At 39.2% G+C, this 72,089-nt stretch overlaps 1 protein-coding gene across 1 annotated transcript; it reads left to right on the top strand.

The window, feature by feature from the left end:
• Positions 1-55,065: 55,065 nt before the first annotated feature.
• AMTN (amelotin) lies at positions 55,066-70,937 on the top strand (the record flags this gene model as incomplete). The annotated part of the gene is made up of 8 exons (XM_079761845.1): positions 55,066-55,119; positions 59,269-59,355; positions 60,318-60,383; positions 61,260-61,352; positions 65,569-65,604; positions 66,889-66,915; positions 69,993-70,257; positions 70,927-70,937. 8 exons carry the CDS (start codon positions 55,066-55,068, stop codon positions 70,935-70,937), a joined length of 639 nt encoding a protein of 212 aa, XP_079617971.1.
• Positions 70,938-72,089: the final 1,152 nt, after the last annotated feature.

The raw sequence follows: 72,089 nt of genomic DNA, 5'->3' as shown, positions 1-72,089 counted from the left end.
TACCCACCACAACTATCAACACTTCACTGAAACCAAGAACATTATTCACCACCAAAATTTCCAAAGAAACCTCTACCATAGCAACCAAAAATACTTCCAGAGTATCCATACCACAGGCCCCTAAGACCACTTCCAAACAACACCCTACAACTATCACCACTTCCAAAGAAGCCACTACAGTATCCACCACCAAAATTTCCAAAGAAGCCTCTACCATAGCAACCAAAATTACTTCCAAAGCATCAGTGGCACCCAAAACCACCTCCAGAGTATCCGCCACAACTGTAACCACTTCAACAGAACCCATGACAGTATCCACCACCAAAATTTTCCAGGAACCCTCTACAATAGCAACCAAATTGACTTCCAGAGCATCCAAGTCAGTGGCAACTATGACCACCATCAAAGAGGACACTAAAACTATCACCACTTCTAAAGAACCCTCTACAGTATCCATGACAATTTTAATAGACCCCTGTACAATAGCAACCAAAATCACTTCAAATGAATCCACATCAACAGCACCCAAGATCACCTCCACAGTATCCACTACAACTATGACCACTTCAAAAGAACCCATGACAGTATCCACCACCAAACGTTTCAAAGAACCCTCTACTATAGCAACCAAAATCATGTCTAGAGAATCCACATCAGTAGCTCCTAAAACGACCTCCAAACAACTCACTACAACTATCAGAACTTCAGTGAAACCAATGAAAGTATCCACCACTAAAATTTCCAAGGAAGCCTCTACTGTAGCAACCAAAATCATGTCTAGAGAATCCACATCAGTAGCTCCTAAGACCACCTCCAAACAACTCACTACAACTATCAGAACTTCAGTGAAACCAATGAAAGTATCCACCACTAAAATTTCAAAGAAACCCTCTACAGTATCAACCAAAATCAGGTCCACAGAATCCACAGCAACAGCACCCAAGACCACCTCCACAGTATCCACTACACCTATGACCACTTCAAAAGAACCCATGACAGTATCCACCACCAAACGTTTCAAAGAACCCTCTACTATAGCAACCAAAATCATGTCTAGAGAATCCACATCAGTAGCTCCTAAGACCACCTCCAAACAACTCACTACAACTATCAGAACTTCAGTGAAACCAATGAAAGTATCCACCACTAAAATTTCTAAAGAACCCTCTACTATAGCAACCAAAATCATGTCTAGAGAATATACATCAGTAGCTCCTAAGACCACCTCCAAACAACTCACTACAACTATCAGAACTTCAGTGAAACCAATGAAAGTATCCACCACTAAAATTTCCAAGGAAGCCTCTACTGTAGCAACCAAAATCATGTCTAGAGAATCCACATCAGTAGCTCCTAAGACCACCTCCAAACAACTCACTACAACTATCAGAACTTCAGTGAAACCAATGAAAGTATCCACCACTAAAATTTCAAAGAAACCCTCTACAGTATCAACCAAAATCAGGTCCACAGAATCCACAGCAACAGCACCCAAGACCACCTCCACAGTATCCACTACACCTATGACCACTTCAAAAGAACCCATGACAGTATCCACCACCAAACGTTTCAAAGAACCCTCTACTATAGCAACCAAAATCATGTCTAGAGAATCCACATCAGTAGCTCCTAAGACCACCTCCAAACAACTCACTACAACTATCAGAACTTCAGTGAAACCAATGAAAGTATCCACCACTAAAATTTCTAAAGAACCCTCTACTATAGCAACCAAAATCATGTCTAGAGAATATACATCAGTAGCTCCTAAGACCACCTCCAAACAACTCACTACAACTATCAGAACTTCAGTGAAACCAATGAAAGTATCCACCACTAAAATTTCCAAAAAGCCCTCTACAGTATCAACCAAAAGTACTTCCAAAGCATCCACATCACAGGCCCCTAAGACCACTTCCAAACAACACCCTAAAACTATCACAACTTCCAAAGAAGCCACTACAGTATCCACCACCAAAATTTCCAAGGAAGCCTCTACCATAGCAACCAAAATTACTTCCAAAGCATCAGTGGCACCCAAAACCACCTCCAGAGTATCCGCCACAACTGTAACCACTTCAACAGAACCCATGACAGTATCCACCACCAAAATTTTCCAGGAACCCTCTACAATAGCAACCAAATTGACTTCCAGAGCATCCAAGTCAGTGGCAACTACAACCACCACCAAAGAGCACACTAAAACTACCACCACTTCTAAAGAACCCTCTACAGTATCCACGACAATTTTAATAGACCCCTGTACAATAGCAACCAAAATCACTTCAAATGAATCCACATCAACAGCACCCAAGATCACTTCCATAGTATCTACCACAACTAGGACCACTTCAATAGGACCCACGACAGTATCCACCAAAAAACTTTTTAAACAACCCTCTACTATAGCAACCAAAATCACATCAATGGCACCCACGACCACATCCACACAACACACCACAATTAGCACCACTTTAGAAAAAATCTCCAGAGTATCCACCAGCAAAATTTCCAAAGAACCCTCTACAATAGCAACCAAAATGGCTTCAAGGGAATCCACATCAATGGCACCCAAGGCCACCTCAAGAGTATCCACCACATTGATGACCACTTCAATAGAACCAACGAGAGTATCCACCACCAAAATTTCCAAAGAACCCTCTAGTATAGCAACCAAAATCACTTCTAAAAAATTCACATCCGTAGCACCAAAAACCACATCCACTCAACACACCACAGCTATCACCACTTTCAAGGAACCTTCCAGAGTATCCACCACAAAAATTTCCAAGAAACCCTCTCCAATACAAACCAAAATCACTTCACAAGTATCCACATCAATGGCACCCAAGACTATATCCACACAACACTCCACAATTACTGCCACTTCCACAGAACCAACTAAAGTCTCCACCACTACATTTTCCAAAGAATGCTCTTCAATACCAACCAAAATTACTTCCAGAGAACTGACATCAGGGGCACCTAAGACCACCTCCAAACAACTCACTAAAACTATCCCTGCATCCAAAGAACCCATAAGAGTATCCACAACCAAAATTTCCAAGGAACCCTCTACAATAGCAACCAAAGTCACTTCCAGAGAATCCATATCAACCGCACCAAAGGCCACATTCACACAACCTACCACATCTATCACAACTTCAGTGAAACCAGTGACAATATCCACCACGAAAATTTCCAAAGAACCCTCCAAAATACCAACCAAAATCACTTCCAGAATATCCACATCAGTGGCTCCTAAGACCGCCTCCAAACAGCTCACTACAACTATCAAAACTTCAGTGAAACCAACAACAGTATCCACCACAAAAATTTCCAAAGAACCCTCCAAAATACCAACCAAAATCACTTCCAGAATATCCACATCAGTAGCTCCTAAGACCACTTCCGAACAACTCACTACAACTATCACAACTTCAGTGAAACCAACAACAGTATCCACCACAAAATTTTCCAAAGAACCCTCCAAAATACCAACCAAAGTCACTTCCAGAATATCCACATCAGTGGCACCTAAGACCGCCTCCAAACAGCTCACTACAACTATCACAACTTCAGTGAAACCAACAACAGTATCCACCACAAAAATTTCCAAAGAACCCTCCAAAATACCAACCAAAATCACTTCCAGAATATCCACATCAGTGGCTCCTAAGACCTCCTCCAAACAGCTCACTACAACTATCACAACTTCAGTGAAACCAACAACAGTATCCACCACAAAAATTTCCAAAGAACCCTCCAAAATACCAACCAAAATCACTTCCAGAATATCCACATCAGTGGCACCTAAGACCACCTCCAAACAACCCACTAAAACTATCCACGCTTCCAAAGAACCCACAACAGTATCCACCACAAAAATTTCCAAAGAACCCTCTACAATACCAACCGAGATCACTTCCAGAATATTCACATCAGTAGCTCCTAAGACCACTTCCGAACAACTCACTACAACTATCACAACTTCAGTGAAACCAACAACAGTATCCACCACAAAATTTTCCAAAGAACCCTCCAAAATACCAACCAAAGTCACTTCCAGAATATCCACATCAGTGGCACCTAAGACCGCCTCCAAACAGCTCACTACAACTATCAAAACTTCAGTGAAACCAACAACAGTATCCACCACAAAAATTTCCAAAGAACCCTCCAAAATACCAACCAAAATCACTTCCACAATATCCACATCAGTGGCTCCTAAGACCGCCTCCAAACAGCTCACTACAACTATCACAACTTCAGTGAAACCAACAACAGTATCCACCACAAAATTTTCCAAAGAACCCTCCAAAATACCAACCAAAGTCACTTCCAGAATATCCACATCAGTGGCACCTAAGACCGCCTCCAAACAGCTCACTACAACTATCACAACTTCAGTGAAACCAACAACAGTATCCACCACAAAAATTTCCAAAGAACCCTCCAAAATACCAACCAAAGTCACTTCCAGAATATCCACATCAGTGGCACCTAAGACCGCCTCCAAACAGCTCACTACAACTATCACAACTTCAGTGAAACCAACAACAGTATCCACCACAAAAATTTCCAAAGAACCCTCCAAAATACCAACCAAAATCACTTCCAGAATATGCACATCAGTGGCACCTAAGACCACCTCCAAACAACCCACTAAAACTATCCACACTTCCAAAGAACCCACAACAGTATCCACCACAAAAATTTCCAAAGAACCCTCCAAAATACCAACCAAAATCACTTCCAGAATATCCACATCAGTGGCTCCTAAGACCGCCTCCAAACAGCTCACTACAACTATCACAACTTCAGTGAAACCAACAACAGTATCCACCACAAAAATTTCCAAAGAACCCTCCAAAATACCAACCAAAATCACTTCCAGAATATCCACATCAGTGGCACCTAAGACCGCCTCCAAACAGCTCACTACAACTATCACAACTTCAGTGAAACCAACAACAGTATCCACCACAAAATTTTCCAAAGAACCCTCCAAAATACCAACCAAAGTCACTTCCAGAATATCCACATCAGTGGCACCTAAGACCGCCTCCAAACAGCTCACTACAACTATCACAACTTCAGTGAAACCAACAACAGTATCCACCACAAAAATTTCCAAAGAATCCTCCAAAATACCAACCAAAGTCACTTCCAGAATATCCACATCAGTGGCACCTAAGACCGCCTCCAAACAGCTCACTACAACTATCACAACTTCAGTGAAACCAACAACAGTATCCACCACAAAAATTTCCAAAGAACCCTCCAAAATACCAACCAAAATCACTTCCGGAATATCCACATCAGTGGCACCTAAGACCACCTCCAAACAACCCACTAAAACTATCCACACTTCCAAAAAACCCACAACAGTATCCACCACAAAAATTTCCAAAGAACCCTCTACAATACCAACCAAAATCACTTCCAGAATATTCACATCAGTAGCTCCTAAGACCACTTCCGAACAACTCACTACAACTATCACAACTTCAGTGAAACCAACAACAGTATCAACCACAAAATTTTCCAAAGAACCCTCCAAAATACCAACCAAAGTCACTTCCAGAATATCCACATCAGTGGCACCTAAGACCGCCTCCAAACAGCTCACTACAACTATCACAACTTCAGTGAAACCAACAACAGTATCCACCACAAAAATTTCCAAAGAACCCTCCAAAATACCAACCAAAATCACTTCCAGAATATCCACATCAGTGGCTCCTAAGACCGCCTCCAAACAGCTCACTACAACTATCACAACTTCAGTGAAACCAACAACAGTATCCACCACAAAAATTTCCAAAGAACCCTCCAAAATACCAACCAAAATCACTTCCAGAATATCCACATCAGTGGCACCTAAGACCACCTCCAAACAACTCACTACAACTATCCACACTTCCAAAGAACCCACAACAGTATCCACCACAAAAATTTCCAAAGAACCCTCCAAAATACCAACCAAAATCACTTCCAGAATATCCACATCAGTAGCTCCTAAGACCACTTCCGAACAACTCACTACAACTATCACAACTTCAGTGAAACCAACAACAGTATCCACCACAAAATTTTCCAAAGAACCCTCCAAAATACCAACCAAAGTCACTTCCAGAATATCCACATCAGTGGCACCTAAGACCGCCTCCAAACAGCTCACTACAACTATCACAACTTCAGTGAAACCAACAACAGTATCCACCACAAAAATTTCCAAAGAACCCTCCAAAATACCAACCAAAATCACTTCCAGAATATCCACATCAGTGGCACCTAAGACCGCCTCCAAACAGCTCACTACAACTATCACAACTTCAGTGAAATCAACAACAGTATCCACCACAAAAATTTCCAAAGAACCCTCCAAAATACCAACCAAAATCACTTCCAGAATATCCACATCAGTGGCTCCTAAGACCGCCTCCAAACAGCTCACTACAACTATCACAACTTCAGTGAAACCAACAACAGTATCCACCACAAAATTTTCCAAAGAACCCTCCAAAATACCAACCAAAGTCACTTCCAGAATATCCACATCAGTGGCACCTAAGACCGCCTCCAAACAGCTCACTACAACTATCACAACTTCAGTGAAACCAACAACAGTATCCACCACAAAAATTTCCAAAGAACCCTCCAAAATACCAACCAAAATCACTTCCAGAATATCCACATCAGTGGCACCTAAGACCACCTCCAAACAACCCACTAAAACTATCCACACTTCCAAAGAACCAACAACAGTATCCACCACAAAAATTTCCAAAGAACCCTCCAAAATACCAACCAAAATCACTTCCAGAATATCCACATCAGTGGCACCTAAGACCACCTCCAAACAACCCACTAAAACTATCCACACTTCCAAAGAACCAACAACAGTATCCACCACAAAAATTTCCAAAGAACCCTCTACAATACCAACCAAAATCACTTCCAGAATATTCACATCAGTAGCTCCTAAGACCACTTCCGAACAACTCACTACAACTATCACAACTTCAGTGAAACCAACAACAGTATCCACCACAAAATTTTCCAAAGAACCCTCCAAAATACCAACCAAAGTCACTTCCAGAATATCCACATCAGTGGCACCTAAGACCGCCTCCAAACAGCTCACTACAACTATCACAACTTCAGTGAAACCAACAACAGTATCCACCACAAAAATTTCCAAAGAACCCTCCAAAATACCAACCAAAATCACTTCCAGAATATCCACATCAGTGGCTCCTAAGACCGCCTCCAAACAGCTCACTACAACTATCACAACTTCAGTGAAACCAACAACAGTATCCACCACAAAAATTTCCAAAGAACCCTCCAAAATACCAACCAAAATCACTTCCAGAATATCCACATCAGTGGCACCTAAGACCACCTCCAAACAACTCACTACAACTATCCACACTTCCAAAGAACCCACAACAGTATCCACCACAAAAATTTCCAAAGAACCCTCTACAATACCAACCAAAATCACTTCCAGAATATCCACATCAGTGGCACCTAAGACCACCTCCAAACCACTCACTACAACTATCCACACTTCCAAAGAACCCACAACAGTATCAACCACCAAAATTTCCAAAGAACCCTCTACAATAGCAACCAAAGTCACTTCCAGAGAATCCATATCAATGGCAACCAACAGCACAAACACACAACACTCCATACTTATCGATGAGTAAACAATTATTGTCTCTACCACAAAATTTCCATAGAACCCTACACAACACCAACCAAAATTACTTCCAGAGAACCCACAACAGTGGCTCCTAAGACCGCCTCCAAACAACTCTCTACAACTATCACAACTTCAGTGAAACCAATGACTGTACCCACCACAAAAATTTCCAAAAAACCCTTGACAATAGCATCCAAAATCACTTCAAGAGAATTCACATAAATAGCACCCAAGAGCTCATCCACACAACACTCCATAATTGTCACCACTACTACAGAACCAACTACAGTCTCCACCACCAAAGTTTCCAAAGAACCCTCGACAATAACAACCAAAATTACTTCCAGAGAACCCACATCGGTGCCTCCCAAAGTCACCTCCAGAGTATGCGCCACAACTATGACCACTTCAATAGAACCCACAACAATATTGACCACCAAAATTTCCAAAGAACCCTCTAGTATAGCAATCAAAATTACTTCAAGAGAATCCACATCAACAGCACCAAAAACTACATCCACACAACACACCACAGCTATCAGCACTTTCAAAGAACCCTACAGAGTACACCCCACCAAAATTTCCAAAGAACCCTCTAAAATAGGAACCAAATTTACGTCCATAGAATCCACATCTACGCCACCAAATACCACCTCCAGACCACACACCACAACTATCACCACTCCCAAACAACCCACTATAGTATTCACCACCAACATTACCAAAAAACTCTCTACAGTAGCAACCAAAATTACTTCCAGAGTGTCCAAATCATTGGCTCCTAAAACCACCTCCAAACAACGCACTTACAAGGGTCCCCACTTCCAAAGAACCCACAACAGTATCCACCACCAAAATTTCCAAGAAACCCTCTACAATAGCAACCAAAGTCACTTCCAGAGAATCCACATCAATAGCAACCAAGAGCACAAACACACAACACTCCATACTTATCGACACTTCTGAGTAAACAATTATTGTCTCTACCACAAAATTTCCAAAGAACCCTACACAACACCAACCAAAATTACTTCCAGAGAATCCACGTCAGTGGCTCCTAAGACCTCCTCCAAACAACTCACTACAACTATCACGACTTCAGTGAAACCAATGACAATATCCATCACGAAATTTTCCAAAGAACCCTCTACGATAGCAACCAAAATTACTTCCAGAGTATCTACATCAATGGCACCTAAGACTACCTCCAAGCAACACAGTACAACTATCCCCACTTCCAAAGAACCCACAATATTATCCACCTCCAAAATTTCCAAGGAACCCTCTACAATAGCAACCTTCTACGGAGAATTCACATCACAGCACCAAAGGCCACATTAACACAACCTACCACATGTATCAGAAATTCAGTGAAACCAATGACTGTACCCACCATGAAAATTTTCAAAAAGCCCTCAACAATAGCATCCAAAATCACTTTAAGAGAGTTCACATCAATGGCACCCAAGAGCACATCCACACAATACTCCATAATAGCACATCGGTGTCTCTTAAGACCACCTCCACACAACACACTACAACTATCAGAACTTCAGTGAAACCAATGACAGTATCCACCACAAAAAAATTTACAAAGAACCCTCTGTAGTAGCAACCAAAATGGCCTCAAGGGAATCCATATCAAGGGCACCCAAGGCTACCTCCAGAGTATCCACCACAATTATGACCACCTCATTGAAACCAATGTCAATATCCACCACAAAATTTTCCAAAGAGCGCTCTATAATACCAACAAATTCACTTCAAGAGCATTTACATCAATAGCACCCAAGTTCACTCCCAAACAACACACCACAACTATCACAACCTCCAAAGAACACACTACAGTATTCACCACAAAATTTTCAAAATATCCTTCTACAATAGCAACCAAAATTGCTTCAAGAGAAGCCACATCAACAGTACTCAAGACCACCTCCACAGTATCCACTACAACTATGCCCACTTCAATAGAATCCACGACAGTATCCACCACCAAACTTTTTAAAGAACCTTCTGCAATAGCAACCAAAATCACTTCAAGGGAAACCACGTCAAAGACACCCAAGACCACATCCACACAATACAGAGCAATCATCTCCACTTCTAAAGAACCCCCTACATTAACCACCACCAAAATTTCTAAAGAATCCTCTACAATAGCAACCAAATCCCTTCCAGAGAATCCACATCAATGGCACCAAGATCACATCCCCATAATACACCACAACTATCAGCACTTCGATAGAACCCACAACAATATCTGCCACCAAAATTTCCAAAGAACCCCGTACAATAAGAACCAAAATTACTTCCAGGGAATCCACATCAATGGCTCAGCTACTATGGCCACATTCACACAAATCACCAAAACTATCACCACTTCCATAGAACCCACTATTGTATCCACCACTGAAATATACAATTTTCCTCTACAATAGCAACTAAAGTAACTTCAAAAAAATCCACATCAAAGGCATCTACCACCATTTACACAGAATTCCCTGCAACTTTCACCACTTCCATAGAGTACACCACAGTATCCACCACAAAATTTCCAAAGAATCCTGTACAATAGCAGCCAAAATCACTTTAAAGAACTCACCACAACAGCACCCATCAACACTTCCACAGAACCCTCCTCAACTATCACCACTTTCATAGAACCAAGTACAGTAACCAACATCAACACTTCCTTAGGACCCAAGAGAAATCAACCAAAATCACTTCCACAAAAACCAGCTCTATAACATCTGTCATCACTTCCTTAAAACCAACTACTATGACAATTATCAGGAGGTTTTCAATAATGCCAACCATCAGGACAACAAACAGCCCCACCTCCTCAAAGAACTGACCTCTTCATGAAGAGACATCATCACCACAAGATCAGCAGCCACCAGCATAGCATCTACCAGAGCTATTATTCTTTATCACATTTCCCTCTCATATTTCCCAGTTTTAATATCCAGGTGAAAGCTTTCATTCAAAGGACATCAAACAGAAAAATTGTAGAGTTTTGGTGATAAGTTCTTTTCCACCTTTGGTCAATATTATGAGAAATGATATTTTTAAATATGCCTTAAGTTCTTAGGAAAATTATCTTGAATTATTTCAGTGAATCCAACCCTAATCTAACTAGCTTATCAAAGTAATAAAATAAAGTACTATTTGAGCAACATTAAGCACCTATTTTGTTGTCATGATAATTAACATACTTTCCTATATTTTATTACCTACCAACAGTTGATCAATCCATTTTCCAGAATAAAACAGAGACTCTTAATTTTTCTTTTAAAAAAAGACATTTAATAAAGGTATACTTAGAGTGGGAAAAATTAGTAAACAGGGATTATTGAGGCATTCTGGGTCTAGCCACAGTGGAGCTGGTAGTGTACCTAGGCTTGATGAAGCAAAAGTATCAAATGCCAACACCAGAGCCTGAATGAGAGTTGAGGCAGTGAACAAAAAGCCACGAGTGGGACCTGTTGCTGTGAAGGGATGTAACTACTGCACCATAACGCAGCCCCCACCATGGATAGAGCAGGATAGTAACCATACCTCTCTCCTTTTCCTATTGCTTTCATCACTGGGATCCAATCAAAATCTCACAGGCAAGGGAATCCATGTAATAAAGTTTTATGGTCATCCTCCCAGGGTAGACAAGGCAGAGAAGGCTGAATTGCTAGTAGGGAACTGGCTCAGCATCTTGTAGCCAAATAAATAGGCAAGGAAACAATGGGAGCTCCTGGATTCCTGCACAAAAAGGGGAAGAGATGGCAGCAAGATAAATGATAGAGTTATATCAATTTTTATTGCCTTTACCTGGAAATGCACATATCTATGGGGAAATGAGGTATGAAAATGCAAGTAAACTAGAGGCCCAGTGCACAGATTCATGCACCAGTGGGGTCCCTTAGCCTGGCCTGCTCCCTCTTGCAATCCGGGACCCCCCAGGGGATGTCAGAGGCCCAGTGCATGGATTCGGCCTGATCCCCACAGGCCAGGCCAAGGGACCCGGGCCTCTAGTATGCATATAAGATCTTTGGTTAATCTCTTTCTGCCCTCTCCCCTCCCCCTTCCCTCTGAGATTCATCAGTCTGTTCCATGTTTCCATGCCTGTGTATTGAGCACATGCCCCTGCTGGTCACTGCATATCATAGCTACCTGTCGAATGGTCACTTAAGCTTTTATAAATATAGATACTATAATATAAAATTCAAGAAATATAAAATAACATAAAAATAGAAATAACATATACATAAATATATCAATACTAGAGGCCTGGTGCACAAAATTCATGCACAGGGGAGGGGTGTCCCTCAGCCCAGCCTGCACCCTCTCCAATCTGGGACCCCTCCGGGATCAGGCCTAAATGGGAAGTCGGACATCCCTCTCACAATCCAAGACTGCTGGCTTCCAACCGCTCTCCTGCCTGCCTGTCTGATTGCCCCTAACCACTTCTGTTTGCTAGCCTGACCGCCCCCTAACCACTCCCCTGCCAGCCTGATTGAAACCTAACTGCTCCCCTGCTGGCCCAATTGCCCCTAACTGCCCTCCCCTGCTGGCCTGGTCACCCCTAACTACCCTCCCCTGCAAGCCTGGTCCCTCCCAACTGCCCTCCCCTGCAGGCCTGGATCCCCCCCACCTGCCCTTTCCTGCAGGCTTCATCACCCACAACTGCCCTCCCTTGCAGGCCTGGCCTCTCCCAACTGCCCTCCCCTGCTGGCCATCTTGTGGCAGCCATCTTGTGTCCACATGGGGGTGGCCATCTTTGACCACATGGAGGCAGCCATCTTGTGTGTCGGAGTGATGGTTAATTTGCATATTACCTCTTTATTACGTAGGATAAACACAATGAATATGCAGATGAAAATGTTAAAGGTGTTCTCTTAAGTATAGCAGAACAGCCTACAAATAGAAAATATGAGGTAATCATAATAATAAAAGGCCAAGAGTCATCACGACCAAAACAACCAAATGACCAGTCGCCATGGGGTGACATTGACCACCTCAGCCTGGGTCCAGTGGGTGGCAGTGGCGGCTGGAGTGAAGCAGCCCGGGTCCCGGGTTCCTGGCGGCAGCCAGAGTAAAATAACCCAGGTCCCGGTGCCTGTCAGTGGCAGGAGCAAAGCAGCTCGGGTCCCAGTGGGTGGTGGCGGCAGCCAAAGTGAAGCAACCCTCGTCCCAGATGCCTAGTGGTAGCCGGAGCAAAGCATGCCAGGTCCTGGGTGCCGGAGGGAAGCTGGTGCTGGCAGTTGGGGGAAGGAAAGCCTATTCTTACACAAATCTTCATGAATCAGGCCTCTAGTGTTTTAATAAATTGATCATTTTACAACTCCTCAAAATATCTCTCAAACTATACAATCACTTTTTATAATGATGGCATCATTCATCTATTCATTTGTATCATGAAAAGTCTATTCTATCTATTCTAGTAAATATAAATGTCTAAATGAGCCATGAGGCAGTATTTTATTTATTTAATAAAAGTAGAAGTAAAATAAAGTTTGATTAAAGCAGAAAATTACTTTTCAGAATGCAACCAGTAAAAAAAAAAAAGTAGAAAAATAAATAAATAAAACAAAAAATTTTAAAAAAAAAAAAAGGAGTGCTACCAGTAACTAAATATGGTTACAGACTTACTTGTGTTCAATCAACTTAATAATATCATTCAGGTATGTTTCTGTCACTTTAAAATTTAATTTGTCTCTGCTGTTCTTTTATTCTTTCACACAAAAGATTACGCCAACTCTTTATGGCATTTATGAAAAGTCAGTTATATGTATTTGTGTCTTTTATAACAGCTTTGAACTCCTACTCTAGGGCACCACATGCCAGATTTCACCAATCTCCTTGTCAAGTATCATTATCATAACCTGATTTCTAAACCTCTGTGCTGCTTAAGCATCGCAAATAAACCCACACCCCACTCATTTTCCAGCATGGAGCCATCAGCATCTTCTGCACTCTCAGCTCGCTGCTGCCTCTCCTGCTCTTGCTAGCAATGACTAGACAGACTTGTGACAACTCCAGTTTAATCCTCAATTTATCTCCATATAGGCACTTTACTTAGACCTGCATGCAAATGTAGTCAGAACATATTTTCTGTCATCAAGAGTTCTTTATCCCTTTGACTTTTGGTAGCCATCATCTTATCACTCACAGAGTTTTTAATCCAGACAATATTTGTCATTTCTGGCATATGCCCTATTGCAGCTACCAGGTGAGGTTGGCCACTTGGAGGGATCATTTTGATAAGGAAGGATACCTGTCCATTCCTATCCATTCTCCCATGAGCCCTAGGTAAAATGAATTAACTGAGTCACATCATACTGACACTCCAATGGAACATGGGCTTATCAGTTTTGCAAGTCAGCTATCAACTTCATTTCACATTCAGCATACCCTTTCCCTAGTATTAACTTTTCTCCCAATCTTCTATTTCCCTCATCCCTGTTAGGAACAACTTCTACTAATCTGTTTTCCCCCTCTCATGCTTCCTGAGTTTATATTGTGCATGTTGTACAGGAAGCTCTGTCAAATGAAATAGCTGTGGCTGCATTGACTGTTCTACAATGATTGGAAGCACTGGGTTTGTTACACACAACTCAGCAGTAAGTGTTGCACAGAATTGCGGGTGGAAAGTGAAAAAATGCTTTACCTAAGATGCTTCATACAATTAAGGGTAATTCACTTCAGCAAATGTCTACTATGACCAGGCACTGTGCTTGGTGCTTGAGCTTTAGTAATGTACATAGGGTGGACATATGTCTGGGGTGACACATTAAACAAATTATTACAAACTAGAGGCCTGGTGCACAAAATTCGTGCATGGGGGAGGGGTGTCCCTTAGCCCAGCCTGCACTCTCTCCAATCTGGGACCCTGGTGGTATCGGGCCTAAACGGGCAGTCGGACATCCATCTCACAATCCAGGACTGCTGGCTCCCAACCACTCGCCTGCCTGCCTGCCTGATTGCCCCTAACTGCTTCTGCCTGCCAGCCTGATCATCCCCTAACCACTCCCCTGCCAGCCTGATCATCCCCTAACCACACCCCTGCCAGCCTGATCAATAGCTAACTGTTCCCCTGCGAGTCCAATTGCCCCTAACTGCCCTCCCCTGCCAGCCTGGTCACCCCTAACTGCCCACCCCCCCCAACTGCCCTCCCCTGCTGACCTGGTCCCCCCCAATTGCCCTCCCCTGCCTGCCTTGTCCCCCCCAACTGCCCTCCCCTGCTGGCCTGGTCCCCCCCCATCTTCTCTCCCCTGAAGGCCTGGTTGCTCCCAACTGACCTCCCCTGACAGCCCGGTCACCCCCAACTGCCCTCCCCTGCCTGCCCAGTCACCCCTAACTGCCCTCCCCTGCTGCCCTGATAGCCCACAACTTCCTTTCCCTGCTGGCCATCTTGTGGTGACCATCTTGTGTCCACATGGGGGTGGCCATCTTGTGTGTTGGAGTGATGATCAATTTGCATATTACCTCTTTATTATATAGGATGTTTTACAAAAAGAAACTACAGGAAGCTGCATGATTAAATAGTACGGAAACAATCTAGCCTAGGTGAAATTCCCTAAACTGAAGTTGACCCAGAATAGGGAATCATTTACTTAAATAATTTTTCATATCAGTTTCCAAACAATAAAACATGATAGGTCACCCAGAAAACTCGGTTCAGAGACCCAAACTGGGTCTCAAAACCAAGATGTCAAAAGGGCCATGTGCCTCCTGGAGGCTCTAGGGGGGGCATCCATTTCCTTGTCTTCTCAAGCTTATAGATACTGCCTGTATTCTGTAGCTTGTGGCCATCTTCTTAGTGCATCACTCTAATCTCTCTTTCCATTATCAGATGGCTTTCTGTGACTCTGCCTCCCCTTCCACACTTAAGAACTCTTGTGATTACATTGGGCCCTGAATAGTTCAGGATAATCTGCTTATATTAAGGTCAGCTAATTAGCAACCTTCATTTTATCTGCCATCTTAATCCCTTCTTCCCATGCAACAGAAACATTTATAGGTTTACTAGAGGCCCAGTGTATGACATTCATACACTCAATGGGTGGGGGAGGTCCCTCAGCCCAGCCTGTGCCCTCTCGCAGTTGGACATCCCCCAGGGGTCCTTAGTGCTGCCATGGAGGTGAGAGAGGCTCCAGCCACCACTGCTGCAGTTGCCAGCCATGAGCCTGGCTTCTGGATGAATGGCACTCCCCCTATGGGAGCACACTGACCACCATGGGGCAGCTCCTGCATTGAGCATCTGCCCCCTGGTGTTCAGTGCACATCATAGCAACTGGTCGTTATGCCATTCAGTTGATTTGCATATTACCCTTTTATTATATAGAATAGGGTTAGGGCATGGACATGTTGGGAAGTAGGAAAGAAGTATTATTCTGTCTACACAAATGGATCAAGGACAGGGATGCTGCTAAGCATCCTACAGTGCACAGGATAGACCCCTACAAGTGTCAGTAGTGCTGAGGTTGAGGAATCCTGGTGAAGAAGAGTTTATGCTGGGAGGGTTGGCTAGGAAAGGCAAAGGGAGTCCTTAGGGAGCCAGAAATATTCCCTGTCTTGACCTGGGCACTGGGCACGCAGGTGTATACCTATGTAACATATGAAAACATTCGAGATGTAACATGTGAAGGTGAAAATAAGGATACTTTACTGGAGGTATGATATATCACCTTTAAAAAAAACACCATTTTTAAAAATATATTTTTATTGATTTTAGAGAGGAAGGGAGAGGGAGAGAGAACTAAAAACAGCAATGATGAGAGAATCACTGATTGGCTGCCTCCTGCATGCCCCACACTGGGGACCAAGTCTGAAACCCTGGTATGCCCTGACTGGGAATCGAGCTGTGACCTTCTCGTTCATAGATCAATGCTCAACCACTAAGCCATGCCAGCTGGGCTCAAAGACCACAATTTTTAACATCACTGTTATTCTTATGGTTTTAAAATATGGAGGCAATAATCTTCAAAATTTGCAGGGAACTCATACATCTTAACAAAAGGAAGATAAACAAAAAATGGGCAAAGGACTTAAATAGACACTTTTCGAAAGTGGTCATACAGAAATCCAAGAGACATATGAAAACATGCTCAGAGTCACTAATCATCCAACAGATGCAAGTCAAAACGACAATGAGATACCATCTCACACCTGTCAGAATGGCTATCATCAACAAATCGACAAATGACAAGTGCTGGAGAGGATGCAGAGGAAAAGGAAGCCTCCTTCACTGCTGGTAGGAATGCAGACTGGTGCAGCCACTGTGGAAAATAGTATGGAGTTTCCTCAAAAAATTAAAAATGGAACTCCCATTTGACCCAGTAATCCCACCTCTAGGAATATATCCCAAGAAATCAGAAGCACCAACCAGAAAGGACATATGTTCATAGCAGCACAATTTATAATAGCTAAAATTTGGAAACAGCCTAAGTGGCCATCAGCAGATGAGTGGATTAAAAAACCATGGTACATCTACACAATGGAATACTATGCTGCTATAAAAAATAAAGAACTTTTACAATTCTCAACAGCATGGATGACATGGAGATCATTATGCTAAGTGAAATAAGCCAGTCAGAGAAAGACAAATATCACATGATCTCACTCATTTGTAGAATATAATAAACAACATGAACTGATGAACATAAATAGATCCAGAGACAGAGAAGCATCAAACAGACCATCAAGCTTCAGGGATGGGTTGGAGGGAGAGGGTAAGAGATCAACCAAATGACTCGTATGCATACATATTAGCATAACCAATGGACACAGAAACTAGGGCGGTGAGGGTATGTGCACAGGGGCCGGGGGAGGGGGGAGGCTGACTGGGGGTGGGGGGGCGGGCAGTGGCCAGGGAGAGGTCAATGGGGAAAAAAGGAAACATATACTGTATGTAATACTTTAAACAGTAAAGAATTAAATAAATAAATAAATAAATAAATAAATAAATAAATAAATAAATAAAAAAAATATAGAGGCAAACTGAAGAAATAGCTGAAAGAGTGGAAAGAATTGCCTCTGGGCAACAGGCTAGAATGTGCAGGGGTGGAGTGGGAAAGCGACTTTTTGCCTTACAGTAGCATTTGATTCAGGAAATAATATTACCTTGATAAAAATTAATAATTAAAAAGAGACAAAATGGGGGGGGGGGGGAATGCTCTGTCTGAGAAACTTTAGCGCCTCATGTAACAGACAACTCGGTACCCCTGAACCAGGTGTAGACAGACAGGACAGAGAAAACCTACATAGGCCATCACTGGCCCAATTTTTTATTTTTTGTTAATCCTTACCTGAGTATATTTTTTACATTGAATTTTAGAGAGGGTGGAAGGGATGTGAGAGAGACACATTGATTAGTTGCCTCCTGCATGCACCCTGACCTGGTGCATGCAGGAGGCAATTGAGATACATGTGCATGACCAGAATCAAACCCAGGACCCTTCAGTCTACAGGCCGACGCTCTAAACACTGAGAAAAAGAGGCTATGGAACAATTTTTTTATTTAACATTTGTACAGTACTGCTCATCACTAAGAGCTTTATAAATATTAACTCATTTAATCCTCAAAACTATTATTATCTCCCATTTTACAGCCTAAAAGTGTCAAAGCTGAGATTTAAACCCAGGCCATCACATGTTTGATCTAAACATTTGCTAGGCCATAAACCTATGGATATTAAAACTATGAAATGCCCACTTTTATATTATTAATCCATTTTGACTAGGCATCAGTGAAAACTAAAGCTTCTGTTTACAATTTTACATATTTGATGAGTGAAGAATTTTGCACAGACTCACTTGTGGCTCTGGACCTTTCAAATAGTGTTCTTCTTCCTCTACCCAAATTTATTTTGGTGCGAGGTACCTTAAAATAGGTTCTTACTCTGATATGGCCTTTGTCCCTGCACATTCGTATCACAATGCCAGGTAGGTTAACACAGAGAACAATAGAATTATTTATGGGAGCTTCTTTTACACTGGAAAAGCTAGCAATAATTTAACTATACTTAAAAATGATTGTGACTCACATAAATATATCCTACTATATCCTAACTAAACATATTCTCATCTCAACTTCTCATAATCTGTTCTCTAAAATGCCTGCAGCATCATTTACAATGCCACTAGACATAAAGGGAAATAAGACAGGAGGGAATTTGAAGAGGGAAAAGGCAGTGGTCTTAGCTGATCATTGCTAAATATATTATTTCAGCAAATATTGCCAAACCATATGACCACATTGCTAGGTGTCCTTCTATAATAAAGAGGCTGACTTCATTTTTAATGTTTGATTATTGACATCATTTAAGTCACTCTTTCCTACCTACACCATATCTGGGCAACCAAGATAAGAAGACCAGTGTGGCCCTAACTGGTTTGGCTCAGTGGATAGAGCATCGGCCTGCAGACTGAAAGGTCCCAGGTTCGATTCCGGTCAAGGGCATGTACCTTGGTTGCAGGCACATCTCCAGTAGGAGGTGTGCAAGAGGCAGCTGATTGATGTTTCTCTCCCATCAATGTTTCTAACTCTCTATCCCTCTCCCTTCCTCTCTGTATAAAAATCAATAAAATATATTTTTTTAAAAAAAAAAAGAAGAAGAAGACTAGTGTGCATGCCATGTCTTTCGGTGCCTGAGGGCAGTCCAAACTTCACAAACCCCAAGCCTATTGAGAACTCTCCCCCAGACCCATCCCTAACCACCATAAAAGCCCAACTTACTCTCTTTGCTTCTCTCAAGCCAACTGAACCAGCTTTCACTGATCCCAATATCCCTAAGAAGTCTCACTATTATGAGTAATATACCTTTCCATATTCTCCTGGTATGTGTGGTATCATCAATCTTGACCTTCAAACCAATTGGCAGGTTGGAAGGGTAAGTTAGGGTCATTCCCAAACAGTGAGAAGCCTGTGCAAATGACCAGCCCTGAAGCTTAACCATTATTAACTTCACTGTAAACCCACTTCTGTGTGTACTTGTACAATTTTCTCTCTAAAACCTCCACTCTGATTTGAGCAAGCCCAATGCACAAAACCTCATATTTTCAAAAGAATGTGAAGTAGTAAGGTAGTTCTACACTTAAGGATTTTTATATACCTCCTTAAAAGTATCTGGCTCTTTCTCTAAAATATTTACTGGGTAATCCAAGTCAAGAAAGAAAGAAAAAAAAGAGGAAGAAAAGAAAACACTGAATACACCAGCAGAGTAAATATGTTGAAAGGCCAAGAAGTAAAGGACAGCCTGAAAGCTCTGTCCTTCAGCTAAAAAACAAGTAAAATGCTGCCATAGAACACAACAAAAGCTTCCGCTCCACTCTAACAAACCATTTCTGCTAAAACAGGAAGCTGCTTCAATAGAGCAATGAGATTTTATGAGCCTTGAGGATCAGTGTGCAAAAGGCCTGCCACTCCAGCATAAGAAAACAACCGCTAAAATGATATCAAACATCTGCTTCTTTTAGTGCTACACAGGCAGCCACAGCTACTGCTGTCCTCCCCGTCATAACCACGGAAGCCACCAGCACCTACCTCCCTTGCCACCGCCACTGCTCTTCTTCACACTGTGTCTCTTCAAGCTGATGCTATCATTTCCAGCCCCAACATCTGCTCCTTCGACCCCTGCTGCCACCAGCTCCCTATCAGCTGCCTCCATGTCTTCTAGCAGCTCTCCAGCTTCCAGCACCTCTCTTGCCCCCAGATCACCAATATACACTGCAACCCCCATTGAAATCACCAGGAGTCCTGTTTCCCCTACTTCATCTGATTCCTCTGCTCTTTACTACCACAGAAGGCACCACAATTTTGACTGACCCTGTACCAAGTACACTGGCAAGATCTATGAAATATTGCTAATTTTGCTTTATTCAATCTGAAAACAGCTTTTTTCTTTCTTTCTTTTTTTTTTTTTTGTTGCCGTGGTTTTACATGTTTCTCTACTTTGAACTCTGTGCCAAGGTCAGTAGGCAGCTGCAAGTGTTGTCTGCACATTTGTGACACTGTTGTGAGTTAATTTCCACAACCTTGAGTGGGAAGACAAAATTTTTAACGGGTTTCCAAATTTTCCCATTGGGCAGAAACCTGGATGCCATGAAAAACTCTACTGCATAGCATGGTAAACCTGCTTCCTTGTTGCCATAATTCTGAAATGTTTGCACCTAACAATTTTACAGATATAAATTGCTAACATCTATTGGGCATTTGTTTTGTGTCAGATCCTGCTACATATGCAATACTCATTAACACATTTAATCTTCACCAAAAAAAAAAAACACCATGAGTTAGATCCCATAATCATGTACATATATTACTATGAGAAAAATCAGACACTTATTAAATCTCGGAAGAGTTAAATAACTTACATAAAGTCACACAGCTAGTAAGTCAAAGGGCAGAGCCCATACAATTGAATACAGAGCCCAATAGAACACAAATTACTATCAAAATACACCAAAATTTTCCAGAAAATATTTTTTTCTATTTTTAGAAGACTTTTAAAAATAGACAAGCCCAAACATCACATGATAAAATGGACTTTTTTTTTTTAAGTTCCTCTAGTTAAAACCAGAATCAGCAAACTTTTTCTGTAAAGGACCAGATAGTAAATATTTTAGGCCTTTGTGGGTACTTTCTGTTGTTTGTTTGTTTTTACAGTCTTTTAAAAATGTAAACACCATTATTCATTTACTTGGTACAAAGCCAAGCAACAGGCCAAATTAGGTCCATATGCTATGTTTTATCACACTGTACTCTAGTAATAAATTGGTTACCATTTTCACTAAACCTAAATTATAATACACATTTCATTTTGTAATTTTTTCATAGTCTTAATTAGACCTCTCTTTATTATTTGTTTTCTTTACTCAGAGAACAAATTTCATCCTGAGACATACCAGAGTCCATTTTTCTATGACTACGGAAAAACAGCATTAAAATCATTGCAAGATGATTTTACCTTTTTGAGTATCTTTCCTTCTCTTTTTTAACTGTGCTTAGCTAATTAGAGAAAAGATTTCTGCACAATCAGAACTCTTTTCTTGCTTCCTTTCTCATATGTGACACAAAATAATTTTTAAAAATTATAGATTTCCAGTATTTCCATGCACTATATCTCTTTAATAAGATGTCTCCACTTTGTTTTGTTTTAATTGAAAATAAATTCTGAGTCTCTCCTTCTTTTGTCATGTTCACCTAATCTGACTCTTAGATCAGATGGAATTTAAACAATCTTTTTCTCAGCAATTGTTTAGACAAAGGATCATATTTCTTAAAAATTTTTATTACATAGAATTTGGAATTACAAACATCTTACTATATTTCATAACATTTCTTTTAGTATTTTTATCTCTTCCTGGAAAAAAAAGATAATTAAAATCTAAAGAGAAAAATATTTTCAAGCCAGTCTTTAGAAGACTATACCACATTTTAAAACCATTTTCTTTTTTTCTTTTTTTTTGATTTTGTCATTTTTATTGTTTTTATTTATTTTATTTATTTATTTTATTGTTTAAATAGTAGTAGAACAAATAGTAGTACATATGTCTCCTTTTTTTTCCCCATTGACCTTCCCCTGCCTCCCCTAACCCTCAGCACATTTTCATCACAGACATGAATCAACCCTTCTCTTGTGCTTGGGAAGTAAGATTCTATCTTTTACAAAACTTCACAGGATTTCAGAATATGTCAGAAAAATCATTTCCTTTTCATCTACTGTTCTGTTTATTAAAATCTGCATTAAAAAAATAAGTTAATGAATACAAATGTTGTTAATCCATTTCATAACTCAACCAATTCTTTTATGGCAAGAACTAACTATGGATAGAGAATCACTTCCCAATTCTTCCTGTGAATGCCCACTGGTCCTTCTATATCCCCTATAGAATGATATGTTTCTTTCTTTGCCCTTTCAGTTCAAGACCTTTTAATTCTGTGTCTTTGTCTCCTATTTCAGTACAAAATGCCATCTGCACAGTAGGCCTAAAACTCCAGAGCCAGACATGGCAATTACAAAAATAATTATAATTTCTTTCAATGAAGAAGAGCCTTACTCAAAGGAATGATTTAGCTGAGGTTTTGCCAAACCCAAACCAGAAAGAAATAATCAAAATGAAACCTCAAAATAATAATAATAAGAAGAAGAAGAAGAAGGAGGAGGAGGAGGAGGAGGAGGAGGAGGAGGAGGAGGAGGAGGAGGAAGAGGAGGAGGAGGAGGAGGAGGAGGAGGAGGAGGAGGAGGAGGAGGAGGAGGAGGAGGAGGAAGTGATCTCTAGGCTAAAAAGGGTTAGTTTTATAAAACTGAAGCCAGAGGTACATAGCTGACACAAAAGGTATAGTCATGACAAAGGAAGATTGATGAGCTGACTTACGTGGGAGAAATGGAAAATACCAAATGAGGCATTTTACTGGGAAGTACAAACTATTTATCTAACCTTCCCCTAATAAACATACTTAGAGAAAGAAGTATTGAGAAAATTTCAATGTCACCATTATCTATTGTTAGTCCACTGGCTTTGTTACATTAAGAAAAATGAGTGTCCCCAACAGATTCCCAGAACACTATATTTGCTTCTAATGATTGTTCTAGGTCATTGATAATTATAAACTATATGGAAGTACTTTGAAAAAAAAAAGACTTGAGGCACATTAAAATATTAGGATTGATAATAGCAGGAAATCAAAATGAAAGAAGGTGCACATAATTCTCTCTCCTCTTTCTTGAATATACAGACGTAAGTTAGATTACATGGTCCCTAACAAAGCTAGCCAAGGCTGAGACAGGGCTTTCCACCAGGTCAGTTTTCCATTGTGCCATTACCAAATTCTCATACACTTAAATTCAGATTATTCATCTAAACCTGAAAGTGAATTCCGTAGACTCTCATCCTGCAAAGGCCTTCTAAAAACTAAAGGAAGTCAACTACCAAATTTAGTTTTTTTAAAAAAAAAAAGATTTTAAATTATAAAAACAAATTCTGAAATTTGTATTGATACAGCTGTCTTAATGCACAGAGTGAAATAATGGATGTTCTCCATATTCTAATTAGGTTTTATAAAGGATTAAAAAGCATAAAATAATCTGAAAAATCCATGATACTGGGAAACAGTAGGAAAAAAAAGGTTGATAAAAAACCTTCTACTATGAATTCTGCTTTAATGGACTTTTCAATTAACCAACATCTGGTCCTGATTGAAGTAGATAAGAAACTTTTTTCCCATCTATAAAGCATTTTGATGTGAAGGTGAGAGGGCAGTGAAGAGCATAAAATCAGCTGTATCTTTTTTATTGCAGAAAATCAGAATTCAGTGAGCAGTAAGTACACTTTGAGGTTATCATGCTGTGCCCCTTGTCCCAACACCCAGTGCTAAATTAAAATACTATAACATAATGCTGATTTATAGTCTGTATGTTAGTAATTTCCATAGGTTAAGGCTAAAATGTGTATAATTTACATATGCTGCAGCATGCTCATGAGTTCCTAAAATGCCAACTGCAAGAACATTAAAAGAATAAATGATACTCATTATTTATTGGAAAATAAGACCTGAAAGGCACTGGATCAAATTATAATATGTTCAGTTATTCTTATCCTTTCCCAATATTTAAATAAAATTGAACCTGTTGCTTTCAGGAGAGACTCAAGACTGGAAATAATTAAAAATTTCTGAAAATCCTATTAATGTATTAGGTTATTATAATCAACTAAGTGAGCACTAACTTAAGGTGATTTGAGAGTTGTTCTAATGAAGCCATGAACTCAGAAAATTTTGGTTTAAATCAATAAAAATTCTACTACACAATATGACCATAACAAGCATATTGTAAATATATATCACAGATTACTAGCAAAAAAAGAAAAAAGAGGGAAAGAATTTGATATTATGACCCATATCTACTAAGTGCTATATCAAAACTACTTCCCACTGATAACAATTCAATATCTGAGAGCCTATAATTTAGAAGCACAATATAAGACCCTTTAAATTATCTAATGTTATTTATTATCACAGCAACTTTGTAAGGTAGATGCCACCCCTATTTTGCAGATAGGAAAAGTGAAACTTAGAGAAATTAGGTAACTTACCAAATATTACATTACTTCTAAGTGGAGAAGCCAGGAATCAAACCCAAACAATATAATTGAACCTGCCCTCAGAGACCATATGTGAAAAAGAACAAATTGACTGCCTAGAAGTGGAATCACATCTTTAACATTGTATTCCAGTTCAACAATTTTATATAGTAGAAATATTTAATTTTTAAAACCTTTAGAAAAATTGTTTTTAAATTTATTTCTAAGTATTTATAAGACAACTGGTCTACACATTCAAGAGATCAATATCATTGGGGGAAAGAGAGAAGAATGTTCTAGAATAAAATAGAGACATAACAAGTAAATATAATGTCTGGTCTTTATTTGAGTCCTAGTTAAAACAAAACAAGTAAAAATACTTTTGACAAAATTCAGCAAATTTTACTATAAACTGAGTTTTAGGTTTATATGTGAATTATTAATGTTATTAGATGTTGCTTGTGTTATTGAAATATTTACACATTAACTATCATGATTTCTGTAATTTACCTTAAAATATTTCAGTAAAACAATCATTGTGAAGCATCTAAAGCAAAATGTTAACAACTGTGAAATCTAGGGAATGAGTGCATGGTTGTGCTCTATACTACTCTCTTCACTTTTCTATATGTTTGGATATTTTTCAAAATAAAAATCAAATTTTTAAAAATTTTACATATTAAAAAAAATAAATGTTTATCTTTCAGCTCTAAAGCAATTGTTTAGAGTATTTAGTATCTTGTTATCTTTTTAATCTGCCCTTTGCTACATCATGTTTCTTGGTGCTCCATCACAAGAACTGTCAGAGGGCACTCCCTCTGCTTACTCCAAGAGGCACCCGGAAAGGGTGGGAGATCTGTTCCTGTTTGGAAGACGTGGGCCACAGTTGTTCGAGTCTACTTAAACGTCATCAATCACTATCACACTACTATCAATCAAGTAAATTATTCATTGAGAACCTCTTAATGACACTATGTTCATTAGGAAGAAACTGATGCACAAAAGGGCTACTGTCAACCTCAACAAATTACAACTACCCTTTCTTTGTCTTTGAAGTCAAATTCCTTAACAGAAGTAACCTTATCCTAAATCTAACAAATTTCCCATTTCACAAAAAAAACTCAACTGGAAAGCTATAAAACCTGAAAATCCTCCAGTGCTTTCTCCTCTTTTGCTTCCAGGTACTATTCCAAAAGGATCAGCTGAAGGTAATCAATTGGACAGAACAACCTAAGAAGAAAGAGTCACACCAGGCCAGGTATATGAATATTTTAGAGGTATTGGGGACTAATATATTTTAATGTAAACTAAGCAGCTTTCAATTTATATATATACATTAAGTAACAGCAGTCGTTGTACTAATATTCTTTTCTTGTGAACTGTTAAACTACATCATAGCAGGCTCAACTCCTATGTTTATTTGAAGAAAATATTATCTGTGGGGAATACTGTTTAATCTTGACAACAAAAGAAGACAATCTGATAGTATGTTAGTAATCTGATAAAATAATAAGAATTTCTTTCTCCAATTGGACAAGATACTTTTCTTCTTGATATGCTAGTACTATAGTCATAACCACCATTGAGACTTGACCACGGACTGCACATTGTCCTCAGTACAATTTGAAATTTATATTATTTCAGTTGATCCTCATGGCAATCTTAACATGTAAAACTGCAACTCACTCAAAGTCACATTGTAAGTAGCAGGGCTGGGATTTAAAACAAGTGTGATTGACTCTAATACCAGTTTGATAAACCACAAGGCTATATTATGAAGTGTATCTAATTTACTTGCCCTAATATATACTCTATCTAGATAATAACATAACCTTTATTTTGTTTTCTGAAATCAAACTGACATATATATATATACATATATATACACATATATATACATATATATAGTATACATGATCAAATAAGAAAAAAAATATATATATATAATACATGATCAAATAAGAAAAATAAAAAGCCATGTCTTTCCTTTATTCTCCCCTCCTACAATACATAGCCAAAAAGTAAAATTACATTTTGGAAGTAGTTATTTTTTAAATTTGTTATTAAATCTGTACTATATGCTAAGCATGATGATATAAAAATGAATAAAACATGATTTCTGTTCTTTAGAAATTTAGCAAAAGGGCATCAAATGGCAAAATCTTCAATAGAATGAAGTTTCAGGACAAGTCTGATTGACAAGTTTTTTGTCCTAAGTAACAGCCTCAGAACATAGAAACAAGAAGCATCTGCCTTATTTAAAAGAACGTCATGAAAAAAATAATAATAAAAGAATATTATAAAACATTTACAAAACCATATTTAGTAAATATCAGGTAGTTTGTATAATGCTTCACCTAACAGGAAGCTTCTAGAATTAGAATAGAAATAAGAATAAAATTATTTCCTTTCTTATTGCTAAACTTCCTAAGATCTTGCCCTTTCTAGGCAATCTGTAGTATCAGTAGAAAATGTTCATTCAAGCTAATTACAATAACACTTCCTTGACTTTGTTCTATTGTTTTCTCCGAAAAAAAATGTATATTAGCTTGAATTTTGCCTCACCACTATGGAGTAGACATATATAAACCATTTTCAGAAACAATTTCTCTCTTTTAAACTGTACTTTCTAACAAAAATTAGTTATTTACCCAAATGTGTCCCTGTCCCACAATAATATAACTAATAGTGATCCATTCTTCTGCTTTTCCTAGGATCCAATAGGAAAAGATGAAAACTCTGCCACTGCTAGTGTGCATCTGTGCACTCAGTGCTTGCTTCAAAGTAAGTATCCACCCAAACAACTTTTATTCTTGTGTATCAATAACAAACATCTAGTGTCTATACTTGAGACTTCAAAAGTACAATGTGCAATTTTCTATTTCCAAGAAGCTTGATATCTTTTATTTTCTGTGGCACAGCAGACAATGGATAATTAAACCAAAAGGAAATTATTTGTTTCACTTAATTGACATTGATGTAGCACCAACTTTATCGTGGGTGTGATGAGATCAGATGGAGAGGCAGAAAACAGATCCTGTAGGGCCTCATTGGTGTAAAACATGGAGTCGTCAGTATATGAGAAAGCCTCAGGATAATTGGGGTGTTCGTAGGGAAGTGACATGACTCTGGGTCTGAAGAGAAAATGAACTGTAGGAGACAAAAGTTGAGGAAAAGCCCAGTCAAGAAACTATAGCAGTGGCTCACATAAGAGAAAATGGTGACTTGCACTAAATGTCAGCAATTAAAACAAACCATGAGGGTATATTTTGGTGATTAAGTCTACCATAACTCCTGCTGCATTTGGTGTATAGTAAAAGAAAGAAATGAACAAAAGAGTTATGTTTCAGACATGTTAAATTTGAAATGGCTATTAGACTTCCACAAGGCGATGTTAAGAGACCATCAGAAATATACTGTCTGGAGTTCAGAAAGAAGTCAAGGGGTGAAGTCTGTATTTAGAACATATATGAAAACATGGGACCTTATAAGATCACCCAAAGCGATTGGATATGGATAGAGAAAATGGAGGAACCACAAAAGGGGACAGGAAAGCATGGTTTCAAAAACAAAGAGATTACAAAATGAACTCTATCTTTAAGATACTTAGGGTCAGCTGGGAAAAGAAGATTAAAATTAGTAATGCTTCAAGGTGATACATGGTGCAATAAGTAACCATATTTGCCTCTAAGGCACTATACCTATATGTCTTTGTTCACTTTTACTTTGACAAATTTGAAAGAAGGGTCAAGAAGTAGAATGTAGATTTGTTGCATGAAGCTGAATAGCCTCAGAATAGTATGACTAAAAACGTAGAGAGGGTAGGAGAACTGATAAGGTAGATAGGACTTATTCTTAGATACTCTCCTTTTTCCCCACTTACCACATAAGATCGCCCCACATTGGTTTTTCCCTGGGCCCTAGTACTAATTTTTGTGATTGTAGCAAAGAGTGCACTGAAATTGGGCTCAGAAGATGTGAGTTTAAGCTTATCATCTGAATATCCAGATGAACCTGTGTTACAAACGTAGCCATAGGACCCCAATTGCCCAATGTGAAAATAGAAGAACAGTATATGCTTCACTAGGCAGTTGAAAAGTAAGTGAGAACACATGCATTTATAAATTGTAAAGCACTGCATAGATGTAAAAATTTTGACTATAAGATTGTTGTAATTTCTATTTATATGCTAGTTGTTAAGAATTTCAAGTCATGCCAAGACCGGTTTGGCTCAGTGGATAGAGCGTCAGCCTGCAGACTCAAGGGTCCCAGGTTCGATTCTGGTCAAGGGCATGTACCTTGGTTGCGGGCACATCCCCAGTAGGGGGTGTGCAGGAGGCAGCTGATCGATGTTTCTCTCTCATTGATGTTTCTAACTCTCTATTGCTCTCTCTTCCTCTCTGTAAAAAATCAATAAAATATATTTTGGAAAAAAAAAAAGAATTTCAAGTCGAATATGCCTGGCGGTATTAGCTTTATAATAAGTCAAATTTTACTATTTTGGTTACTAAAAACCTCCAGGTGGAAAGAAATGTTATTCCAATCAACACAAATCATTGTGTGGCTGTGGAATGACTAAAGCCCGGTTTTTATTTTAAGGAGGCCCTTCAAGGTACTTCCTATAAATCCATGCACTTAATGAGCCATCCCTTCCACAGTTCAGGATAAATAAAACTGCCCAATTCTCCAATGCTTCCAGTGAGAGAAAGAATTTCCAAAGGCCTTGAATATGGGAAGGTAGCTCAGGAATACCTTGACTTGGTCCTTAGGAAAATGGATGTACCAGAGTGTGGCACCAGCTCGCAATCGGAGATCAGCCCTGGAGTTCTAACTATAACATACTGTGCTTTTATGGAATGATTTTAGGGAGTAGATAGTCTGGTTGCTTTCTTTCAGCTGCCCCCAAAAAGATTGAGGGGATGTATTCTGGAATCAGATAGGAGCTCTGTTAAACATTACTTAAATATACTGCTTCCTTCCTCTTTGGAAAAGATTACAGGTTTTCAAATGATCATAAAAATAAGCTAGTAACCAAAAATGAAGACATTTAGTGTGCTTTCTAATTTCAAGTAAATGCCATTTTGACCTTGTACTCTTCTAGTTCTCTTTCTTTCTGATTATTTCTCTATTTTTTTTTTTATGGCCTGATTTTTCCTCCTCCTTCAACTCACAAATATTAGCATTCCTCTAGTTATTTTGGAAATTTTCAGCTTCCTCCTACCCTTTCTTTCTTGCTCCAGGTGTCATGTGCCTCCTTACACCTCTCCCTCTCTACACCAGCAAACCCTCCCCTCACTCCTCACCTCTTCTTCCTCTCTTCCGTCACTCTCCCGAAAGTGTGGTTTACCTATGAACACACATTCTCTTAAAACTTACTTAATCTCTCTGGGATTCAGTTTTCTCATCTGTATAATGAGGATAATAATAGTACTCACCTTATGGTGTTGCTAAGGAATTAAATAAAGTCATGTTTGTTTAAAAAAAAAACAACTTAGAATAGAACCTGACACAAAGTAAGTGCTATATAAGAATGTTTTTACAAATATAAATAGCATGTGAACAGCCAAATAAGGATATCTTTAACACATTCTCACTGGCTTATCCATATTTATTATCAGCACCTCCATACTTCAGTCACTAAGTTCAAACATTTAGAGGCATTTTCTACTCCTTCCCCTCTCAAGCTTGCCTAAACCCAATTCTAATCAACAAGTTTTGTTAAAGGCATCTATAACTGTCAATCATAATAATTAGTCAAACTGGTTATTTGATACAAGTTCTATGCACCCTAGCTGGTTTGGCTCAGTGAATAGAGCATCGGCCTGTGGACAGTGGATCCTGGGTTCAATTCCAGTCAAGATCATATATTGGGTCCTGGTTGGGGCACTTGCAATGTATTTCTCTCACATCAATAATTCTCTCTGTCTTTCCCTCTCTTTTCCACTCTCTTTAAAAATCAATGAAAAAAATATCCTCAGATGAGGATTGAAAAAAAACAAGTTCTATGCTAAGCTAACATTAAAATAGGATTTTAATTATTTGTTTCATATTAAAACATCATAAATACTATTAATAGCTGAAACTTTTTCACATCCTAATAAATACCTTTAAATATTAAGATTTTATTCAATAAGAAATTTATTTATTATCAATTCTTGCATTTGTTCATTCCATAAATATCTAATGGTGCCTGTGATGTGTCAGATATAAATTCTACATATTGGGCATACAGAGATTAACAAAACAAAATCCCTGCCCCCTCGTGAAGTTCATCATCACATTAAGGGAATGAACAGCATACCTATTTCAAAGCATATGAGTCATGCAATAATAATTTTGGATCTGGAATTTAACCTAATCTGAATTATTTCCTAAATGACTAAACTGAGATCCAGTGAAATTAGTGACTTGCCCAAAGTCACTCAGTTACTTAATGGTACATGCAGGACAGACCCAAACCTCCGTTGGCTGCAGTGTGTTTCAAACATGCTCCTGTAAGAGCTGGAAGTCCTTCTTAAATGAACTAACAAAACAGAAATAGATTCATAGACACAGAGAACAGACTGATGGTTGCCAGAGGGAGTTTAGGAGACTGGGTGAAAAAGGTGAAAAGATTCAGAAGTACAAATTAGTAGTTATAAAATAGTCTTGGGAATGTCAAGTACAGCATAGGGAATCTATATATATAAAAGGCTAATATGCAAAGTGTCCCCATGGGAGTTCAACCAGGAGATCAGGAGTTCTATCACTTGCTATGACATGTGCTAACCACCAGGGGGCAGCGCAGAATGAAGGAAAGCCCTGGCCAGCAGCCAGCAGCTGGGGAAGGGAGGCTTTGGCCAGCAGCCAGAAGTCCCTGATCAGCCCTGATCTCCGGCTAGGCCTAGAGACCCTACTGTGCATGGGTTTCATGCACCGGGCCTCTAGTTCTGAAATAAAGAGGATGAAGTCGGTTAAGAACCACCGAGTCTAGGGAATGAGGTTATCCATTTTACATATGCTTCCTTTAAAGGCCAAGATTGTTTTATGGTAGCTAGAATAAACTCAAAAGAAACTAATGAAATTAGGGAAAATTAAAAAAACAAACAAGGCTATAAAATTAAAGTAATATGGCTTAACTAATCCTACCTTAATAACTTAGAGTCCAACTTTTTCATCTAACACAAGACTTGCCAAAAATTTGTCTTCCAACCACAGATAAGTTAACTCTTCTTGACCATGACTGACATTCAACTATCCTATCTAATAATAGAGTAACATGTCAATTACCATCACTCCGCTACGCCCACAATTGGGCGGCAGGAGGCTGGGGGGCGGGACTTGGGGTGGCCTATCCAGCCACTGAGAGGCACGGATCCGCTGCCACTGAGGGGGGCTACCCTGCTGTTGAGAGGCGCAGGGGGCGGGACTTCCGCCCCCTGTGCCTCTCAACAGCCAGATCCGCGGCCGCTGAGGGGGCCTGCTGCAGATACCCAGCTGCGCCTCTCAACGGCAGGGTAGCCAGGTGTCCGCGGCAGACCCCCTCAGTGGCCGCGGACCATCAAAAGTGGGGGAGGCTTCTGAAAGGCCTGGTGCACCAGCGGACAGGCACCCAGCTCCACCGCGAAAAGCAAAAGCGTGTAGGGGACCCTACACGTGCATGATTCAATCATGCACTGGGCCTCTAGTAATATTATAATAACTAAGTATGGTGCCAGATGGGTACTGGAAATATTGAGGTGGGGGTCACTTTGTAAAATATGTGATTTTCTAACCACTATGCTGTACATCTGAAACTAATAAAAATAATAATAATAAATGTAAACTGAAATTTAAAAATAAAATATTTTCAAAAGGTCAGGAATTTCTTCACACCATCCTCAGAGACCACCTCGGAAGGGGAGGACTAAGCTGGTGGGATGCAAGGTCCCTGATGCCACTTCAATCACCGAGGTTTTGTGTTTATCCGGGTTGCATATTGAATCTCCAGGAAAAGATTCACTTGAACAATTTAACCTGCTTATTTTATGTTCAGAAACCTACTGCCCTCTAATGGACAGAATCTCCTGAGAGGTTCAATGATCAGAGGAACATTCCAGATTCAGTTACAGATTCTGGAATTCCACATTCTTTCAAGAGAGATCTATGCAAAAATATTAAAGTTATGTGGATAAGAAGCCATTGTTTTAACTTATGGATGTTCTTGAGTAAGAACTAAAATGTCTTAGATAATTTAAGTTTCTAAACAATTAGTGCTTTCTGAAGTTATTTTTTAGTCTGGGTGTGTTAGTCTCTGAGGAAGCTAACTTAGCTGAATGACTGCTAAGTCTCTCAGAGGTTGTCATGTTGCTTGTGCTAAATTCTGTCTCTGGAGACAGCTTTACAATGTGGGCCTGGAATGATTTATGTATTTGGAGGTCTAAAAAAGGGTTCTTGTGGAAATCATCGAGAGGAAAAATGTGACCTCTTCTTGCTTGAAACTTTGGGAGGTGCCCCTTTATCCTTATGTTACATTTCTTTTCCCTGCTTTAAAGTAATATAATTGATCATTTAAAATTCTAATTATGAATGGAATATAGAAAAAAAACAGAAAATTGCAATATGTTTAGAGATAAGAAGCTAAAATAGCCCAGCTGGTGTGGCTCAGTGGTTGAGCATTGGCCTGTGAACCAGGATGTCATGGTTAGATTCCTGGTCAGGGCACATGCCTGGATTGTGGGCTCAATCCCCAGTGTAGTGCATGCAGGAGGCAGCCAATCAATGATTCTCTCTCATCATTGATGCTTCTATCTCTCTCTCCCTCTCCTTCCCTCTCTAAAATCAATTTAAAAAAAACTTTTTTTAAAGAAACTAAAACAGTAATGTACTCTTACTCAAATAATGTCAGTCATGGTTAACAGAGCCAAGAATGTTTATCTTGCAGAATATAGATCCAGGTGGCATGGTAGGTACTTTCACATTTTGAAGGGCTCCAGAATCTTCCATGTGCTGCCAAAGCATAGAATTAGAACCAAGAATGGAAATCTGAAGAAATAAGTCTCTATTCAGTTAAAAATGGAAATCTCAAGAAACAACTTCCATTCAGTAGCAAGAACTTTCTACCTGCTACAGTCTAGCAAGCCACCTTGGGAAATATAGTAGTGAGTTTCCAATCAGAAGAAGTTGTCAAGCATGGGCTGGAAAGCCATTCAGGAGGTATAATAGAAAAAGATCAATTATCATATGTACAGTTGGGCAAGATCAGTATCCTTGTCAGATGTGACACCTTTGAGAAATCATAAAAGCTATAGGTCCTCTATTTAAACAAAATGAATAAACAATAAAAATTTCTACAGTATCATAGGATTCATGGATCCCTGACTTTCTGTAATTCTAATTTTACAATGACAAAGTTAAAAGGTAATAGCTGAAGTTCTTTCTCCAATTTGAAAATGCTAAGCACTAAGTTTCCTACAATACGTAGGCTATGAAGTTGAGTTGGGGTATTTGTTAAGTTGGTTGTTTGGGTTTTTGTCATTTTGTTTTGTTTTTTGATGATCGTAGTTATGAGGGTGTGATTAAGAAAGGACTCCTGAATCTCAGTTGAATGTCTTTGACTGAAATTTCATGGACAAAGGATGGGAGCAGGGAAGCCCTTTTGCTCAGGCAGTAACTTGATCATTTTCTATCAGAAGGATAAGAAATGCAAGCAAAAAAGGGCAGATATAGCTAATTCTCTAAGTTTAAACCCACAGGAGTATAACCATCTTAGTGAGGTAAGAATAAAACAATTGACAAAAGGCAACTCTCTAATAGCAAGGCATTATTGAGATTTGGCGAAATTAGAAGGATAATCACTCAACTCACTGCAAACTCACTTCCACTCCCAAAACTACACAAATACTGGTCATCACACTTCATCAGTATCCCCTAGTTGACAAATCAATGCATTTTCTTTCTTTTCTTTAGATCAGTGAAGGTCAAAGAAGGGACTGGAACAAATATCACAAAAGGAATTATGACCATCGTGGATATATATCAGACCACCGACCACCATTTCATTCTCAGTTTCGACCTGACCAGACACAATTCTATCACTTTACTCATCACCGCAGATACTACAGACCTTTACATTCAAATTGGGGAAAATACACAGGCCAAAAACATTACTGGCCTCCTAAGTGTTTAGTTAAAAATAACACCGTTGTTGAGAATAATACTTCAGAGGCTACCACCCAAGTCCCACATATAAATGTCACATCTAATTCTGTCAAACCTACTCCCTCTCCAGATGTGAAACCTACTCAAGTTTTTATCACCACATCTGCGAGAGAAAATACTGGCACCGCAGACTCTTTAGCTATGACATCACCACAACAACCCCCAAATACACAAACACCACAACCTTCTTCCGCCTCATCAGAGACTATAGTTTCCCCTGCAGTTGAACTAACAACTTTATCTCCTACTCAAAATGCAGTTCTTCAATTCTTGCAATATGTGGATATCATAGTAAAGTACCTTTCTGATCTTGTAAAGAGTTCATAGTACATCATATATTGTGAAGTGCTCTGTCATTAGATAGGATTGATGAGTACAGAACTACTACCTTTACTTTCACCACTCTTCTCAACGTAAAATTATAATGTTCCTTAAATTTACAGCACTATCATTAATCTTTGAATATATACACCTCACATGACCTATTAGCAAGAAAAACAAACTCTAGGTCACAAAATCATGTGCATGACCATGGCTTAACATCACTTTGTGAAAACCATAGAGATAGCATGCTGAGGGAGGGAACAGACATCAGATAAAAAGAGAAAATGGTATAAATCACCAACCATTTATTACTCCCTAAATGTTGGAAATGATCAATTCACTACATTGCTCCCCTAAACTAAAACTCACCTAAGTTATCTAATCCACAAATAGAAAGAATAAAATTAGGTCTCTCTAAATGAACAAAAATATATCATTATCTATAGATAGACCTGTCATTGTATTACTGATTATTGGCCAAAAAAAATCCTCTAAACAATTGTGTTAAACCTTAATTCCATTGCACAAAATATTAATGAAGGACAGGAAACGTTGATTCGAAGTGCATGAGAAAATCTGGCATCAAGCACAAATGAGGACTCCAAAACTTCATTTCTGAGAGCATGTAATTATTTAGGCTTCGTGATTGACATTTATTGTATTATATCTAAGTTAATTTCAATCTAATGTGCTTGATTCTAGACTTTGTGAACCATTAAGAAGACTTTTTATGTATGTTCACATGTTGCTCATAATATTTTACTATTAATTTAAGTAATTCAATTTACTACTAATGCAATTAATTTATATTAATTCAATGTGAAATGTATTCAACAGTGAAATGTTTTCTAAAACTCTTAGCCATATATTTAAATGTGTTTTAAAGCAAACCATGTCAAAGTACTGCCCTGGTGTCAATTTTGCAAAATTGTCTTTGAAAATAAACCCTAATTCTAGTCATTAGAAAAATAAACGCTATCCACTTGATATATAGAGATAATGTTAATGTTAATCTGTGATGTGGAGGTATTTTCATTTTCTGTCACTACTTCTAAGAACTCTAATGATTATATTTAATTTTTTGCCAACTAATAAAGACTTTATGCAGCAGTCTATTTTAATTTTGTGTATTCGGAAGCTCCTTGTCTCACTTCAATTCGGAGATGGGTGAAAAGAGATCTAAATGAAGATTTGCATTTCATCAAAATGGCCACTAATTAGCCAGTGACCTGTTTCGGACAATCAATATCTCTAAACATCAGTTACTTTCATCTTTCAAATAAAGTGGTTAATTTACTTAATTTAATATTTACTTAGTCTTACTTATTAATATGTTCCCAACCCAAATTCTGTGTTTGCCCTATGCTTTTTACTTAAATCTCTTCCTTCTAGTCTCATCTTAGAGTGGCTCTGTTTCTTTTTTAATTATTTAAAGGAAGAATAGTAATTTTCTCTAGGAATACTCCCCAGTTTTAGAATAGCCAAGCTATAACACCCTAAGGCTGAAGACTTCACAATTATCAGCATATACTTCATTTATATGAACTGAAATTCTAGGTCAATATATAGGATGGAATGGAATGGAATGGAATGGAATGGAATGGAATGGAATGGAATGGAATGGAATGGAATGGAATGGAACGGAACGGAATGAAATAGAATAAAGAATCGCATTATCCTCAGCAAGAACTGTGTACATTATAACAAACACTATACCAAATTTCCTTGAGCACTGTGAGAGACAAAGAAGAGGAAGTGATTAATACATGGATTAATCAGAAATGGGTTATTTAGTCTATGGCCTTTTAGTATTATATTTCTGGTATCTGATTATGTGTTTTATCATTATAGGGGAAAAAAGGTTAACATTATACAATTTATTTTTACTAACATAATGTGATTAGTTAGGAAGCAAATGTGATTAGTTAGGAAGCAAAATGAGGGAGAATTTTATATCTTATTAGCAAAAATATCTAAAAACTTCACTGTATTTTTTTGTAAAAGAGAATATACAGATCAACAATTTTAGGTTTGTGACAATTGCACATTTTAATTTAATCTTTATAAATTGCACTTAAAATAGCTCACTTTATTACTGAGAGAAAAGAATGATGTGAAAAATATAGAGACATGGTTTAAGCTCCATTGCTAGATCTAGAAGAATAAGTGATGATAAATTTGATTAAAATGTTTGACTCTAATAACAAACTTCAGCTAAATTTTGAGCCCCACTAAGGGAGGAGAGTAAGGTATGAAGAAAACAACAAAAATGACAGACTCGCCCTAACCAGTTTGGCTCAGTGGATAGAGCATTGGCCTGTGGACTGAAGGGTCCCAGGTTTGATTCTGATCAAGGACATGTACCTTGGTTGCAGGCACATCCCCAGTAGGGGGTATGCAGGAGGCAGCTGATTGATGTTTATCTCTCATCGATGTTTCTAACTCTCTATCCCTCTCCCTTCCTCTCTGTAAAAAATCAATAAAATAATTTTTTTTGAAAAATGACAGACTCTAGCCCTGGCTGATGTGGCTCAGTTAGTTGAGCATTGTTCCATATATCAAGAGGTTGCTGGTTTGATTCCTGGTCAGGGCACAAGCTGGAGCTGTGGGCTCAATCATCAGTAGGGGATATGAAGGAGGAAGTCAATAGATGGTTCTCTCTCATTGATGTTTCTGTCTCTCTCCCCCTTTCCCTTTCTCTCTCTTTCAAGAAATCAATAAAAACTGACACTCTAATGCATTACTTATAATGATATTCTTGGAAATGAAAGCTTAAAACCTCCAAATTTAAAAAGACACTAAAACCTAGCATGCTTTACTTCTTAATAAAATCACCAAATATCCTCAAAGAATGAAAATTGTTAAGCTTAGGCAAAACTGTTAATAATTATATCCTATATCAGTGATGGGCAACCTTTTGAGCTTGGTGTGTCAAACTTCGCCAAAAAACTGAGCATAACTCGGGTAGTGTGTCACTTTGAGGAAAAAACATTATTTTGCAAATGTTTTATCCTCAGGAGCAGCAAATGTTTCATCCTCGGCATGCGGCCGCCTCAGCGGCCACGTGTCATCAGAAATAGCTACGCCTGTCAGTGCTGACACGCATGTCATAGGTTCGCCATCACTGTCCTATATAATAAAGAGGCAATATGCAAATTAACCCTCATGCCCTCACAAGATGGCTGCCTATGACCAGGCCGGCAGGGGGGTTAGTGAGGGACGACCAAACGATTGAACAAGCAGGCTGCATGAGGCAACCAAGCTGGCAGGCAGGTGAGCAATTAGGAGCCAGCAGTCCAGAATTGTGAGAGGGATGCCCGACTGCCAGTTTAGGCCTGATCCCAGCAGTTGGACATTCCCTGAGGGGTCCCGGATTGGAAAGGGTGCAGGCTGGGCTGAGGGGACCCCCCGTTGTGCACAAATCAAATTTCATGCACCGGGCCTCTAGTGTGTGTATGTGTGTATATATATATATATATATATATATATATATATATATAGAGAGAGAGAGAGAGAGAGAGAGAGAGAGAGAGAGAGGTAATATGCAAATTAGGCTGGGACGCCATAACAGGTAACAACCAGACTGGAGGAGGCTGTGTGCACAGGTAAGGCCAGGAGCAGAGATGCAGATAGAGACAGGAGGACTGCCTGATCCAGCGTGGCAGCTCTGGCAGCCCGGAGCAGACACAGGCAGGGGCACCAGGGGGGCCTGGGGTGGAAGTCAGGTGCTGGTCCCGGCCACCTGTGGTGCAGGTCCGGCCTGACTCCTGCAGCGGCCCGCGGGGCACCTCCTCACAAGATTTTAATAGTGTGCTGGGCCTCTAGTATATATATATATATAAAAGCCTAAGCAATCATTACGGCGGAACGACCAGAACAACTGGTCACTATGATGTGCACTGAGCAGACAGGCAGGTGAGCAGTTAGGGATGAACAAGCAGGCAGGCAGGCAAGTGATTAGGGGTGAGCGGTCCCAGATTGCGAGAGAGATGTCCAACTGCAGGGATCGGGCCTAAACAGGCAGTCGGACATCCCCGAGGGGTCCCAGATTGTGAGAGGGTGCAGGTCAGGCTGAGTTACACCGCCCCCCCCGAATGAATTTTGTGCACCAGGCCTCTAATATATATATATACAATTTAGTTGTGTACATTATGGAAGAAAAAATGGATCATTAAAATATTGAGACATTTTTCCTTTTAGTGTCTATAAATATAGTGGATTTTTAAAATAAATCAGCTAATTAATTAAAAACTACTTCTCTTAATGATAATCCATGATTCCTTTCCTGTTGGTGCTATAGGAAAGACAAACATCGTGGCTTAAAGACTTATAAATTTATTGTTCTATAATTCTGAAAGCCGGAAGTCCTAAAATCAAGGTGTTTGCAGGACTGCATTCCTTTTGGAAGGCCTAGGGGACAAACTGTGTCCTTGGAAGCTTCTCAAGGACACCTTCACTCCTTGGCTTATGGCCCTTTCTCCATCTTCGAAGCCAGCTGGATAGCATCTCCAAATCTCTCTCTCTCTCTCTCTCTCTCTCTCTCTCTCTCTCTTTTCTTTTGTTTTAGCCTCCCTCTCTTCCTTATAAGAACATTTTTTATTATAGTCGGCCCACTTGGATGATTCAGGATAATCTTTCCACCTCAAGGTTCCTAACTTAATAACATCTTCAAAGTCCTTTTCTTTCATGTAAGATAACAGATTCACAAGTCTGGAGATTTGGACATGACATCTTTTTTTTTTAATTTCTTTATTGATTACAGTGTTACATATGTGTCCTTATTCCCCCATTATCCCTCTCATCCCCCCCCACTCATGCCCTTACCCCCCTGTTGTGGACATGACATCTTCAGGGGACAATTATTCTGTCCCCCACAATACATCTTCAGGGGACAATTATTCTGTCCCCCACAATACAGCCTGGTATGTATTTTTGCCATGTAACTTAATGATAGCCTTGATAGAGGAAATTATATGACTCTTTTAATGTATACCAGATAAGTAATACATGGCAAGATGGCTTTATAAAGAATTTGTTGTGAGCCATAAACTGTCTGGTATCTTAGTGCTGGTGTTCAAGACACCCTGATTTTACTTCGTAATGACCTCCAGGTGGAAGGAAAGTGCTGCCTGGGATTTGGAGGCACCACGGAGACACATCAAGTGCTTCCTGTAAGTGAAAAGTGAAAGTTCTCAACTTAATAAGGAAAGGAAAAGCTAGCATGCTGAGGTTGCTCAGATCTACAGTGAGAGCAGATCTTCTCTCCATGAAACTGTGAAGAAGGAAAGATAAATCGGTGCTGTTTTGCTGTCACACTTCAAACTGCAAAAGTTCTGGCCAGATTGAATGATAGGTGCTTAACGATGGAAAAGGCCTTAGAACCCTGGCTGGTTTGGCTCACTGGATAAAGCATCCACCTGCTGACTGAAGGGTCCTGGGCTCGATCCTAGGTCAAGGCCACGTACCTCAGTTGCAGATTTCCTGGCCCTGGTCGGGTGAGTACAGGAGGGAACAAATCAGTGTTTCTCTTTCTCCCTCTCCTTTCCACTCAAAAAAAAAACACAAACAATGGGAAAATATGGAAGGAAGTACCAGGCTGTACCAGCAGAATAAACAATGCTCCTAAATACTCTTCTTAGTACATGTTTGATGAGCTGATGTATTGTGGAGAACAGAATAATTGTCCCCTGAAGATGTCATGTCCACAACAGGGGGGTAAGGGCATGAGTGGGGGGGATGAGAGGGATAATGGGGGAATAAGGACACATATGTAACACTGTAATCAATAAAGAAATTAAAAAAAAATAAAAGATGTCATGTCCAAGGAAGGAAGGAAGGAAGAAGGCATTAGATTTATTAGATTTGTGGGTGGAAGACATGAACTGAAACTGTGTCCTGATGGAGGACAGACATTGAGCCTTCAGCAAGGGACCCCAGAAATGAGGGACACCAAGCCATTGACTGCAAGTGAGGGACAGTATGACTTGCTTATGTCTCATTGATCAAGGCTAACCACATGGCCACATCGGAGTCAATGAGGAAGGGAGCCTCACAAGGGTGTGGACAGAGCGAGTATAATTCATCATGGCCATTACTCTAGTATACACCAAGAAGTATTTCTTGACAGCCTGAGACTATGTTATAGTGCCTCATTTTCTACTCTTTGAACCCAGAACTTCTCCTTTAAAGCACTTAATTGATTGTATAATTTGATATTTAACTTCTGACTCCCTAGCAAAACATATGCTCCTGGGGACAGAGATTATATCTTGTTCACTGCTCTATCTTTTGCACAAAGTGAATGTTTGTGCATGGTAAGCAAAAAATAATAATAACAATAATAATAATTTGCTGCACTGCTCAAATTTAACCTTACATACAAGCACATTAAATATATTTACAGAACTGACAAAAATGGTTAATATAATTAAATTGACAGATGTATTTCTATACCTAGAAATACATCTGTCAATAAGATGAACTCCTTATGTGATCTTGGATCAATAGACTTCACAAAATCCCAGGATGAAAGAACATTAAACACATATTTAAAATTATTAACATTTATTATTGAATCTAGTTATTACATAAGTCATTGAGAGTATATGACCACCAGTTGACCCTCAAGCTGGATCTGGGCAATCAGAGGCTCCTGAGCTTCGCCCCTGTTCTACTTGCCTTCTCTGCACTAGAAGCTGCCTTGAGAAAATAATGTGTTTTTGACACCATCTGTACTAAATGCATGACTGAACCCAGTTGAGGCCTCTATGTACATTTTTAAGATTTTGCACCCAAGACAAGCCTCATATCAATGTCCCCTGGCTAATTAAATCTGCCACCTTCCAAACTGGAGTGGTCTGCCTCTTTCTTCTGTCTCTCCTTGACCTCTGTGTAAGGGGATCAGTTTCAGCTTTCACCTGGAAGCTCTCGGAGCTCAATAGCGCATGTGATATTTGAATTCACTTTACAATTATACACTGTCATTGACCTTCATCCCATTATCCCAAAGAACCTACCATGGACAAATAAAACTCAGATCTTCTTTCCTGACACAAAAGAATATTATAAATGAGTCATTTACTATAAAGTACAGGGTGATTATCTAACCTTCTTATTAACATAGCCACAGAAAATGATTGAAATGCCAGCATGGTTTATTGTCAGTCCATTAGCCCTGCTTTGTTGAAAATTAGAGTTGATCTTGCTTTATACATAATGACAATCAATATCTATATATATATCTTTTCAGCTTTCAATTTCCATTATAATTTGGGAGGTCTCTTCTATCCTCTTATTAAAAACTCTAAGACAACATCAGATTACTGTGTTATCATATCAAATTAGTAACCATAAATCTAATCTACACAGGAATTACCAGCACACCGTCTTAAACTTCTTAAATAAGCTATTTATAATATGCATTGAAACAGGAAACGTCTAAAATTTTCAAAGACGTTATTAAATCAGGATTTCATATTCTTAGTGAGGATGGGTTCTCTTCAATCCCCAAAACTTTAACTGAGTGAAAGCAGTGTTACTAATAACATCCATTCGTGATCTTGTATTGTGGACCCTATTATCAACTGTGTTTTTCTCCCCACTGAAAGTCCAGCAAAACATGGGAAATAACATCATGAGATTTTGCTGAGGGGAGAGGGAGGAAGAGGTGGAGGAGGATATGGGGGAATGAATGGGAATGGACAGAGATTTGACTTGGGGTGGTGAACAGACAATACAATGTACAGATGGTGTGTTGTGTTACCAGGAAACCCCCAGTTGTGCTTGGGCTCCCTGTTGTGTCTAATAATGAAGTCAGGGTTGAATCATATTCAGTGTTTATTGAGAAGGCTAGCCAACCAAGAAGACAGGGCGCTTACAAGCATCAAATCCTGCCTTCCTGGTGCAGGGGACAGGATTATAGAGGGGAAGTGGCTAGCTAGGGTGAGGCTGGAAAGGAATGCAGCTACGTGCAGGCCTGGGGTCTGAATACATCGGCTACTGTAATTAGTCATCAGGCAGTGAGATGATGTTGATGACATGCTGTTTTGACTCCTGGTAGGTCCGTCTGATCATGCTTATCAGTTCGGCTTGCTGGATTCACAGCTGAGTCACCTCCTCAATCACTTCGCACAGGCCTTGGAAAGGAAACATAAGAAAAATATAACCCCCTAATTCACATATATAAGGAACTTAAACACCTATTCACATAAGTATATGTGTTCTAAGATTTAAAATAATATAATTACTTTTCAGATTAATTCAGGTGCTCTATCTATCAGGTTATAGGCCCTCCTGTTCCCCCTATGCACCCGAAACCTGTATAATTTTGTTAACCAGTGTAACCCCCATAAAAATAAAATAAAAATTTTAAATTAAAAAAAATTTTAAAGAGTCAGACTTTATCTATGTACTCAAATAAAAGTTGTTCAAGACCTTGCTAAGTGAAAAAACACAAGTTTAAAAATATGTGTACTATAATCTTATATTTTGTTAAAATGATAACATTAATAATAAATACTATCAAATAATTTTAAATGCATACAAATATGTACATATCAAATCTTTAAAGTATTACCCTAAAAGTGGAGATGTTTATGGAGGACCTTAACTTTCTACAAGATTACATACTTCTTCCATATCTAGGTTGTTTTAAAAATACTTACTATGAACATATGCTATTTCTGTGATTGAAAAAAAATTAATAATAAAACGGATTTTTAAATAAAATCATCTCATGAGCACACAATGAAATACACAGATGATATGTAATATAATTATACATTTGAAAAATTACATGTTTATTAACCAATGTCACCCCAATAAATTTAATGTAAAATATAAAAAATTAAATCATCTGAGATTCCATTTTTGTTCATTCATCTATTGTCAAAAGAAATCATACATAGACTCACAAAAGCCAAGTCTCAAGTTAAGCTTTATTTTCCCAGAAAATCTATTCAACCTTGTACTTTCAATTTTATCCCTCCCACATGATTTTCTAAATGATAATAAGTTCACAGTTGAAGTTCAATAAAATGCACTTGCTTTGGTTCAATAGCAAGTAACTTTAAAAATGTACTTGGACCAGTCCAGCTGGGATAGCTCAGTGGTTGAGTGTTGACCTATAAACCAGGAGGTCACAGTTCAATTCCTGGTCAGGGCACATGCCGGGTTGCAAGCTTGATCCAGAGTCCGGCAGGAGGCAGCTGATCAATGATTCTCTCTCATCGTTGATGTTTTTATCTCTCTCTACCTCTCCCTTCCTCTCTCTGAAATCAACAAAAAATAATTTTTTAAAAAAAATGAACTTAGACCAGCCTGTTGTAGTCTAAGGAGAATGAGGTAAATCTGAGACGTTTACTTATAACTGATGGTCTATGCATTATATTTCAGCATTATATTATAGTCATGTTGAGTAGTATATAATTTAGAGTATGATGGACTATACTGGGTCCAGGTAAGGCAGTCCCAACATATATTCATGCTAGCTCCATGGAGGACTGGTTTAACATTTTGTATATGTGTTTAAATCTAGGCCTGGAGAGATATGATTAAGCTTCCAAAAGGTTTATATGATTTCACTCACCAATATATTTATTATCATCTGCACATTCTGCTCCTGCTATAAGAGTCTGGGTGGCCTTAACGTTCCACTCAGTTTGACTTAATTTTAGAAACCTTTTTTCCTGACTATTGGACCTTGCCCTCACTTTCCTTGGAGCATTAACTTTAAAAAAAAAAACACAAAAACTTTAAATTGTGCCCTAGCCAGTTTGGCTCAGTGGATAGAGCATCAGCCTATGGACTGAAGGGTCCAGGTTCGATTCCGGTCAAGGGCACATGCCCAGGTTGCGGGCTTGATCCCCAGTAGGGGGCGTGCAGGAGGCAGCTGAACAATGATTCTCTCTCATCATTGATGTTTCTTTCTCTCCCTCTCCCTTCCTCTCTGAAATCAATAAAAATATATTTTAAAAAAACACAAAACTTTAAATTGCCAAGTCTTTTGTTGCCCCTTTGAAAGTAAATCTGGACGGGCAGGTCCCAGCTGACCTCTGGGCCCTGAGCAGCACCTGGGCCTCAGGGCCCCAGCACACCCCACTCCACCTGAGTCATCAGGCCTCCACCCAGCTCCCTCAGCACCTGGGAGCTGGTGGTGGCCCCATCCCCTGCCGCTGCCGCTTGTCACCATCTGCGGGGCAATCAGGCCCTGCTTGCACTTGCCTTGGCCTGGTGCCACCCGCTCACCTGCTCCACTATCCTGCCACAGTCCCACTCTCATCAGGCCCCATGTCATCGATGCCCGCCATGTTCCGTGCTGCCCCTTGGTGGTCAGCGCACGTCATAGTGAGTGGTCAAACTCCTGGTCGAACTCCCGGTTGAGGGGACAATTTGTATATTAGGCTTTTATTATATAGGATTGGCTTGGCCAATATTGTTTTTGTTTTGCTTTTTTAGAAAAATTTATTTCTGACCATTGACAAGAAGGGAACAGATGTTCATGGCTTTAGAAAAACTGTTCATTGTGCCCTAACCAGTTTGGCTCAGTGGATAGAGTGTCAGCCTGTGGACTCAAGGGTCCCAGGTTCGATTCCAGTCAAGGGCATGTACCTTGGTTGCAGGCACATCCCCGGTAGGGGGTGTGCAGGAGGCAGCTGATTGATGTTTCTCTCTCATTGGTGTTTCTAACTCTCTCTCCCTCTCTGTAAAAAATCAATAAAATATATATTTTAAAAAGAAAAAAGAAAAACTGTTCATTGCTTCTCAACTTTCTGGCTACGATCCCGTGTAGAAAAACTGCTCACCCAATTCTTACAGCACGGCTTTGACAGATATGCCCTCTGGTGGCTGTCTTCCTAAAGTGCAGATTCTGATCTTGGTGTTTGATTTCTTTGCTTGTTTGCTTGCTCACTTTCTCGGTTATTTATTTATCTATTTTGTTTGTTTGTTTGTTTGTTTATAGGAATAACTGAGTCTCTTTAAAAGGCACAACCTAAAAAAATCTAAAAATTTGGAGTTTATTAAAAGTTATAGCAAACAGCAAACTGCATAGTGTTTTGGGGTCTCCCCCCTTTATTGATTAAGGTATTACAAATGTGTGCTTATCCCCTCATAGCCCCCCCTACCTCCCTAATCCTGCCCTCACTCTCCCCCCATATTGTCTGCATCCATTGATTATGCTTATATGCATGCATACAAGTCCTTTGGTTGATCTTTCCCTCTTACCCCCACCCTCCCCTACCTTCCCTCTGAGGTTTGACAGTCTGATCAATGCTTCTCTGTCTCTGGATCTGTTTTTGTTCATCAGTTTATGTTGTTCATTATAATCTACAAATGAGTGCAATCATGTGATATTTATCTTTCTCTGACTAACTTACTTCACTTAGCATAATGCTCTCCAGCTCCATCAATGCCTTTGCAAATGGTAGAAGTTCCTTCCTTTTTACAGCAGCATAGCATTCCATTGTGTAGATATACCACAGTTTTTTAATCCACTCATCTGCTGGTGGGCACTTAGGCTGGTTCCAAATTTTAGCTATTGTAAATTGTGCTGCTATGAACATAGGGGTGCATATATCCTTCCTGATTGGTATTTCTAGTTTCTTGGGATATATTCCTAGAAGTGGGATCACTGGGTCAAATGGGAGTTCCATTTTTAGTTTTTGAGGAAACGCCAAACTGTTCTCCACAGTGGCTGCACCAGTCTGCATTCCCATCAGTGCGTCTTGTTTTGAGTTGCTGTGATGCAGGATGTACTTTATCTCATTCTATAACTTGTTAACCATATTAGTAATTTACAGTAGCACATACAAAGATTATAGAAGAATGTGGGTATGCTAACGGGGTGTGGATATCATAGCAAAAGGCTTAAACAAATTAAAAAGGAACTAAAGGATCAGGACATAACCAAAACTTCAATACCAGAACCTTTTCAGAAGCCAGAGTTCAGTTGTCCAGGAAAATCCAACATTGATGTTCTTTTACCTTAAATGGCCAAGTGCCAAGGTCCTCCAATTAAAACTTGCCCATGAGCACTTCTGCATACATGCTCCCCCTAACCCATGAAACACCCTTAACCTAGTCCAGCAAGTAAAATGGATTTGAGGCACCACTAGATCTCCCATTTTCTTGGTTGATGCCTTCTCAGTCAATAATTTTTCCCTACTTCAGACTCTGTCATTTTGAGTTTTGGCCTTTCAAAGTGTCAGGCATACAAACTTTGATTCAGTAACAACAGTACATGCCAAAAGGGTTAGAGTGTAAATCCTAGGTGTTTGACCTGGATAACTGGGTGGATGATGGTGCTATTTACCTAAATGGTGAAAATTTGAGGAAAAATTCTTTGGGGAAGAAAATGGAGTGCATTCAAGTATTCAGTTTGAAATATGTTTAAGATGCTTATCAGGTGTCCAGATAGAGATCTTAAGTAGGCCCTAGGTATACAAGCTTGAACTCATAAAGAAAGCCTAAGCAAATGTATAAAATTGAGAGTTAACAGCATTTGAATTCTGTTTAAAGACATGGAATTGAGTGAGATCACATAGAGAGAGAGGTGGGAGAAGAGATTAAAAGGAAAGAGAAGGGAAGAGAATAAAAGAGAAGGCAAAAAAAGAAAATTTAGAACTAATTCTAACTTTTCTAAAGATAAAGAAAATTAGAAGGGAAAATTAGGGAGATAAAAGAAAAACCAGGAGGGTAGTATCATGGAAGACAAGAGAAGGAAGTATTTTGAGAAAGAGAGTCAGTGGTTAATGGTACAAATGCTACCCAAACGCTGAATGAGATGAAGACCAAATAGTGTCCCTTAGCGCTGACAACTTGGGGTCATTAGTAACCTTAAGCAAGAGCAGTTTCGGTGGAGTGGTAGGAATGGAAACAATTGTGAAATGGGTACATGGGAGGTGAAGAAAAAGAGAGAGAGAATGCAAACAATTCCTCTGGAAAAGAATTAAGAAATAGGCAGCTGTTGGATAGAAATATAGAGTCAAAAGAGTTTTGTTTTGTTGTGTTTCTTAATGTGGAGGATGTTGGGATGCTGATGGAAATGATCCAAGAAAAATAGGTGGGGAGATAACTGGAAATGTAAAGTCTTTTAGAAAGTGAAAAAGAATGGGATTCCGAACAAAAATAGAGGAGTTGTCCCTTAGTAAGAGTAAGGATACTTCTTCCATTGTAACAAGAAAAAGATGAGTCCAGGTGCAGGTAGGTTGAGAAGATAAGGGAGTTCCCCTAAAATAGCTTTTCTTCTCTCCATGTTGTTTCAATTAAGGAGGGTGCGGTAACGTACAATAAAACGAGCTACACCTGTATATCCTCCAGACTAAAATCTGTGTCTTCCCCTTTTCCTCTCATTCTTAGTAAATAAATTTGCCTAATATTTCACAGAGTACACAGAAGCCATCAAATTGACTATTTCGTTTACTGCCAGCATATCTACAAATCTACCTGCATCTGTTCACATCCTCTCCTTTATTCCTGTTAGAATAGCCCAAAGACCACTTCCATCATTTTGGTCTAGATATAAAAACATTCTGCCTTCCAGAGCTTTTGTGCCTACAAGGCCTTTCCAGGGCCTTTATCCTTTTATTCCTTTATCAATTCACAGCTGAATTTCTCAAAAGGCTGAGTTGTCGACAGACATCATAATATCCAGTATCCACTTCTTAACCTTTCATTCACTTCTCATTGTACTCTAATTCAGCTTTCTTCCCGTGACTATAATTCCTCAGTTCACCAATGACCTACTTATAGCTAATTTAAATGGACATATTTCAATTATTATTGTATTTAACCTCTTAGCAACTCTCCACAATTTGATCACTTGGTCATTCTTGAAAAACTCTTACTTTGCCTTGTGTGAAACCACCCTCTCTGAGTTTTCTTGGAGGTCCTGATTCTCCTCAGTCTTTTGTACTAACTTCTCCACCTCCACCCACACTTCAACACATTGGCTTTCAGCATGACTGAATCTTAATCATCATCTATTTTCATTTTACATTAGAAATAGCAAATTGACGACCTATCAGCTAAATCTCCCACTATCTAGCATAGTGTCTGAAAAATAGTAAATATTCCATAGATATTTGTTTGAATAATTAATTAGCCATAAGACTAGAATTCAGTTGGGCTTAGGATAAGCAGATGTGCGGGAAGCCATCGCTTACCAATACTGTCATGAGCATGCACCCAGGAACTCGGGAGGCCGATGGATCTTGAGCATTCGAAGGGCTGATGCTAGGCACCAATTGTTCATGTTGAAATAGCAGTGGCTCGAAGCAATTTCCTGATAGCCTCCGAGTAAATGTTTATTGGACCTTACTGATCCTTACTGACCTTTGAGACTCTGTCTGCCTGCTAAGTGTTTGCTGTCCTTTAGTGAGGGCAAAATGTGTATCTAAAACTGAATAAAAAGCAGACTAGGCAAGATCTCAGTGTATCTCTTCAAGAAAGTGGTTCCATCTGGCCCCCAATGCATTCTAAATTCATATTTCTTGTATAACATTTTCATTTGTGCATCGGCCCCTCCTTCAGATCCTGAACCTCGCCGCAAAAGTCGCAGGAGGGATGTAGATACATTGTGAAACTAGCCACTAGCTAGTTTCAAGCTCCAAGACAAGACTTCCTCCCCGCCCAACTCAACAGGTTCCCACACCAATTAACATAAACTATTTAGACTTGACAGTTGATCAAGAAGTCAGCAGTTGTTGCTTCAGAAGCTCCTTGACATCTGGTGATTGAAAAACACAATTAGGAAGTTATTTGGAGTGCTTAACCCGAGGTCAACAATCAAGAAACTCAGACCTCTAAATTATATAGGCAAATGAGGGCTAGCTTACCTCTTTTTGAGGGTCAAATTAAACACTACCATCATTTTACACACTTCCTCCTCTTCTAAAATGCAGTGATGGTTTTTTATCCTTAACATTCTTTCTAATCAATCCTGAGACAATCAGCAAAGAAAAACTAGAACCAAACAAAGAACAGAGTTTGATTCACCTGCTTTCAGGCCAACTTCACCTCAATAAAAGTCTGATCAAATTCAAATTCTTCATAATTATGTGATGTGATAGAAGTGTTAGCTAACACTACACCATTGCAATCATATTGCAATATAAACATATCAAATCAAGGTTGTACACCTTAGACTTACACAATATTATATGTCAATTACATCTGAATTCTTTTTTTTAATTAATTTATTCCAAATCCAGCTGAAGAGCAAAGAATCTTGGTAAACTCAGTCAGCCAAGAAATAACCAGTCAGCCAAGACTTGGCTTGACACAAATTCATCAAGGACCAACTAATCAACAAAGAACTGCCTCATCCCAAACACATCCCAAAACAGCTGTTCATTCAAGATCTAGTGCTACACAAACTCATCTGAAATCAACTTGTGAGAGAAGAGTTTTCTTGTCCAAAGATCATCCAAAAGCACAGTTTAGCTAGAACCTGGCTCTACACAAATTCGTCAAAGACAAGCTGATCCTCAAAGTACTCTCCTATTTAAACAAGCTATTCAGCAAGGACTTACCACAAACACACTCATCAGAAACAAGGCAACATGCAAAGAGTTGCATCATCCAAAACTTTTCTAAAAACAGCTGCCTTACCCTGACTGGTTTGGCTCAGTGGATAGAGTATCAGCCTGTAGACTGAAGGGTCCCAGGTTTGATTCTGGTCAAGGGCACATGCCCGGGTTGTGAGCTTGATCCACAGTAGGGGGTGTGCAGGAGGCAGCCGATAAATGATTCTCACTCATCATATATATATCTCTCTCTCCCTTCCTCTCTGAAATCAATAAAAATATATTTTTTAAAAAACAGCTGCCTCTATTAAACTCATCTAGAACTAACATCAGGAATACATTTTCCTGCCCAAAGCTGGTCCAAAAACAGGTGTTTAGTTAAGACCTGGATCTATACAAAACCACTTACAAATAACTAATAAGCAAAGAGCCAACCCATCTAAAATGTATACCAAAAAAAAAACTTGTTTCATCAGGTGTTGCCTTTCCATATAATCATCCAAGAGAAGCTATTAAGCCAACAATTGTTCCATCCAAAGATCCCCACAAAACAGCTATTCAATCAGGAGCTTGCTCTCCAAAAACTCATAGAAAACTCCGTAGTCAATCAAAATCTCATCTATCAAAATATTTTCTAAAAGCTGCTACTCATTAAAAAAAAACTCATATATCTCAATCTTGTCCAAAGTCAAATCAAAGAATGTCTGATCACACCAAGTTCATCCAAATCCACTTATGAACAAGACTTGGGAAACAACCTAATCAAAATTAGTTTTTCCTTTCTGTGCTTCTCTATCCAAATCCAATTGAGGTTTTTTTCAAGCTCTCACCCTCAAACAAAACAACTACTATAACTTTTACTCTTCCTGCTACCACTACTTCTAAAGCAAGTTCTACCACCACCGCATCTGCTATAATCCCCACAGTAGCATCTACTATACCCATTAACACACCACTCTGTGCTACAACAGCCAAGAAGCTGGCACCTACATCAATTACTTTGAAACAGGAGCATCTCCCTGTGATGGCACCAACCTTACACTGACTCTGAAACACATAATCTCCTCACCACGGAATCATATACTGACCTTTCATTTGACTTTGAAACAACATATTTTCCTGGTAACTTCTACAAAACTGAAAGTAATTACCCAATTGGCAGTATTGTGTTAGTATTAACTCTGAAACTACATAAGTTTCCAACAGCATTCCAGAACCTTATGTAAACCATCATACCATCATACAAACACTGAAATCATGAATTACTCCTTTACACTAGTACTGCTTCTCTTATCCCTCCCATCAGCATCCTCATTTGTTGCCATTTGCAGGACATTCTTTCCCAATTTGAAAAATTCCCTACAACCAAGCTTATTTTTTTTTAATTTGTATGTGCGTACTTTTAATAGTTGAAATTTTTCTAGATAAACAGAGTACAATGTTACTACAGTCTATGAAACCCCTAAGGTTGTCTAGTACACATTGTGTTCACGGACATATGTGCATATTTCTGAGGAAATGATGTATAGAGTCAACCAGATTCTCAAAAGGATGCATAACCCAAAAATCTTAAAACTAAAACCAATGTGAAAGATCAAGAAATGTCTAGACCTACAGGGCTAAGAGATATCACCTATAAAACACTTTAATGAATCCTGATATCCTAAGGCATTTCAGAAAAATAAATTACTTCACTGTTTTTGCTCATGTCTTTTCCTTGTATAGTACATATTTCTTGACACCCAACTCCATAATTATATTATTGCAAGTTATCTGCTTTCAAACTTAAAATTTCTTGTTTAAGAAATTACTCAGCCTCTTAATTTTCGTTGTTTATTTTGGTCATATCCCACTGCCTGCTCAGTTTCCCATCTAGGGTGTGTCCCGTTTCAACTTGGGGTTGGAAGCGTGTCTGCAACAGGCAATCCATAGGCAGTCAGTCTCTGAATCACCTGAAGCCCAGACAGTCACAAACACTGACTCAGTTCAAATGAGCAATTCACCAGCACCGTACTCTAGGCTGGTGATGAGACACAAGTCTTCATCTAAGCCCAGGAACAACAGTGACCTAAAATTCAATTCTGCCTCCACGAAAGGAAGAAAGGAAGGAAGGAAGGAAGGAAGGAAGGAAGGAAGGAAGGAAGGAAGGAAGGAAGGAAGGAAGGAAGGAAGGAAGGAGGGAGGGAGGGAGGGAGGGAGGGAGGGAGGGAGGGAGGGAGAGAGAGAGAGAGAGAGAGAGAGAGAGAGAGAGAGAGAGAGAGATGCCCTCCACCTACACATTGATTGGAAATAAGGCCCAGAAGAAAGTGGGCTCCCTTCCCCACAATGAAGCTTGAATATTTAAGCTTCCCAGGAGGGATCTTTGTCCTTTCCATTCCCTGTTTAATTCCCAGGGACCAAAACAATGCTAACAGTCCATAGAGTGAATATATGTTAAATTAGGGATGAGAAGAATGAATTGATTGAATACAAAAATGAATGAATGTGTCTATGAAAGCTCGTTGCTTCCTTTCCACATTCTTCAGCATTTATGTTCTGTTGCTCCTCTCAATATTCACCCCTTTACCATGCAGTTCTCTGTGCTGTCAATCATATTTAGTCTTCAAATCCACTTAAAGCCCCATCTCTTCTCTGAAGTCTCCCCATAGTGTATACCTCTACAATTTTATTCATCAACATGTAGACACCATCTGGTGCAAAGCAATGTTAATGTTATTAACATAAAAGACACAAAAGAAATATAAGACAAGGCCCTGAGAACTCCCCATCTAGTTCAAGAGAACCATAATATAGAAAAATAATGAAGCCATATAAAAGAATTTTTGATTAGGAGCTAAATGAGTACTAGAAACAAACAAAAATACTACAGGTGATTAGAATTAGGTGTCTCTCCAACCCTATCTTTCACTGATACTCTTACCCCATTTTGTTCCAGTAAATATCATTCTTTCATATCTAGGTATTGGTCTGCCTGGATGCTCTCCTTGAATTCTTTTTTTTTTTTTAATTTCAGAGAGGAAGGGAGAGGGAGAGAAATAGAAACATCAATGATGAGAGAGAATCATCGATTGGCTGCCTCCTGCATACCCCCAAGGGGAATTGAACCCCCAACCTGGGCATATGCCCTGACCAGGAATCAAACCATGACCTCCAGGTTCATAGGTTGACACTCAACCTCTGAACCACACTGGCCAGGCCTCTCCTTGAATTCTTAGTAAATTTTGTTTTATTCTTCAAAATCCAGCTCAGCTGTCAACTCTTCTATAAGCCTTCTCTACCCTTTGGCCCCCAACAAAATAACCACAATCCCCTTCATGCCTATGTAAACTGCTAATATTGCACTTACCAAGCATATAATTACTTTTAACCTCATATTCATTGAATTTTAAAACATATGTATCCTTCAATATAGTACTTCTATACAAAAATACTTCTGTACTTCAGTACAGAAATACTTCCACATGTATAATAAATGTATACAAATATCCATTGTACCACTTCTATAATTATAAAATAAAAATGGAAATGGATTAAATACCCATCAAAATGAAGTGTAATGTAATGTAACCATGAAATAAATCTCTATGTACTGACACATAAAGAAGTTCATTATTTGTTAAGTAAACAAAGTAACTTGCAGAGCAATATGCATAATATGCCTCATTTTTTAATGCACAGTTATATTTTGATGTTTGAGTTACATGTTCATACATACCTGATAAAACAGGTACATCTGGAAAGTTATTTGGGAGGGAGATGGAGGTGAAGAAGGATTTTAACTTTTTTAATTGTCTATACTTTTTTTAATTACACAAGCCCTGTCTTCCTGAAATACCCTCTATTCAAATGGTAGACATTGGGTAATATGATGTCTGCAGCTAATAACTCACCTAATGAAGTGTTGGGAAATGAAAGAAACCAAATGATTTCACACCTGAGTCCTGATTGGTCTCTCAGTTGCCAACCCCCTGGAGTTCAGTTTAAATTCCTTCTACAAACTCACAACTCATCAAAGGATAAAATATTTCACCCCAGAAAGTGAAGAAATCAACTGGACTTTGAAAATTTTTTCACCTGTACATTTTGCCTAGTGGAGAGAAAGGTAACATTAATTGACCATTTTTCAAATCAGAGCATTCTGGGTTGTTTTTTTTTTTTTTAAGTATCATCTTTTCTCAAAAGGAAAAAAAAATGGAGTGAAAGAGTAACACTATTTTGTTGTTATAGGTAGCAATTTGAAGCATGAAGACTGTGATTCTACTGCTTTATCTTCTAGGATCAACTCAGTCATTACCAGTAAGTGCAATATGTTTATTTTATGTACAACCCACCTTAGCAGCATCTTAATTACATAACTATTTCTCTTCCTACCCTCTGTTTTGTGACCCAATCCCTTAGTTTCTAAGTTTTATTCTCCAAGGTGAAAGACGGTAAACTAATAAAGTGTTAGTGCAAATTTCAATATACTTAACATTTTTAAAGTGCATCGTAGTAGAACGTCTATTAATTTGGCAGAGCAATAGGGGAGAAATTAAGAAAAAGAATGCCTTAGATTATAGCTAGTCAAAATGAATAATTATTTTAGTTTCTAAAAAGAATTTAAGATTTTTGTTGGCGACTAAGTATTTTCTCATGACTAAAGAGATAAACTGGATTTTCTGATTTTTCCAGTTGAAAGCACAAAACATCTAGATTATCTAAACTCCAAAAAGACTACCAAATCATGCAATTGCAAGGGAATATTACACAAAAAAATTGTGACTTTTGACTTAGAACATTTCATCACAAAATGTATTTACACATAACAGGTGTGGTTTTTTTGTGGTTTTTTTTTTAAGAAAATGAGCACTTACATTTGAACACATACTCCAATTGTCCTTCAATATTTTACAGACATAGAGATGGGTGGTTTGGGCCTCTAAGTGGATTTCCCTTTGACTATTTGAGATGCTTACGTGTAGACATTAAGAAAATAATTACAATATATTTGCTATGAAATAGCAAAACACAAAGAAACCATTTTAGGGGAGCTTTGAGCCCACTTGACACTTCAGTAGTCATCCATACAATCAACAAATATATATTGGAAACTCTCTATAAACCAGATACTGGGCTAGTTGCTGAAAAAAACAGTGGTGAGGGGGAGAAAGGGCATGATCCTTCATGTTGTTCACTACACAATAAATGCTAATAAGTAATTTTTTAAAAGAACTATCAAATAATAAGTTGTAACTATGATTAGTCCTATGAAGGAGAAGAAGAGCGTAATCTTGTAGGAAGGGGATGGGACAGACATGAATAAATAACCTCCTTATTTCTTTCCAAATGATACATACATCCTTCTTGAAAGAGTTTATCTGCAAAAATTCAATTTCTAAACAAGGTAAATTAGGAAGTTAATTTTTTTGTAAACCACAGATTTCCCACTTCACCAAATAAATTTACCAAAAGGTTCTCCTAAATAGGGTGTCTCTACTATATTTTAAATTACCATCCATTGTGTAAAAACTCAAGAGAAATAAAACTTTCCAGAAGCACTGCTATCATTCAAGGTAAACTGAGGAGTAGCATGCAGGTCAATGCAGGTTGCTAATAGCCAATAACAGGAGAGCAGCTACAGTTAGTGGTACAGGGGATGCAGGCGGTGACACTAAGATATCTATTAGGTATAACAGCGGTATTTGTCAACCAAAAAATCAGGACACATGGATGAGATTTTTAAAATTATTTGTGAGTTTATTGAATTACTAGAGGCCCAGTGCACGAAATTCATGCACGGAAGGAGGGGTGTCCCTCAGCCCAGCCTGCACCCTCTCCAATCTGGGACCCCTCGAGGGATATCCAACTGCCCATTTAGACCCGATCCCAGTATGATCGGGCCTAAACGGGCAGTCGGACATCCCTCTCACAATCCAGGACTTCTGGCTACCAACTGCTCGCCCTCCTGCCTTCCTGATTGCCCCTAACCACTTCTGCCTGCCAGCCTAATCACCCCTAACCACTCCCTGCCAGCCTGTTTGCCCCTAATTGCCCTCCCCTGAAGGCCTGGTCACCCCTAACTGCCCTCCCCTACAGGCCTGGGTCCCCCCCAACTGCCCTTCCCTGCAGGCCCAGTCGCCCCCAACTGCCCTCCCCTGCTGGCCTGGTCCCTCCCAACTGCCCTCCCCTGCTGGCCTGATCACCCACAACTGCCCTCCCTTGCAGGCCTGGTCCCTCCTAACTGCCCTCTCCTGCTGGCCATCTTGTGTCCACATGGGGGCAGTCATCTTTGACCACATGGGGGCAGCCATCTTGTGTGTTGGAGTGATGGTCAGTTTGCATATTACTCTTTTATTAGATAGGATAAAGGCCAGGTGCATGGGTGGGGGCCAGCTGGTTTGCCCTGAAGGGTGTCCCAGATTAGGATGGGGTTCCCTTGGGGCGTGAAGAAGCCTAGGTGAGGGGCCTGTGGTGGTTTGCAGGCCAGCCACCCCCTCCCCCCCCCCCCCCCGGAAACCCAAGCAGAGGCCCTGGTATATGGGATTTATTTATCTTCTATAATTGAAACTTTGTAGCCTTGAGCGGAGGCCAAGGCAGGCCAGGGTGTGTGGAAAGCTTGGCTTCCTCCATCACCGGGGGCAACTCAAGCCTCCTGCTCTCTCCAGCTCCATGGCTGCCGCCATTTTGTTGGGATTTATTTATCTTCTATAAATGAAACTTTGTAGCCTTGAGTGTAGGCCTGGGCCTGCCAGGGTGTGTGGAGAGCTTGGCTTCCTCCATTGCCAGGGAAACCCAAGCCTCCTGCTCACTCCATGGCCATAGCCATCTTGGTTGGATTAATTTGCATACTCGCTCCTGATTGGCTGGTGGGCGTGGCTGGTGGGTGTAGCAGAGTGATGGTTAATTTGCATATTACTCTTTTATTAGATAGGATCATAAATGCATAAAAATGAGTCAATTTGCAAATGTGGACACTTAAAACAACCTAGCACTTGTTTTCAGTGGCTCAAGTTTGGGAATTGGAGATGGGGCAGGTTGCATTTTCAAGAGAGTGGGCCTCAATAAGAAAGTGAACTCAAGTAAAGACTTGAAACATGTGAGGGAGTGAGCCAATGTCCAGGGAAAGAGCATTCCAGACAGAGGGGACGGGTGGAGGTGAGGCTCTGGGGCAGGAGTGGGCCTTACCTGTCACAGAGATAGCAAATAGCCAACAGCAGCAGTAGAGTAAGCCAGGAAATGAAATGAAATGGACAGTCAGAGAGGCACTGGGGCCCAGGGCATGAGGGGTGGGCAGGCCCCTGTAGGGTCTCTGGCTTTTACTCTGAGTGAGAATGGAAACCAATGCAGCAGCTGAGCAGAGGAGTGAAAGGACCAGACTGTTGTTTTCAAAGCACCACTCTGGCTGCCATGCTGACAGTGCATTGTAAAGGATGAAAAGAAATCTGCAGAATTTGTACCCACATATCTTAAAGCTTCTAGGGACCTCTAAGAATAAATCATTCCCATCTTTCCTCTTAAAACTGAGGGGAAATGGCCAAAGTGAAACCAAGAAGTAGTGGCAGCCCCAAGGTATATCCAAGTGGCCAAGGGCACATGGTGAAAGGCTACACCACATGGCCCTCTGAGATGCAACCAGAAGCAAGGGTGACAGAGGGGTGGACCTGGCCAGGGAGCTTCCGCCTGAATGCAGAGGGAGTGGGGAGAGAAGCTAAGGGAAGGATTCATTTCTTCAAGGACCAAGAACACTTGGGGGATCCTGTTCTGGCTCTGCCACTCACCGTGTCACCTTGGGCAGGTCACTTTGCTTGTCTGAGCCTCGGTTTCCTTATCTTTAAAGAAAACCATACAAACATAGGGTACCCAAAACATGTATACACACTTGAACAGCTGGTAGTGCAATTTTGAAAAGTGTTTGTATACATTTTTGGGACACACTGTACATCATACGGATTGCAAACACATATTTGCCCCTTAAATTCAGTGATTCTCAAAGACACTAGGAAAATACTCTGGCCAGAAAAGGATGTTCACTTCCATTACAGAAAGTGACTTGCCAGGCACAGGCAAAAGCAGAAAGCTCCGTTAAAATGCATTAGGAATCGTGGCAGAGTGCATTCAAGCATTAGGAAAAAGCAGATGTGAACAGAGCTAAGGGGCAGACTATGTATGTCATGCCCTCAGAAAAGAAGAAGACAGTTACAGAAAAGAAATGGGAACCTAGGAACTACCACCAGAAATGCATGTGCCCCGCCCCACGCTGTTTCCCACCACACACCTGGACTGGCGTTTTTCTACTCTACGGTTCTGTCTCCTGCTATGCACGACATGTTCCAGGAAATTAAAACCGCTCCAAAACACACAGAGCCTAAAGACAGACATTTTGCATTGGGGACAACTAGTTACATCCTGTAAATGAACGGATACAAAATCTCAAACACATCACTGCCGCGAAAATATTTATCACAGATGCAGCTCAAACCTGCTTTGGGACTTCCTCCAACACAGCTGGTTCCAGATCAGACAACCCTACTAAACCAACAGCAGCCAAATCAGGTGAGTCCTCCAATAGGAGCATTGCAGCCAGAGAAGGCAACGTGGTGACACTAGGGGGTTTAAATCAAGATTTACACAGAGTCTCATGACTAAACAAGAGAGAGAGGACTTCCTTTTTGGAGAAAAGTAAAATAAGAACAAATACACCCTTTTTTTTTTTTTTTTTGAAAATTTTGAGTCAGGAAAACAAATCATCCTCATTCTTTTTTCCTTTTGTCTGAACAATAATTTGTGTTAGTAACCAAATCTAATAAAATTTGAAAAGCAATAGCTACGGCTGTTGACAAAACTTGGCCATCTATGTCTTGTGATACCGTGACATGTCACGTGGTATTTGCCAGAGCTAACAGGGAGGTAATCTTAATAGAGATAATCTATAAAAATCACTGCAGATTTCCTCCAGTGCTGTTGTTTTTGATGAGCTAATGCATCGCTATAAAGTCTGTTTCTTCAAAGCATATATAAATACTTCTGAAAACTTCATTGTCTTTTGGCTCCTTACTCTTCCTCCCACTCCAGCCCCCCCTCTGTTCTAAAGGTCCCCACTTTGCCTTCATCTAGACTTTGTGAAACAACAGATAACACCAGAGTCTAAGGTCCTTTTTTTAATCTATGGTCATAAACCTATCTCTCTCCTTAGGGAACCTGAAGCTTACATAATTTAAGGATACTCTTTAAGAAAAAGAATACAAAATTAGACATGTAACATTAAGTACCAAAGTGAATAATTCATAATGAGATGAGAAATAAGAAACACACATTTTTAAAGCTGATAAATACCATAAACTAGGTAGACTGCCCAAGTGCCTCCCAGGGCCAGGGAAGGGGGCAATACTAGTGAAGCTTCACCTTCATGGCAAATCCACCCCTAACGGGAGCATATGTTACTTAAGGATGTCCACCACTGGCAGGTTAGTGAAAACAGACATCCTCTCTCATACATCAATTTCAATGCCCTGCAGGTCTTCCCTTCTTTAAGTCTAATACCATTGACACAGATGCTCACCATGGGGTCAGATCTGCAACTGGTAAGTAACTTTTATATCATTTAATAGCCATTGGTAAGTAAATATAATACCTAATGTTGAGTGTGTGTATCCACAAATGTACACATACGCACATATTTATTGTAGATCAATTGAAAGAGAAGAAAGAAAAGTCAGAGCTGAATTCTAGTCAACATGTCATGAACATTTTTTCTTAGCAAAAGGAGCACTAAAGGAATTACAATTCTCAAGCCTTTGCTCCTTTAGTTCTTTTTACCTCTTCCTCAAGTTCCTCTCCCCATTTCTTCAGCAGGCCTTCCTCTCTTCTCCCCACAACATGCACCCACCATTCAAATGCTATAACTGTTAGCTTCACCCCAACAACTAGAGAAAACCAGAAGGGATAGGAAGATTTTCATTTTTCATAAAATATCTGTATAGTTATTTAAACTATATATAGTTTAAGTTCCTTTGCTGATTAAAGTGAATTTTTATCTAGTAATCAGATTTACATATACTGGTAGTAATAGATCCTTTGCAGGCTAGATATTTTATTCTGACTCTAGAAATTTTCATGGGGATACCTATGAAGAATCATTTCTTCATAGGAAAATTCCAGTAATCATTGCTGTTAGAGCCAAAAACTGAAATCCAGGTTGAAATTACCTAAATTGTTCTCAAAGAGAATGGTTAAATGCCAAAGAAAATTTTAATATGGAAAAAGTTAGTCAACCTGTGGTTGTATTGGTAGACTAAACAAGTCTTGGAACTTCACCTCTATATCTAATTCTAAATGCCATATAGTATAATTTGCATAGTAAATTCTCCATGTAAACATATTTTACATTTAGTAAATACATGTTAGTTTCCTGAATGTCCAACTGAAACAATACAATGACAACCTTCTTTGCCTTACAGCTGAATCCTCCTCCTGCAAGAATGGCACCTGCTGCCCATACCCTCCCACTGACCCTGGGGGGATTAAATGTTCAACAGCAGCTGCAACCCCAAGTAAGTTCAAAAATGGGACTTCAGTTAAAAATTGGGGAGCGTCTTCTCTTAGGTAGAAGCCTACAGGGGAGGAAATAATTTTTTCAAGGTTCTTAAACATTTCCCCCAGATAATTTGTAGAGGGATGTTCTACCGAACATGGAACAGTCTTTGACAATTTGAGTCGTGCTGAAAATCCATGAGAACACACCTGGAAAACTGAGCATTCTGCCTCATAACCTCTCCAGAATACATTTGTAATGGGTAATAGAAAAATGTGAAGGGTTGGGAAGATTGAGAAGTCAGAAGTATAAGGAGGAAAATGAGAAGTAGCAGGATTCTTCTCTAACATGTTGTGTTTTCTACTGAAGACCTTCTGGGTGGCCAGAATCATCCAAAATTAAAATTAAGAGGTGAATAAAATTTAAATTCTAATCTCCTTTTTGTACCTTTTTGTCAGGCCTGCTCGAAAGTCCCCAAGTACTTTCTAGTTCTTACCTACTTCCCACCATCATTTGCTTTCATGGAAAACCCTCTCACATCCTATATATTAATCCTATATAATAAAAGCCTAATATGCAAATTGCCCCCTTGGGTGGTTGTTCGACTGGGAGTTCAACCGGGAGACCAGGAGCTCGACTGCTCACTATGACGTGCACTGACCACCAGGAGGCGGCACAGAACATGGCAGGCGTCAGTGATGCGGCGCTGGCAGCAGGTGGCAGTGCAAGTGCTGCCGGCCCCGATGGGCCCCGATGAGAGAGGGACTGCTGTGGGATGGTGGAGCAGGTGAGCAGGCGGTGCCAGGCCAAGGCAGGTGCAAGCAGGAGCCCGATTGCCCTGTCATTGCCCCACAGATGACAACCAGTGGCAGCGGCGGGGGGGCAAGGCTGCCGCTTGGCTCCCAGGCACTGATGGAGCCGGGCGGAGGCCCGGCCCCAATCAATCGCCCCACAGACAGGATGGTGGAGCAGGTGAGGGGGCGGCACCAGGCCAAGGTGGGGTGCCAGGCAGGGCTGCAGGGCTGCAAGGCTGGGGGTGCAAGCTGGGGCCCAATCTCCGCAGGCCACCCCAAGGGACCCCACCCGTGCACAAATTTGGGCATCGGACCTCTAGTTAAGATATAAAGGACATATTTAGGACATCAAACACTTAGGAATGTGTTTGAATTTTAACTATGGACAAAGCCCAAATATCTACCTTTTTAAAACTTCTTTAAATAGATTATTAGGCTCTAGAGAAAAATATACTGATCCCTTTATGACTGGACTAAGTCATTATGGATAACTTATTCTCCCTACCAGGTTATCTTAGCCCCACATAATGGTTTAAATTTTTGTAGAAGCTTTATTGTTTATTACATGCATCATATATAGTAATTATAGAGAACTTAGAAAATATAGATGAGCAAAAATAAAACTCATAAATTCAGTGATGGAGGAGGGGGCCACAACATAATCCTAATGGTCAGGATTAAACACTGTCAGCATTCTAAGATATGTCCTTCCTGTCTTTTTTTTTTCTATGAAATGTTAAGCACATATTTTAAGAAAATTGCCCTGCTCTAACCTTGAAGTCAAACTTAGCACATATTGTTTTAAAATATGTTCTTATAATATCTAATGTTCTATCATTTGATTTTTTTACTTAATAAATATTGAATAGTCTTTGTGTTTTGAAATATTCACTTATAACATTGTTTTCAATGATTGCTTAGTTTTTTTGTTGTATTGCAAAAGTTTGGTATTGTTTTTGTTTTTTTTTATTTTGCTTCTATAAATTATGCTACAGTGAACATCCTTGTAACTATGTCTTTGACCATATCATGATTAACTTCTTAGGACTAGTTCTTAGGAAAAGAATTTGTAGGTGAAAAGACATCAAAATATAATACTTTTAATACACATCCCCAAATTATGAAGCATGAATACAATAATGGATCAATATATTCTAACCATCTTTTTACTACTATGGATACCTCCAGGTTTTAATAAGAGTAAGTTTGTATTAATTACTAATTATAATTAAAGCTGAGTTTGACAAAATAATTTTAAGCTGCTCAAGTTAAATTTTACATCAGATGTGACTAATACATTTTTATACCTTTGTCCAAAATAACAACACAAGACACTCTAAGCTGCTTCATTAATTCATATTTGTGAAATTCTGTAACATAACTTTTACATTTCTTTTTTAATATTGAAATGTATACTTGTACTTATTTCCTACAGATATCTTAGAGCCTTCACTCAACATATTTGCTGCTTATTTATATCTCATTAATAAAAGCTATTCTCTGAAAAAGACTAGAGAAATGGGCATATAAAATGAACATCTCTTTAACACGTGATCCTGGCATGGTCCTTATGCCAACTTCAATTTCAATTATTGCCCTGCTCTAACCTTGAAGTTAGACTTAGCGCATCTTCACAATCACTCCAGTCAAATGCTTTAGTGGTTACTGTAGATGTTACTAAAGTTCAGTAGAGAGGATTTAACAATACACATTCCCCAACATGCAATAACATAAATCAATCCCCTTTCTCAGGGGGGATTCTTCACTCTTTCTAGGCTATCCCACCACCGAGAGTCCCCATGCCTGCCCTGCTCCTGTGCAGCCCCAGTCCTTCTGACCCTGCCTTTCCAGGGTCCTCTGCCAGAAACTTGGGCACCTGTCCAAAGCTCCCATTTTTCAAAGCAAGGCCAACATGGTGGAGTGAATTCTACATTCACACAACATCTGGTCAATCCCAGCTCTCCACTTATTACCTGCACTAGAGGCCCGAAGCACAAAATTCGTGCAAGAGTAGGCCTTCCTTCCCCTGGCTGCCGGCACCGGCTTCCCTCTGGCACCTGGGACCCAGGCTTCCCTCACAGCCTGCTTCATCTGGATGTCAGGTCTAATTAGCATATTAGGCTTTTATTATTATCGATGATGTTGGCCAAGTTACTTAACCACCTGTGGCTCACTCTCCTCATAATTTAAAATGGGAGTAAAATACAACCTACCTCTAGAGCTTTTATAAAGGTTAAATGAGTAATCATACATTAAACACTTAGAATACTTCTTACCACACAGTATATACTCACCAACTATTAGCTATTATTATTTCAAATAATTTCTCTAGCAAATAATAATAAAATATTTATTTTTACATTGGTGAAATATTAAATTATCTGTAATTACTTAGACATCTCTAGTTTCCTATTAGTATCTTTTTGTTCCTTCCAACTCATCTTTAAAAAAAAAAAAATTCAATTATGTTTTCTCCCAAATCTCGGGTCCCTTCCCCCCAACCCCCTTCATTGCCACCTTGAGATTAGTTTATTTTTGGTCAGTAGCCAGAGATCTAATGAAGAGGCAGGTTTTTCTTAAAAGTATGCACTTTTTACCTTTTGTTACTATGGCTATTACTGTGCTGGGAAATAATAAAGTTAAGAGTCTATTTCATGAGACTTCCAAATCTTTTGGGTTGGTTGCTATTAAAAGTTCCATTGTGATTACTTTCCTGACACTGTGTGAATCTTTATAGAAATAAAAATAAATCCTAAAGCCCTAGTTCTCTTTGACAAACTCTAGGTTAGTTCTTAAAGTACCAGAGTATACCAAACCTCATCCTAATCTGTTTGAGTATAAAGTCAGGACATTTATATAGTTACCAGTGACCTTTCAAAATATTTCTCAGTTCTAAGAACTCTGTCAGTGCCAGGGATTATTGAACAATGTCATCCTTCATTTCCTTCCAGTTCTCTGTTTTAACAGCGTAACTCCCAGGCAACCATCATGAGACTAACCATAAATGCTTCAAGAATTCATTGTATTTTAAAATATTCACTGTGTTTTCATGTATCTTCTTAAATGCCATACAAAATAAACACATGCTTTTTTATCACACTTTATATCATTATTTCTAGGGATAACTTTTAGTTTGGAGGTAGATTAAGGCCAAACTTATTTTTTGATCATCCAATGTACTAACTTCTACCTTCTAAATGTGCTGCTGCCTTGTACTGGTTTCAAAATCTTCCTGGGTCTAATCTTCTTTTTTACAAATTGGATGAGTTCTGATTCCCATCCAGCTCTATGAGTCTATATCTATGATTATAGACAATACATAAGTAACAAATACGTGTTGAACAAATGTTGTGTTTTTTAAGGAAGTCTTGATATTGATATCATCCATCAGAACTTACCTTTGAATATGTTTTTTACTGAATTTATTACAATTTTTTCCAGATGTTGCCACTTATTGTAGCACAACTTGGAGCCCAGGTAAGGTTATTTTGTATGATGTCTTTTGTTTTAAATGATCTTAGTGTGAAATATTTAATCTTGCCTCAACTCACCAAATAGTTGCCAAGTTTACTATTTACTTTGCACTGTATGAACAGTGATCATAGCAAGAACACTTATTGAGCACTTACTATGTGCCAGGCACTGTTATAAGTATTTTATTATTTATATGTACGATCTCATTTCATCTTCAAAATAACCTTTTACAGACAATATTTTTATTGCCAATTTGAAGATGAGTAACTGGAGATACAGTAATTCAGTTACAGTCACAGAGATAGTAAATGTCACAGGTGACACAACCAGTCAATTCTTTCAATCACACTGTTAAGAAAAAAAATAAATTAATGGGATTTATCTGAGTTATGATTTGGGGATTTATTTTTTAACTTCAAATTTACTTATTAACTATATACCATTTCCCTGAAAAATGATACAAACATTGCCTCTTCTCTCTCCCTTTTGTGTGTGTATATGTGTGGGTGTGTGAAAGGTAATTCTTGAGATCAAATTACCAAGGGTCAAGATCAAATATGAGCATCAGATGGCAGTTTTTACTCCTAACAGCAGAATCAAATATAACATTTAGATCAACTCTTGATTCCACATCTGGGAACACATCTAAGAAAATAATTTGAAATATAGCAAAGGTTTATTTACAAATATGTTAATCAAAATAATATTTATAGTACAGAAGAATATTGGGTGCAACTTAAATCTTAAATAAAGGAACATAATTTAGCTGTGCAACATTAAAGCCAATATTTTGTGATCATTCAAAAGTTTATTTATTAAAATATGTCCGTAATGTGGTTAAATGGTCATTGTATAGTATGAAAAGAAAAAGTAAGACAGAAATTGTATAAATGACATGACTTCTATTATATAAAAAACAAATGTGTGAAAAACATCTGGTAGAAAATACATCAAACTCTGCCAGATGACATTATATTATTTTTCTTGTTGCTTTCTAGAAAGCACTTTCCAAGTTTCCTCCTCCAATGTGCATCTATTACTTAATAATGGAAAAAATATATTTTTAAAATACGAAAAACCTCACATCACTCAAATAATGTTGCCGTCCAATATCATGTGCTGACAAGAGTTTTGCAATGCAAGTCACAAGGCCGTTTAAAATTTTGTTGAAAATAAAAAGTCTATTTTTACAATTTTTAAAATTAATTTAAGCTTTTAAGTTATGTTATACATATCTTGATGTTAATATATTAAAATTTGTCTAACAATTTTTGTTATTATTTTTAGGGTACTATCCTAAGCTCAGAGGAATTGGTAAAAAACATTTTTTTAATTACTAATATTTAAAATTCTTTTCAGTGCTACCACAATGCTGTTTTCTGTCCTCATATTAATAGTCTCTTTGACCACAAGCCCTAAACTCAGTGTCTACTACAATAAATTGAAATTTTTTATAGGTCTTTGCATTAAGTTATCCTTTGCCCAGCTGGGTCTTTTATCTTCATTATCCAGTTACTTTTCCATTAATTTGACTTAGCTTTTGTTTTCTGTATATTGATGTCAGATTCAGTTCTATTCAGAAAACCAATGCATATTTTTAACTTTATTAAAATCTAGGATGGTAAATTACTGAAATGCAATTATATGTATATTTATATATATATGAATGGCCAGATTATTATGACCACCTGACATTTGTAGGCAAATTAGCCGTACACTGCATCATATGGGATATGGAAACCAAAGGCCTGTTCAAATACCTTTGCTGTCTGCAGTTACCAAGATAAAACGTCTCCAAGTCGCACAGAAACACAAGGATTGGACAGTCATGCATTGGAAAAAAGTCATGTGGTCCGATGAATCATGTTTCCAGTTGCATCATGCATATGGCAGAGTGAGAATTACAGCATGAAAGCATGCATCTCACATGCATGAGTACAACCCTTCAAGCTGGTGGGGGCAGTGTTATGGTTTAGGACATGTTTTCCTGGCATGATTTGGGCTCTTTAATTCGTGTGGAACAACGTCTGAATAGCACAACATACCTAAGTATCATTGCTGATCAAGTTCATCCTATCATGTTGATGGTGTATCCCAATGGAGATGGCTTCTTCCAACAATACAATGCACCACGTCACAGTGCTCGTATTGTGCAGGAGTGGTTTCAAGAACATGAGGGAGACCTTACCTTGCTTAGGTGGTAAAGTCACCAGATCTCAATCCAATGGAGCATTTGTGGGACGAAGGTAAAAGAGCCATCAGGCAGCTGGTCCCACAACCATCAAATCTCACAGAACCGGACAGTGCTATTCATCAGGCATGGTGTCAGATTCCTCGCATCACCTTTCAACATCTCGTGGAGTCAATGCCAAGAAGAATCGCCACAGTACTGAAGGCAAAAGGTGGCCCAAAGAAGTACTGATGGGGTGGTCATAATAATCTGGATATATATATATATATATATATATCAGGAAAACTTAATTTTCTTGACTTAAATTTTTAATTTTTGTAGGAAAATATATTTTTTAGTGTTTTATAGTGATAGATGAATGATCCCCTTTGCACATGAATAACTAAAGGGCTTAACCTAAATAATACTAATATTATCATTACTAGGCTCTTCTATGCATTTTCTGTAAGTCATTTTTAGAGAAAAATGAATTAATATGGTATCTAAAAATGTCACTGAAATTAAGAGTTGAGGCAATATCTGAGAAGACAGTTTTTTAAAATTTTTCTGTTGTGAAAAAAGGTAGAGACTTGATAGATTGTCCATAAATAAAATAATGGGGCTGTTTTGTCAACATTAACACATTAACACCCATGTTTACCAATTTTTTGAGCCAATTCTATATAACAGGCACCTTAGTAGATTCTTTTTTTTTCTTTATTGATTAAGGTATTACATATTGCCTTTAATCCTCACCAAATTACAAAGTGGAAATTTTTAACCCAACTCTATAGATAAACAAACTGAGGCTCAGAGAGCTTAAGCAGATTAGGTTCCAAGGTCAAAAACGGATCAAAAGCCATTTTTCTATCTACTATGCCAATGGTTTTGAAACATTTTTTAGTAAAACCCACAGTAACAGCTATATTTTTCATTCAGCTAACACATAGACAGCACACATACACACACACACACACACACACACACACACACATACGTTTCATGAAACTATATTTACCCTTATTACATGAACTACACTAAGTAGTTTATAGTCGGTATAGACTATTCTTTTTATCTTGTTTTTAATCCTGGGTACAACCCACCTGCTTTATGTCAAGCCTATGGATATCATGATCCCCATTGAAAACTTCTGTACTCTACTGCTGTCTCTCATGCAGCATACGTTTAATTCTGGCTTCAATCCCTCATAAATCTGCAACGGTGTTTCCCAAACTTCAGTCCTGGACCTCAAATCAGGACAACTTGGAAGGCTGGTTAAAAATGCAGATTTCTAGGTCCTGCCCTCAACCTAGTCCATCGGAATCTCTCTAACAATGGAGCCTAGAAACTTGCCTTTATAACAAATTCCTTGGGTGGTTCTTACGAAAACTAACAATCAAGAACCATGTCCAAGGAAACTGAACTGAATCTTAATTGTGAGCTCCTGGCCCTTTTATACCGTGAGAACCCCAACAGAGCTGGGAGGTCCTGGAGAACTGGGTCCTGTCTGAACTCTCTCCAAAACCAGCCAATGTCAAAATATTTCTTCTTAGGTGGAACTTCTCACAGTAAAATTTTTCCCCTGGGGGAGGCGGGGGGGAGATAAGTGTGGCAGCAGCAGCATCCATTACCAGTGTGCAAACCATTGATAGTCCAATAAAGAGGCGTTCCACTGGGAAATCCCAAGGTATACACAAGTGGCTGAATTGCTAAGAGAAATATTTATGACCAAATATTCCAATGCCTTTGAAAAATACATCAAAAGACACATGAAGGGATGCAAACCATGAGAAGAGGCTTGATTAATCTACATGAATTAACTTTGCCCATTAATTTTTAGTCTCCTAGATTACTTTTTTAAAAATTAGGGAGCAGGAAAGACTATGGTTTAGGTTAATAACAGAGACCCAGCCTGTCGCAGTTCTATGGATTTTCTGCCTGAATCCTACCTCCAAATACACCTGGCTGGCTTGATTGCGGCTTTCCCTTTCTGAGGGGATTGCAGCCCAGCAAGGAATCCCAGTAATGAAGGCAGCATCAGGCTTGGCTCAGGGAGAGAGACATTTCCTTTGAAGAGGGCCCATCTTTATTATTTTCTCTGACTCTACCTTCTCCATCCTGCCATTCCTGCCCAAACTTATTGCCCTCCAAGAAGAAAGGCTGGTTGGCCTTTAAAATGTATTCCTTTCACTCTGTTTTCTGTTTCCTTCCCTCATTCCAGCCAGTGGCCCCGCAAATCTTCACAGGCCTCATCTTCCACCCCTTGTTCTCCGGAGCCATCCTGCCCACCAGCCACGCTAATCCAGACGTCCAGAACACAATCCTTCCTGCGGGACAAGCAGGAGTAAATCCTGCCATCCAGGGAACCCCAGAAGGCCCCTCCCCGACGCCCAGTGGCACAGATGATGACTTTGAAGTGACTACTCCTGCAGGCATCCAAAGGGGCATGCACATTCCTGAGGAAACCACTACCGGGTTCCCCAATGGTAAGTTCTCCCAGCCAGGAAAATGCCCTGGGTTGTGACAGTCATCTGCAGAGAGTGAGAGAAGAGTTCTTTGTCTTGTTGACAAGCACAGATCTTAATGAAGTCAGGGAGCCCCTGTACTCACAGTAGTGCAGCAATGGGAGGGAATATTTTTACCGGGCCACCAACCCTATCGGCTGGACCCAGAAGAAGACATTTAATTGCTGGCATACATACTTTCCACCTTAGGCTGGACCTGGAAATATTTTGAAACAGACTGACTCTCCTTTTCCCATCTCAGACACACACAGGCCCACAGCAGACGCAGTTAATCAGTCATGATCCTCTTTTCCACTCACTGATTATGGATGAGCCTCCAACTTCTCCCGAACTTAATGCTACAAGCAGCCACTAGTAACACACTGCACTTAGCACATAGACGAACCCATGTGCCGTTCTCCTCAGGTGGGACTTGAGAAATGTTGCAAAAATAAGCTCTTCTAGAGGGAACAATCTAAGATAATAGTTTAACAAGTGTGTATGTCTGGAACCAAATGTCCTTGGAGATAACAAAAGAACAATTTGATATTGATACTCTTGCTCCTAAAAAAAAAAATTCTGATGTCAGGTAAAAATGTTTAAATTCAATGTGCTTTGACCTCATTTTAAAAGTGTTTTCTTTTCTTCCAGGAATTCAGTAAGCTGTTGCAAATTTTTTCAACTAAACCACCTTAAGTGTGGTGATACATAGAAGTATTTGTCACTGAGCATATTATGAAAAAAAATTGAGACACTGAAGAATACCAGAAGAAATTCTTAGTTCACTAAAAACTTTCTTGAAATTTCAGAAAACATATTCTTCCTAGAGAATACTGACTTCTGAAAAAGAGTAATTAAATAGATGATTTGTCTTTGAAATGTAACATTACACTATCTTGGATGTAGATGATACGTACATTAAAACATATTTTGAAAATTGATGTTTTCTTCTTTGAGGACGGAAGTTAGACGTTTTTGGAGATGACCCTCAGGTCTAAGAGTATCTGTAGTCGTGGGAATGGATACCCAGCAATGGAAGGAAATGCTCTGATTTCCTCACAACCACCTGAGGACTTACTCTCTCCCCTAAGAGCTACAAATTTAATTTCAACATGGAAATTATTTTTGATTGTCTAAAATATACAGTGGAAACAAAGAATTGTAACTCATATTGTTTCTCAAGCTACTTACATACAGAGCTAGTGATTATGGTGTCTAATGCTTAATTTTGGTATGTCTGAGAGTGAGAAATGACATGCTAAAAGTTACTATTAAAGGTGATACTCTTGCTTCTCACACCTAAAAGATAGAATTTAATCTGATTTAAATTTATAACCTAGACCATTACAGTTCACTCAGAGTAGGAGAGGGTGAGAGAGATTAATACAAACTATACTATGGCCCCCACAAATGACAGATATGGATAGATTTAATAATATATCTCAATATATTTGAGTCAACCCCACCAGTATAGAGGCCCGGTGCATGAATTCGTGCATGAGTGGGGTCCAGCCAGCCTGGCCAGGGGGAGGGGACATGGGCGGTTGGGCGACCTGCCTGCTGGTCGAACTCCTGGTAGAGGGGACAATTTGCATATTAGCCTTTTATTATATAGGATATACACTGAGTGGCCAGATTATTATGCATTCAGAGATCATAATAATCTGGCCACTCAGTGTATATTCCCTGTTAAGTGTTTCGGGTGATTAAGGATTTACTAGTGGTTAAGGATTTATTGGTTACAGTATTTCAAATTTGCAGATTCTGAATAACATTTATGAATTGTTAAGACTTTCACAGCCAAATGAGAGTAA

Source organism: Cnephaeus nilssonii, assembly GCF_951640355.1.
Source record: "Cnephaeus nilssonii genome assembly, chromosome: 1".
Classification (NCBI taxonomy): domain Eukaryota; kingdom Metazoa; phylum Chordata; class Mammalia; order Chiroptera; family Vespertilionidae; genus Cnephaeus; species Cnephaeus nilssonii.
The sequence above is the reverse complement of the archived record's forward strand: the minus strand, read 5'-3'. Positions and strand labels throughout refer to the sequence as shown.